General features: G+C 46.6%; 1 protein-coding gene across 1 annotated transcript; it reads right to left on the reverse strand.

The window, feature by feature from the left end:
- Positions 1-7921: 7921 nt before the first annotated feature.
- Positions 7922-36811, reverse strand: LOC142577772 (gamma-aminobutyric acid receptor alpha-like). The gene is made up of 10 exons (XM_075687225.1): positions 36695-36811; positions 35847-35953; positions 33182-33249; positions 32451-32671; positions 28378-28460; positions 27766-27900; positions 26630-26785; positions 13516-13676; positions 12274-12462; positions 7922-8408 (listed from the first exon to the last, which is right to left on the reverse strand). Exons 1-10 carry the CDS (start codon positions 36769-36771, stop codon positions 8013-8015), a joined length of 1593 nt encoding a protein of 530 aa, XP_075543340.1. The 5' UTR covers positions 36772-36811; the 3' UTR covers positions 7922-8012.
- Positions 36812-72089: the final 35278 nt, after the last annotated feature.

Below are 72089 nucleotides of genomic sequence, written 5' to 3' on the forward strand. Positions count from 1 at the left end.
CTGAAATGTCCACAATATGCCTAAATATAGGTTATGGAGGAGAAGCATTTGAGTTAGTCCATCCGGATAACTCCAGTCTCGATATATAATGGCGGTGGATTCTGCTTTACCTTAATATTAAAAAAAATTAAAAATTATTAAAGAAGCCCCATTTTCCCATTGAATAAACAATAAACAAGAAATGCGATAGTTAGCTTTACAACCTGGGCGACATACACACTTTACATCGTAATGGGAAACTTCTAGCGCTTTCTCAGTCTATACCATACACAGTTTGATACGCGGCGTTCACATGAACGCGACAAGTGGCGCATCGCGTCGCATATCTAGAGCATCCTATTCGCGTAAAAGGCTGTTAATATTCTAGGAAGGGCGAATCGCACTGATTCGACAAGGGAGCTCGAGACGGAGTAAGTCGTCTCTCGCGATGCATGTAAACGTTGGCGCATCGCATCGACATAGAGAGGAAAAGTGATGCGGCTGCCGCCGTGCCCACTCCTCCACTCACGGGCCGAAACGCGTTTTCTGCACACATAAATTTGCTCAAGTAAAGCTCTTGCTTGGGCTAGTTGGTTCATGCTTAGTAAAGGCAAGGCGCAGAAGACCAGGACTCAAGAAGAAGAATAAAAACGACAGGACCGGCGACAGACCGACAGGAGGCGCCGGTCCTGTCGTTTGTGTTCTTCTTCTTGAGTCCTGGTCTTCTGCGCCTTGCCTTTACTACTCCTGCACACATGTTCTGGCTCCTTTCGGAATAAGGCGGACGCACCCCGTGTAAACGAGGTCGCACGGTGTTCTGCCTATGCGCGCTACTTAAGGAGAAGCGCAGCTTGGATGTTGTGCAAGACGCCGCCACCCAGCGCTATCGTGGCGCCGGATAGCAGCTTGTAAGAAATTCGGTGCGCTATACGGTCTCACTCATACAAACGCGGCTACCGTTTGCTACGTGGTAATGCCTACTGGCGCGGTTAACTCCGGCTTCTTCACCACTAGAAACCGAAAATTAGCGTATGAGGAGGGAACTTCCTGCGCTTGCGTAAGTCGCCGCCCTCGCCGTCTCGACAGCTACGAGTTCCCAACGGTGGCCGGCCGATATAGTGCCGGTCCTCACAGACGTTTTCTTTCTGTCTTTGCCGAATCGCATTGGGCAGTCCCTTATTTATGGCCGCCATCATAGCAGGCCTTTGGTAGAACAAGCTTACCGTAGACGAGGGACGTTTCCTTCGAACAAAGCAGCTGTGCCGCATAAGCTGTGCATTTCGACTTGACGCGTCAATTGAGCGTCATAGAGACATTGATTAAGTGCACGTATAAATGTGTGCAGAAAGCACCCGGAAAAGTAGTACAAATGCATGTTAGGTGCGGTTTCTATCCTGTCAAGTGAACAACTATTTATTTTTCATTCATTACCTGTCCAATGACATTTCTGCTACTTTTCAAATGTCCATCGACACGGCTGAAGCTGTACCGAAGGATCCCCTTAAAGTCGCGCCGTACGTTTCTTTCAGATATCTCGGAACACCCAAGTTTAACAACTGGGTGCATTCTTACTTTTATCTGTGACGCTACACACCTTGCATACTGCATGCGAAAGTGCAGACATGCCGGGCCGTTTTAGGAGACGCTTCAGTAGTATTCGTGTTTACTTAAATTTAAGATGCATTCCGCTTTATGTGAAGAAAAAGACAAATATGACAGCTAGCGTAGATATCTATGCGTGAAAGATTGTCTTTCAGGCCTTGATTACAAATTTCACCTGTGTAAACACTTAAACAATCATAATTGCATTTTACATGTGAGTGTACACTCCTGTAAAAGCACTAGATCTCTACATGCAAAGTTCATATACCAATGCATACATCAACAGAATTTCAGGCTTTCGAGAGCGTCGCCTTCACGAAGCGTGAGTGCAATGATGTGACACTTGAGAGTAAAATAATAAAGCATTGTTTTGCAAATCGCACTTAGCGAAATTCCTTATTGACAGCGGTAAGGAAAATTACCTTCAAAACACTATAGATCTCTAGGCTGGAGAATCATATCTCTGGGGCTGAATTATTTTCGCTCGCAAGTACTCGTCTTGACATTCGCTGGCAGCCTCCGCTAATAAGATGTCCAGCGTCAGGATTGGCTGGAATTTCATCTTACGAACAATTCTAGCCTGAGAGCTTTTTGTGAATACGGGCTCTGCTGTCCTCCACACAGCAACAAAAATCTACGAAGCGTCTCTCTCTAGCACTGTTCTTAGATGTAAAAGGTGCTTACGACAACGTAACTCACGAAACCATTATCCAAGCTCTTGACGCTGCAGAACTTAGAGGCAATATATTTCGATAGCTCAGAAGCTATCTCGCAAGAAGGTATGTGTTTGTTCTTACAGACAAAAGCCCGACAAATTGATATTTCTCCTGTCGTGGTGTTCAACAAGGCGGAGTGTTGAGCCCGACAGTATTCAATCACGGTTGTATTCTCTGCACCCTAACTTGCGACTTCGCCTTCCACTTGGACTCTCCCGTCGCAAAACAACTTTATAGCGTCACATGGGGCAGGACCTCGCATTCACAAATGCCTATTCATTCCTAACAGGAATGGGCAACAGTGCGGCGTGCAATTTGCGCAAGTGCGACAAAGCAATAGAGAACTTTCGCTGCTCAACCCCGGCGTCTTTTGACGCTCATCGAGGTGTTCGACAAGTTAGACTAAGCCGATTGATCGGATAATAGAGCGCTTTTGTAGGAAAAGATCCTGGAAACATGGCCTGTACATATTTTCATGCACTACGTCAAGCTCTTCTGCGCCTCCCGAAGGCGACTGGACTGTACGAACGCTTGTGACAGCGGACATTCCTGAGCGAATATGTTTACAGTGACTGATTCTTTATTCTTTTTTTTTTGCTCTTTCCTTCTTACCTATTCTTCCCCGTTCCGCCCCCTTACCAAAGTGTAGAGAAGCCAAGTGGTCCCGTCCTTGGTTAACCTCCCTACCTTTCCCTCTTCGTTTGTCTATCTCCGCTCCCTTCTTTGGCGTTGAAAAAAAAAGGAAGAATACATGAGCAAAGGACAAGCAGAACCTACCCGATCAGGCAACTTTCATCTTCGTGAACCTTGCTATGGCGTACTAGTTTGGCAACGAGACCAGACCGTTCAGTAACGTGCCCAAATCCGTGACTCCCCGACCAAGGATCAAACCACGCAAGTCGCAGTTCATTCGTTTAACTTTTCATAAGGTCGTCCTGGAAGGCTAGTTAGTTTGACACGATTACGTATGGTACACAGCGCGCGCGAATAACGTACGAACGGACCAGAGGCCCGCAGGACAAGCACATTCTGGCGGCGACGTTAGCGAGACGCCTAGAGCAAGAATGAGCGAGGAGCGGACGCATGAGCGAGCCCAATTTGCCGGTGGTAAAAGAGATCACGAATTACAGCTGTCGGCAGGGTTAATGGTCGCCTAACGTCCCTGCAAGCCCTAGGATATGCCCCCAAATAGACGCCGCATCGCTTGCGTCGTCAGGCGAGCACCGCCGTATGAGCTCAACCCTGGCGGGCCGACGCACGATCACCGTGAACGGCAGGTGCATGTTAGCCTGCGAACAGTCGGATTTCTTCCGCAGCCTGCCCACATCAATTAAAGACCAATTTTCCACGCTGAAGATGTGCCAACACCCTAACCGCCGAGAATGAGCTGTCTTCTTACCGCTACATCGTCGCCTAGTCTTTGACGCAACTTTTTTTTTTACTTTTAGCGTTTCTCCTCGCATTTATTTCTTCTTACCGAGACTATTTTCATGCGTCGCTGGAGGTATTAGTTCCTAATGAAGGCACTTGCCTTCGCTGCGCTTCACTGCGTTCTGCTAATCTCGCTTGTACTTTTTCCTGAATGTTTCATTTTCGTTCGACTACGCAGAGTATAAATGAGAGTACGCGGCTTCATTAAACTGACCGCCGGTGTGATATCACCTGAAGCTGTTTACCCGTATCGATTTGGATTTTAAGCGCAGCTGTGGTAGGAATGCATGGGTGGCATGAAAATTGGTTATGCTTAAATTGGCGCTTTGACGACACCTTGTATGGGCGGTTAGCAAGCATACGTTAGTCAACACGCGAATAACCTTAATTATGGGTTTAAAAAAAAAGGGGGGGGGGGGTGTCAGAAGACGCTTCGACATGTTTGCGCAAGCCCAAGTAACTTTATGGGAGCCATCAGCGAACATGCCTTCCACGTGGAAGACTGTAGGTCGTTTAAATCTTTCTTGCCCCATCATTTAGGCCAAAGCCTTGACGCTCCAAACATGAACATTAAATCAACTTGCCTATTAGGGTATGAAACTCTGTGGGCAGAGCTTTCATTGGCTGAAGACGGTTATTATTGGTGGAGAAGCTGAAGGGAAGTGTTTGTCTTGTCGTATTTTGCACGTCAATCGTACTGCTGTGCTCGTGACCTCACTGTTATGACACTGATTTCACCGTATTCTTGATTAATTTGACCACCGGTGTGATCTCACCTGAAGCTGTTCTTTTTTTTTTCTTCTTTTTCTGTCGTCTTTGTTTCTTTTTTTGTTAGCCAACCAGACTGCGCGTCTGGCTCGCTACCCTGTACTGGGGGCGAGGAAAAAAAATGAAAAGGAAGACAGAAGAGGAAAGAAAAAGCTTTAGTCTCAAGAAAAGACCACGAACGTTGGTATGTTCAATGTAAGCTTGCTTTCTTCTTCATAACTTCTACTTTTTGGAAACTCTTAAACAACACTGACAAAACTTGTGACATCACAGGCAACTGATGCGGGAAATTAGAGACGGGAGGGGGCGTCTTGCCAACTGCCTTTCATTGTGCTGTCACGCCTGCGTAACGGAGCCCTAGCTTTCAGTCAAACTAACCTATATTTAATTATGCAAGTGTAATCAATACCAACCTAGATTTAACCCCTCCCCCCCCCCCACACACACACCTCTCAACATGTATCTTTACTGTATTCTTAACTTGCCTGATTAGTTCCGCGCGGACTCACGAAGTGCAAGCGAGATGTGGTACTTGAAGGTCCCTGGGTCAAGGGCAGCTAAAAAAAATCGTGCATTTTTTTCACTGTGTTGTACCCGCGCAAATAGAGAGTACAAACAAATTAATTGGAAACGTAGGTCTTAACGAAAACCGAAAAAAAATGAAGGATAAAGGAACTCTTGGAGACGCTAGGCTCACCGTACTTATATCTAGCGTCTGCGTGCCACAGCTAGAAATATCCTTGTTCCGTCCACCTGGCAGCAGCTGCCTTGCATGTTGCGTCGCGCAAATACGTCGCACCCGCGTATAGTTTGAACACCGTTCGAGGAGTCGTTGTTATTCTTGTTATCCATCCGACTCGTGGCGCTCCTGCTCACTATGGGCACTTGGAAAAGAAATGGCCAGATCATTCCAAGCTGTAATCCCAACTAAGATTTCAGAACTGCTACAGGGTAAGTGCTGTTCACGGGTGAAATTGCATGCCTAAAATGAAAGCAATACTAGTAGGAAGAATCAGTAATCATTAGTTGAAGAGGGCTCACATAAACAAACTATATATAAATATATATATATATATATATATATATATATATATATATATATATATATATATATATATATATATATATATATATATATATATATATATATATATATATATACAAATATAGCTGTGCGTTCGGTTGGACTCCATAAGAAATTTCTTAAGTGCGGAGCAAACATCCCTGCGGCTGGATCCCTGAGTCGAGGCCGCGAATAAAAGGATCATCATGCTATCACTGTGAATGCTTCTTTCTTCGGGCAAAACTGCCATTTTATTTTTTAATTTTTTTATTATCATTAACAATGGTGGTCGGCCGGTGGGGGCAAACATAGCACTTACTAAAGAAATGCTTTGTGATTTCGACCTCAGGCGAATAAAAGCACCTTTTATCGTACCTATAGTTTCCTCAATGTATCTACCTCATGCATTTTATATGCCTCGTATATTAGTTTTCGTCAACAATAGCAAAACATGAAAGGTATTTTTCGCTCTCCAGCTCTTAGAATAAAAACAGTGCAAGACGAGAGAACGCACAAACATGTTCAAATAAAGTAAAATCAATCACTGTAAATGAGTCAAGGCATAAAACTACAAATATACTTTAAAAAATGACGAACGCGTCTGGTAACAACTGTCCACACAGCGTTTTCTTGTTTTGTTTTGTTTTTTGTTCGGCAAAAAACAAAAAGCTTGTGTTTAGATAACATTCTTTGTCTCAATCACAGGTACTGTTCAAGTATCTGTTCGCAATCCTTACGAGTTCTTCATAAAAAAGTTAATCCCAGTTTTTCTAAAGGTTTCCAGTCCGAACAAGTGCTCGTGTGGTATTCTGTCTGTCTTTTACGCGCACTGTCTCCCCTGCGCCGTGTTTAAACGCCATCTGGTTCAGCTGTCTATTTTGCTGCTGCCTATTTGTCCCAATGGCAGACTCTCACTGAAACATCCTTGCGGCACTGTGACGACAGTTCTCGTTAAGTCAGGGCAGCAAGAAGAAAAAACATCTGTCAGTGCATAAACGTCAACGTACTTAGTATTTATGTCTCGACGTAGAGCATATAAATTATATGTAACTATATCACTGCATATAACAAACAAGTAACATATATATAGATATTCTTTTTTCAACTTTTCAATCACGACTACAAAATTGAGGACGGCTAGCAAGTTCTATTTGGTCACTGTGGAAAGATGGTCACGGGAGTTACCAGATAACACCAACGTAGACTTTCCACCATTTGTGTTTCTTTCTTTGGGCAGCACTAGAGACGCGTTTTGCTTCGTGTTCAATTAACTCAAACGCACGACTGCTAATTAATGCCACGGCTTGTCAGCGCTCGTAGTGATGCAGTCGAGCCATGTCGTATGACATTTGCCTTTCACGTGTGTGCTCTCTCGTGTATCACAAATAATGAAAAGCGAAGATAGGGTGCGGGAGGGAATACAATGTGGTCTCTGCAATCTAGAAAAGCTCCGCAAGAAGCTGTATACTTCTTATCGCTGACACGATAACACGCTACGACTATACCAGAAATATGCACGATGTTGTGTGTGTCGAGGGAAGCTCGTTCCACAGGAATTCTTTTTTCATGCCATAACTGCCCCGTCGCTGGAACGTGGTGCAATGAAAGATGCCAGAGTGTGCGATAAGAAGGGCGATGGACTATGGACGAAACTTGCACCTAGTTAAAACCTAAACGTGGCATCATGTCCTAACACCATGGTATCCAGTATTGTGGCTGGTCCCATTATAACAATTAACGACCGACTAGATTCTCTTGGCGTGGTTCTCAAGTAATCGCACACAAGGGCTGCAGATACTGCATTTTGTGAGGATTCCGTTAATCACATCCTGGCCGCTTCTTATCATCCGTCCCGCCGAGTATCTGATACCGGCGATAGCGGGGAAGTCGTTCATAGGGGGCAATTCAGTCAGCGCTCTCATGTTGTACAAACCACGAGCTCGAACGTGATGAGATGCATCTATAGATCAGCTAACTCGAGCTAATGAACATACCACCCGCTTATGTTCATGACATGTCGCGATGGCAGAGGGCACTCGGCGCCAACGGCGCGAAGCAGACGTTTCCTTAGATACGCACGAGGTTTCCTGTCCGATAATACTATCATGACTTTATTTCATTCGTAAGTTTGAAATAATGCCGTCAACCACCTCGAGTGCTCTTTAGCGCTTTTCCTCTATTTTTTTACTTTCATTCGTCGCTTCCTCGCATTCCATCTGGTTTCAAATACCACGCGCGAAAGAAGCACAAGCTTACTATCTGCAGCGTTTTCCTCGAGCGCCCTCTTTCTTATCGCTAGTCAGCTAGAGCGCGCAGAGAGTTATGAGCGATCACCGGCCTACGCCCTCGCGCGCCATCACTGGACGCGCGAGTTCGACGAGAGAGAAGCACGCATGCAAGCACGCATGCAAGCGTGCCGCTTCGTGGGCGACGCGCCCGCGGGCGCGACGCCATCAGCTGTCCTCGTCGTCTCGGAAGTACGTGAGCCAGTACACCGTGTTGACCACGATGAACGCCAGCGGGAAGACGACCCTGGAGACCCTGTCCACCTTGCTGACGCTGTTGATCCACAGTTCCTGGATCTGGCTGGACATCCGGCGACGCGCGATCATCGACGGCCGCCTCTGGCGACGGCGGTCTCGCTGCCTCGCGCTGCTCCTGCTGCCGCCGCGTACCGAGCTGCGCCTCGTCGAGCCCCGCTGCGCGGGGCACGCGGGCTGATCGGCGGGAGCTTCCAGCCGGCCGTTGAGCGAGCCGACCGCTACTGCGTCCCCGGGAGGCGTGGAGTCGGGAGACTCGACGAAGGCCACCGTGGCTTCGGGTCGCTCGGCATCGGTGCAATAGATGGCCTGCGCGAATCGTCGGGACGCCCGTATGCTAATTAGGCAGAACGGCGGCAACAAAGCGCTCAAATGCTTCAGCCTTACGTGTGCGTGTTACCGTTACTATATATATATATATATATATATATATATATATATATATATATATATATATATATATATATATATAATAAAGCGATCCCGCGTAGCGTAGACGTACTAGCGTTGGCGCGTGAAATCGTTTATTATATTTTTTTTTGTGGCGGCATGCTGTGAATTTATGTTCAACCAATGTCCTCGAGCCCTTTATTCAAATGACCCGCTATATCAGACTTATCTGCTGGCGTGAACGTGCCGGCATCAATACGGTTATCACACAAATATTCTGACTCTTGCTTAGTTTTTATTTTCTGGAAAGAAGACAGCAGTGTCATGCTATGCAAAATTGCTTCTTTTTTTTTTATTTCTCTTCTCTTCTTTTCTCTTTCTTTTCTTGCATTTAAGTCGAATTTGACGTCAAAGTGTCGCAATCGGTACTGCCATTCCTATCTACGTACACAACCCCTCCACACAAAATCGGCGACGTTGACGGAAGAAGCCGCGCTCCTGGTATCTTGTAAGGCTACGTTAAATAAGATCGCGCAGAGGCGTTACGCAGTTGCGCGCGCGTGGTTCTCTTTTTTTTTTTTTTCTTTCTCCGAAGCTGAAGTCAAGTAGCCGGAAACGAATTGCCTCCAATTTCCCGATCTCGACCATCGAGTCAAAATCTATAGCGAACAATAAAGCAGCTTCTGATCCCGAAAGTGCATTGCAGGAAATGAAACAAATACGAAACTTCTGCCGCCTTGCCGGAGGCTATGAAGGAAAACCTCGTCGTCTGCGCGAGAGGCGAGGGCTGTTACGTACAGGCGAATAATGATGGCGGCCTCTTGTGCGTGTCACGCCGCATCTGTCCGATACCGTCTGGCTGCTGTGTAGACACACCGTGCCCTCTTCCAATACCAATCTGTTTAGCGGTACTCTTTGTCGGTTCATCGATCTGTCCCGAAAAACCTGTGTCGGGGGGCCGTCCGCCTCATTCAGCGTGGTGGACGTTTATGTACCTGCCAACGCCTTGGCGGATGGCTACATTGTCGTCTCGGCATTATAGCTGCTGGCGCTTCAAGTGACTCGTCTTTGCCGGCGGCATCCGCTGACTTCTCTATCGACGTCTGCTGTGGCGTGCAAATCAATGCCAGTGTACGAAATTTCGACCTGAATGCTCCTGACACCAGTCAAAGTACATGCTTTGATAACTCGATGTTCCATTGTTTCTTTTTTTTCAAATATTTAGTTCTGGCCGTACATATGTGGCTACAATGATTACTGGCAGGTTTTCCCTGTGCAAGCATGCTGTTGTTTACTCGCAACTTCAAGTTCTCCCTGTTAAATTTGTGTCACCAAAAATACGTGAAATCTAAAATCTGCATTATATCTAACATCTACGTTATATAAAAAATCTTCGTTGTCGTTAAACGTTTAATAGCTGTGGCAGACGATGTCGCGTGACATCACTCATTTTTGCACAGAGTTGTGATAACCTATGTTAGCACGCTTCATTCTTGGGTGGCATTTGTGTCTGAGCGAAATTTTGACTTGTGGTAAAGTTAAACCTGTTGTCACTAACATAATTTGTGGCGTTGTAATTACGTTCAATTACGTGTTAGTACTAACCCAAACCGAACGCTCAACTTACATCTAGTTTTTAATTGTGTTTTCAGTGTTAGGTGCTCACAGAGACTGTCAATTTGGTTGTCTTTCTAGCTGTGTAATTCAAGAAACTCGCAAATGGCTGTGCAGTTGTAACACTTTTCGCATCGTCAGTTTTTCTACTTATCGCTTTTTTCAATATAACAGAAATATTTAGTACTCCGCTGAAACGTTAGAAGTCAGCATCTTCCGAAAACTCGCATTCAGTACAATGCTGAAAATCTGACATTTTTCTGTACTCACCGTATCCAGTTCCCTTTTCGACGATGCAGTGCAACCTAAGTAAACATCCCCACTAGTTTTGCAAGCCGCTGCTTAACTCCTTAAAATTGCGAAGCAGGTCAGGATACTCTCCAAAGATGCAGCATAACGTTACACACATGTTTCTAGCTCAACTGTATCATTCGTCGCTCGCGCAAGTAATAAGGATAATAATTAATAATATTATTGATTTCGACGCATTGAAATATAAAAAAAATAAGGTAGGAAGAAGGCTGGCGACAGCCACCGGAAGGGCATAGCGCGCTTCTTTTTCTCCTCTCTTCTAACCTTTCACTCCCATATTTCTGTCCTCTCTTTCCCGAAGAGCGTAAATAAGCATATGTTGTCGCTACGACATTGGCGCAAGCCGGCTCCCCTACCAAGAGGCTAGCCACGCGATAATGCTAACGATTACGCCACGAGGTACCAGCACTGAGTAATTGCCACATATAGAAACTATAAGTCTAGCTTCCGCTCGGTGAAAATCAGCTCCCTTTCACCGACTAACACTTATTAGGCTGGCTACGTGAAACTTGCGCGCCTGGCTCACTTTGTTATTCTCTCCCTATTTTCCCTATTTCTACTCCCCCTTCACCTTACCCCCGGTGTAGGGTAACAAACCGGACGCTCGTCTGGTTGGCCTCCCTGCCTTTCCCCTCCTTGCCTTCTCTTTATTTATTTATTTATTTATTTCTCTCTCTCTCTCTCTCTCTCTCTCTCTCTCTCTCTCTCTCTCTCTCTCGCTCTACGTGAAACTTCAATGATGAAGAAAGTAGATACCATTTCGCAGTAGATACCAGGTAAAGTAAAAATAAAGGGAACATCGATTTTTCGGTCACTTAAGACTAAGCCACATGAAAGCGCCGACAACATGCGCCATCGCCGAGAACAAGCCATAGTGCGCATGGTGTCGGCACTGCATCAGTACATACGCCTGGGTTGGTTGACGAGACGTATACACGTTCTGGCGTTTGTCCGCCTCCGTCTGGGAAACCAACGCGCAGTGCTTTGCACGGTCGCATCTGTTCTACCCCGAAAAGGAAAGCATAGACAGCTTGCACAAGGGAAGCGCTGCATAATATGTGTGCGACAGCTGTCACACTCAGAAGGATTCCGGAGCGACCATTGGTCCCTACTATTTTCCCTGATATAGCGACATTGCTCGATCGACACATGGTGAAATGCCACGGCGTCTGCTTGAAGCGCTCTCCTAGAAGAAGTGCACCGAGCCAAGTTTAGTTCCGTGGGCTCTCCTACAGCTGACATCACCACCATCATTTGGAAACCAAATTCAAAAAACAACAAGAAAAACATATCCCCGTAGCGTCTCGGACAATAATGATTCGTTTTTTTTTTCTTTTCTTTTTGTAGTAGAGGGATGTTATCATGAAGTTTTCATGCTGCTCTTCCTTCCAAAGTCACAAAGGAATAAAAGCTATATCCAATTGATCAGTGTTCCTCGGCGCTCTTTTCCCATCATTATAGAAATACGAGTTATGCCCGGTACCCACATCACTGCAGGACGGTATGCTGCAATTGGAGGCAGTTCGTTACACACTGTTTTGGATGAGCGTGCTGCCCTGTAGCGCGAAAACGATTTCAAAACGGGACACCCCTCTCACAGTGCTTGAATGCTTGAACTTGCTGTGTTTGCAGTTCTGAAGTAAATATTTAGTAATCTTTGTGTTTCAAAACAGTGCGTTATTACGTATGAAGCGCTAACGTCTAAGGAACGAAGAATTTATGACAAACACATCGATGTACTAGAGTACGCTCACTCGTGCAGGGCCGGAAACGAGATATTGTAAAGTGATTTTGAGCGCCATTCATGCTGCTTTGTTTTTTTTTTTCGTAAATAATGCACAAAACAACAAGTACTTACGTTGCTTGGTAACGAGATCATCTTCTTAGGATGCAACCTCTGGCAGTGATCTCCAGCCTCCCTGTAGGCCGCAGGTTCTAAAGGCTGCTGCTCGTCGCTACCGCTTTCTTCATCACCGCTGTCTTCCGTTGACGCTCTCATGCGTTCGGCTTCCATTTCCGGGCAGTAATAGAACTCTCCGCTTCCAACCTGCGACAACGCGTCAGTGAGCGACAGTGTTTGAGCGTCAAATATTTCTGTGTTTTTGGCGAGTAGAACGGCGTCAAGAGGCACTCTGGTTAGCAATACACACGTGAGCGTAAAAGCTCAATCGATATATGAAATATAAAACAATGCCTTATGCCTCCAGGAGAAACAGAGGTGATATCTGACCGTTTCTGAACTGGTGATTAACCTAATTTCTGGCCTGTTGTTCCTTTTTGTAAAGTTGACTGGAACTGGTGTACTCCATTGCAATAACAACACCGGAACTAATTTAAGACGTTATGCAAAGGCCTATAAAGAGTAAGTATCAACTATTTTCTACCCACTTGACTTTTAGTGAACATTTTTTTTTTCTACATGTCGGAGCCCATGTGCATAGTTGCTGCTTCGGACAAAAGCCAACACTATTTTCACGCGCATGTTGTAATAACACCCGTCCTTCCTCCATCATTTTCTTGTGAAAAGTATCCTGTATTGTACAACTTTACAAAGTCGACTGGCGCCCCTGAAAGCAGCTTTAGGCTATTAAGTCAGGCTGCGCCTTTGCTCTATCCACTTCCCCCACTCCCGCCCTTTCATATTTTTCTGTACCTCAGCCTCTCGATTGTCCGAAATTGCTCACATGTTATAGGACAGCATGACAACGCGCTCAGCTAAACATCATAGCGAAGTTTTGTTACGACCACGTTCTGCAATGCCTGTGTAAAAAAGTCAAACGATAAAATCACAATGCGAAACTAAAGCTCGAACTATATATTCACGGTGAAAGCCGTTCTTCCTGTTTGCTTGGAAGAACGGCCTTGCTTGTGAAGTACAGGAAGTATCACGTGGCCCAATGTAGGCCAGAAGCAAACCAAAGCATGTCCAGTTGTGTATAAGATATGGTTAACGATTACTAAAGTTAATTAATGACTGATTAGTGATTGTATTAGAGTGGATTAGGGTGGATGAAGGTCGATTAAAATCGATTAAGGTGGATTAAGGTATTTTTTTTTATTTAGAGATGCTCATTGTTGCCATTGTTCCACACAATCTTACCTTCGTGAAATAATGGACGATAGCGAATTCGACAATGGTGGCGAAGACAAAACCAAAGCCGATGGCGACGTAGTAATCCAGGGCAGTGCAGTAAGGAACTTTTGGCAAATCATTTCGGCTCTCTAGTGCGAGAAAGGTCATCGTAAGGATGGTGGTCACACCTGTTAAGAAAAAGAAGAGTAAAATAAGCCCTTGAGAAAACTGCAGGAAAGCACTATCAAACGCCGTTGTAACGTGTTCTTGACGTATTGAAGAAAGCGAGTTGAAGCTGCCAACTGTCCCAGCAATCATGTTTTTGCGTTTCCGAACGCTCTGAATACTAGCTTGAGCGAGGTGACTAGATGAGTCATGATGCCAAGTGTCCTGAGGGTTAGCGACTACAGAGGCCAACACAACATGCATTAGGTTATTTTACGTTGTTGTAAACAAAAAAAAGACGCAACTCTAGTGCCGTGATTTATTCGATTTCGCTCTTTACTCTGTCCTTGTTATACTGCACTTTTGAGAGAGAAAAAAATTTTAGCCTGTAACCGTCGCAGATGATAGTCAAATTCCGCGAACAGCTTCGGCGGATCTCAGAAAGATAATGGACAGGCTAGCAATGCTTTCGGAGTATACTGCATACCAACATCGACAACAGCTTTTAATGACGGCGGCACAAATTACCGTCTACATATTTTCACAGACGGCATGAGAGAGTGGCGACGACAGCGGCACCACGATGATAGAGATGATGACGGTGCTACAACAGCACAGCATGGCAGAGACGGCATGACAACAACAGAATGACAAAAACGGGACGATGGTGGCTTGAAAATAGCTGCGCATCTGTGCTTTGGAGGGCACACGTTCACTTCACGGATGACAGGTGCTCCTCCGACCAACTGATTTAAAAGCATGGAGATTCCATGCACTGTGGTTGTTGGCCTAAGCGAAGCTGTGGTGAGCCGGCAAGACGAAACGGCGCATCTCGACAACAGACGCGTATATTTGCATTTTGCAGGTAGCGGAGAAACACAACACAGTCACAATGCCCCTGTAGCGACACTCTCCTAATCCCTGCTTCTTCTTAAACGCGCTGTCGTGACATCAGCAACTACTGGATCCCTCTGACACACCCGTGTAACCTTCCTCCACCATGGACCTACTTTCACTCCGCTGGGTCGGCCCCTACCAAGATCGTCATCACGTTTGCGCAGCCTTCTCCTCTTGGTGTGTCATCACTTGGTTTGATACGGGAAACCTGCCATTGTATGCCCTGAAAGTTACTCACTTTAAAGAGATAGGGGCATAATTAATAGTTATGGCGTCGGGCTCTTGTGCTGGGAGACTGAGGTTCAGTTCTGCTATCGGGTACGTAATTATTTTCTGTGCGCGAGCTTCTTAAAAAGCAAGACAAAAGAATCAGTAGCCACAACCAGCGATCTCCGGGATTTTCGGCTAAAAAATAAGTCTTGTTTACAATGTCACAGCCGAAGAACTTAAGCAACTACGGCGGAAATAAAGTCGCGAGGTGGGAATGTATTTTTCGGACGATCACTTTTGGTGATACAATCCCTATCGCGTGACCGACTACACGGCGGGTTGTATTATTCGAGCGGTTTGAATGCGAGTGCATTACATGACGCATTGTGTGACTCTGCATTCATCAGAAGGCCGCCGAAGGACAAAAACAGCACGAAGATTTCGTAATTTTTTATCTAACTGACAAGGAAAGGGGTCACAGTGAGGTTTCGATCTTCCGCACCAAGCTCACTGCCACTGCTCCGTAGCCGAGCGCGCTAACCCCTGCGCCACCGTTGCAACAGACGACAGGGACGAATATCTTCGAGGCTGTGCACGAAGTTGGGCTCTGCCTGGCGGGTTATTCACTAGATGGTGCATGCTTCGTGTACACGAACGTTGCCATGTCCATATAAAGGAATCTACCTTCAGTTCTACGCTACGACACGTACGAGGGCGAATCAGAAGGACTTTGCACCTATTTTTATTAGCCAAAATAAGGTACACAGAAGTAACTACAAATATACGTACTATTCTACGAACCTTACACTGTTTTTCCACACAGTGCAGTTCCGCGTAGCTGCCGGCAGGTAAGGCCTGGCCGGTCCAGGAAAGATCCACCGCTGGGAATGGATATGTTGACTTCGCATTTACAGCCGTAATTTGGCTAAAGAAATACGGGCAGAGACTTTCTGATTGATCGTCATGGTCATCATAGACTTCTGATCATAGAAGACTTCTATCAGGACACACGTTCAACGGAAACGTTCATCGGCGTGATACGCGTCGATGTCAAATAAAGACTCGCATCTCCAATATATGCAATGGCCACGTCGCGAGGCACCGGAATCGACTTGGCGTTCGAAAACATGCCATGCACAGTAAGTAACGTACGCATCGACATACTACGCCGATCACAAGGCCATGCTAATGTCAATCAACATGGACCCGCAGACGCCGTCGCCTAGCCCATAGACGACAACGACGACGACAACGACGACGACAACGACGACGACGAATAAGATGCAAAGCGCTTCAGGTACCTGCCGGATGACAACTACGACGCCTCCCCCCCCCCCTTAGTATGAGAGGGAGTTGACCTACGAACCTTGTGAATAAATCTAGTGTCAACACCATGGTGACGCTCTGAAAAATTCTGTCTTCGCTCGGCAAAGTGGTGTTATCGAGAAAGAACACGAGTGTAATGTGCGTGGCACTACTTTAATGAGAACTCCGCAAATAAAACTCAGCTGAGAAATAACAACACGGCGCGTTTGTCGTCTTGCGTTCTTGCGACCTCGTAAGTAGCAACATTACACTCGGAAGCATAACGAAGCAGCATTACACAGCAACATTTCGCCGCAACACTAAACTCAGTGACTTAACTCAGCAACACAATGTTCTTGCATTTAAACATCATAAGAATTGCATAATTGCCCACCATAGTTTTACCTCAACCAGCGATTGAGCCAGTTAGTCAGCGCGCACAGAAAGTAATACATGCGAAAGCGACCGTCCGAGAATACGTCACCCTCAAGCGGCAATTTCAAAGAAGATAAAAGCTATCTGATTACCCAGATTTACTTCGTATGTAATCTCGACGCACCCCTTTATTGTCATTGGAGGAAACGTTAATGAAGTTTGATTTATGCGCATCGGCAAACATAACCCTCGAAATCAATCTCGCCAGCGATGGCATTTTCCTACAAGCAGTTGTAAACTTTCCGCCTATTCAGCAGAGAATAAAAAGCAGTGATCAAATATATCGCTTGCAGCTTGTGCCTCTTAATCTACTTGGGGAAATGCTAGCGTCTAAGAGCAAACAAACACGAGAAAACGGCCACATTTATTTGCCGGACATCGCGCCCCCAGCTGCTGCTAACGTTTCTAGCGCCTACAAGCTTCTATCTGGATACTCTCTGCGAGTTTCCCGAGTTCACATCTAACACCCACAGTGTTGCAACAACTTAGAGGTTAAAAATAAATTAAATTCTGGGGTTTTACGTGCCAACTCCACGATGTGATTATGATGCATGTCATAGTGGAGAATTCCGGATTAGTTTTGGCCAACCGGGATTCCTAACATGCCTCCAATGCACGGCAGACTAGCGATTTTGCGTTCCAAACTATATGGTAATGTGGCTGCCGAAGGAAAAATGTTGCCATTCTGCAGTACGGGTACGCCCGTTAACTATTATATTAAGTATTATAGCACCAAGTATTATAGTATGTAATGGGTGTACTGAACAGCTCCGAGGGTAACGTCTGTTCGCAACCGAAAAGGTAGGTGACGCAGAGCAGGAACAGCTGATTGCCCGAACGGCTCACACTCGTGCTAAGCACTGGCGATTCGGCTGGCCCACTGGTTGCACAGCAGGCATGGAAGAGACGATTTGGCTGTCCTTGTTCTTGTGCTCTTCTTCTTCATTACAATTACCCCCGGTGCGAAAGCGGAGCCATCCTGGCGACTTACGACGTGGAGACGAGCGGGTCATAGAATTGTTTCAGGCGGCGAACGTGAACAACATCCCGTCCACGGCGGCGCTTGTCTGATGTCGATGTAAGCGGCTCTATGACATAGTTTACCGGATAGGTGCGTTCGACGATGTGATATGGTCCATCATACTGCGAGAGAAGTTTTGTCGAAAGTCCAGGCGTGGTAGAAGGCACGGACGACAAGACAAGTGCGCCGAGAGCGAAGTTCGGATTCGTAGCGTCGCCATCACGATTGGCTTTTTGTCGTTGTTGGTCGGCGGAAGTGAACTTGCGGGCTAATTGACGGCATTCCTCAGCGTATCGGGCGACGGCTGAAACGGGAGCGCACTCTGACGTGTCTGGTGTATAAGGCAAAACCGTATCGATGATATGGGAAGGATCGCGACCGTAGAGAAGAAAGTATGGAGAAAATCCTGTAGTACTTTGTGTAGCCGTATTATATGCGTACGTGACAAATGGGAGGATGATGTCCCAGTTTGTATGCTCCGATGAAACGTACATGGCGAGCATATTACCAAGGATGCGATTGAAACGCTCTGTAAGCCCGTTAGTTTGAGGATGGTACGCCGTGGTGGTTCGGTGAACTATGCGGCATTGAGCAAGCAGAGCTTCAACCACCTGCGACAGAAACACACGGCCTCTATCACTCAGCAGCTCCCGAGGTGGGCCATGACGAAGAATGAAACGATTGAGCAGAAATGATGCAACGTCACTGGCGGTCGCTGCAGGTAGAGCAGCAGTTTCAGCATAGCGTGTAAGGTGATCAACTGCGACAATAATCGATCGTTTTCCAGCGGGTGTTAGCGGTAGCGGCCCGTACCGATCAATTCCCACACGGTCGAAGGCACGAGCAGGGCACGGAAGCGGCTGTAATAAACCGTGGGCCGGATGAGGCGGAGATCTGCGGCGTTGGCATTGCGGGCACGAGCGGACAAACTTTTGGAAAAAAGTAAACATTCCTCGCCAGTAGCAACGTTGCCGCAGGCGCTCATACGTCTTCAAAACGCCTGCGTGTGCACATTGTGGGTCAGTAAGGAAAGACGCGCACATGTCGGAACGCAGAGTCCTAGGGATAACCAGGAGTCACTTTCGACCATCGGGCAGGTAGTTGCGTCGATACAAGAGGTTATCCCGGACAGCAAAATGGGCAGCCTGGCGACGCAGGGAGCGGGAGATGGGAGATGCAGGCGAGCCAGAAAGGAGATCCAGAAGAGAGGCCACCCAAGGATCTTTGCGCTGTTCTGACACGAAGGTGTCGGTGTCGACCGAGGATACCGCCTCAGTGGTGGAGATGGAGGCCGTGCCTGCTGGCAGTGGAGAGCGGGACAGAGCGTCAGCGTCAGTGTGCTTGCGACCTCACGCAATATGACGTGTATGCCGTATTCTTGAATGCGCAGAGCCCAGCGGGCAAGGCGTCCAGACGGGTCTTTTAAAGAAGATAACCAACAAAGGGCGTGATGGTCAGTAACCACATTGAAAGGCCTGCCGTATAAGTAAGGTCGAAACTTCCCGAGTGCCCAAATGATGACCAGGCATTCTTTTTCTGTGACGCTGTAATTGCGTTCCTCTTTGGTCAGCGCACGACTGGCGTAAGCAACGACGTACTCGGAGTAGCCAGACTTGCGCTGCGCAAGGACAGTGCCAAGGCCAATACCACTGGCATCGGTATGCACTTCAGTTGGGGCGGCGGTGGGGTCGTAGTGTCGCAGTATAGGCGGAGACGTCATGAGGCGGCGTAAGGTCACGAACGCGGTGTCGCATGCAGGAGACCAGGATGATAGGTCGTTGGCGCCACTAAAGAGTTGTGTCAGAGGTGATATTTTCGAGGCAAAATTGCGAACAAAGCGTCAGAAGTAAGAACAGAGGCCGATAAATGCACGGAGTTCTTTGAGTGTCTTAGGTTTCGGAAATTCTGCCACAGCGCGAAGTTTTGATGGGTCGGAGCAAATGCCGTCTTGTGATACGACGTGACCTAGAATCATGAACTGGCGCGCGGCGAACTGGCACTTCTTCAGGTTCAGTTGCAGGCCTGCGTTGGTGAAGGACGTTAACACTTGCCTAAGGCGAAGATGCGTGCTGAAATGAGGGGCGAACACAACGATGTCGTCGAGGTAGCACAAACACGTGCTCTATTTTAGGCCGCGCAAGATATTGTCCATAATTCGTGAAAACGTAGCAGGCGCATTGAATACGCCAAATGGCATCACGTTAAATTCGTATAAACCATTTGGCGTAATGAATGCAGGTTTAGGGTGATCAACTGCTGACATCGGGACCTGCCAGTAGCCCGAGCGTAAATCCAACGAAGAGAAGAATTTAGCGCCTTGCAAGCTGTCCAGAGCGTCGTCAATGCGCTGTAGGGGGTAGACGTCTTTTCGCGTTATCTTATTGAGACGGCGATAATCGACGCAGAACCGAATGGAACCATTTTTTTTTTTTTTTTTGTGACGAGAACCACCGGTGATGCCCACGGGCTATTGGAAGGTCGAATGAAGCCGCGCTGAAGCATGTCGTCCACGTGCTCACTGATCACCTGACGCTCCTTAGCGGATACGCGGTACGGGAGCTGCCGCAATGGCGCGTTGGAGCCAGTGTCGATGTGGTGGCTGACAGTTGACGAGCGACCCAGAGTAGGCTGAGCGACATCAAAAGAAGAACGGAACTGAGCAAGCAGGTGAAGAAGCTGGGAGCGCTGCTCGGAAGTAAGATCATCGGCAATAAAAGGTGCGAATAAGTCAGGTGATGGCGGAACAGAAGATGAAAGTGCACAGAAGTCAGTGAGCTCTGCATACGAAGAATCCGGCACGTCGGTTATAAACATGTCATCAAGAGGCTGAACATGGCCAAGTGCTTCACCGAAAAGAGCCATCAAGTCTGTAGGAAGCGGATTGCAGACAACGATGGTGCTGAAACCGGCTGAAATGTCAAGCGTGGCGAAAGGGAGGGGAACGTCTTTGCGGGTCATGAAGAGTTCTGAAGGAGTAGAGGACAGTGCCTTCAGAGACAGCGCCACAGAAGACGGGAACAACGGCAGACGAGTACGGCGGTATGGCGATGTCTTCTCGAAGAACTAGTTTAGCGGGAAGAAAAGTGGCGCCGACGAGGGGCACGTCACACAGAGGCGATAATTCGACTTCAGCACGTGGACAATTGATGACGGCGTTATTTCGCGAAAGAAAGTCCCACCCAAGTATCACGTCTTGAGAACAGGACTGCAGAACCACAAACTCCCCAATATAGAGAACACCCTGAATAACAACTCTAGCTGTGCATGCTGCTGAAGGCTGAACTGGTTGGGCGCTTGCTGTGCGAAGAGAAAACCCAGAAAGTGGCGTCGTAACTTTTCGTAAAGCGCAAGAGTGGCGTTCGTTTAGGACAGAGACGGCTGCTCCAGTATCAATTAGCGCAACGGTAGGGACGCCGTCAACAGTAACGTCGACAATGTTCGAAGGCGACAACGGAGGACTTGTTCAGATCGATGGCAACGCAGTTCCTGCCTCCTGAACTGCGGCGCTTAGTTTTCCTCTTGCGTGGGTGAAAGGCGCCGACGCATGGGGGACAACGAGCGGCGACGCGGGGAAGGTGAACGACGTGTAAGGACCAGGCGCTCGGCTGGTGGCCTGTTCGACTGCCGACTAAAATAAGTGTCGTGGAAAGGCTGCACGTCGGCGTAGGGAGGCGACTGCACAAACTCATCAGAGTGCAGCATGCGGCGGTGGCAGAGTCATGCAACATGGCCGGGAATACCTCAGGCATAACATATGGGCCTGTTGTCTTGCGTGCGCCAAGGATTAGAAAAGGCAGGAGCAGGTCGATGAACGGGATGATGAACGGTTGGTAGCGGCCTACGATGTAGCGCTACGAGTGGCTAACGAGGAGGCTGCGCGGCGACGGATGCGTAAGTAAGTGGCGCGGCGACAGGGTACTGCTGATGCTGCACTGGTAGAGCCTCAGCAACTTGGTCTTCAATAACCCGACGGAGGGTAGGAGCGAGCTGTGTAGGAGGCTGTTGCGGCAGCGGCTGCTCTTGTGGTAGCTCAGCGAAGTGTAGCAGAGAAAGCTGACGTGCAACTTCCTCCCGCACTAAAGCTTGGATTTGTGTGAGCAAGGGGGAGCGATCAGAGAAGGCTGTCATGGAAGACAGGGCCTCGACAGCCACTGAGGGGCGCCTGGTCAACTCGCGCTGCCTCCTCAACTCGTCGTAGCTTTGGCACAAGTTTATGAGCTCTGCTACGGTGCGCGGACTCTTGGCGACCAACATTTGGAAAATGTCATCGACGATTGTGCTTCAATTTGTCATTTTCGGGCATAGAAGCATCCACACGTTTGCATAGATCGAGAACTTCGATATAACAGGTGAATGTTTCACCGGGTTGTTGCGCTCGCTCTCGTAACCACTGCTCGGCACGCAACTTGTGGACGGCAGGGCGACCGAAAACTGCAATGAAACTGGTCTTGAACGCGGACTGAAAGTAGGCTTAGTGATTTTTAAACCACACGTGAGCCACTCCCGCAAGGTAGAATATGACGGCATTTAACTTGGCGGTATCATCCCATCGATTGTGCAGGCTCACCCGTTCATACGTAGACAACCAGTCATTAACGTCGTGTTCATCCGTACCGCTGAAAACCGCTGGATGGCGTTGCGGGACGGCGCCAGAGCAGGCAACGGGGGGTGGCGGCGACGTCGGCTGGGGAGAGTCAGGCATGACGGGAGGCAGAGTCCGAGACCGGAGTTCTAGGGTGCAGATGTTTTTGAATACCCCGCACCGTCCACCAATTGTAATGGGTGTACAGAACAGTTCCGAGGGTAACGTCTGTTCGTAACCGAAAAGGCAGGTGACGCAGAGCAGGAACAGCTGTTTGCCCGAATGGCTCACACTCTTGCAGAGCACTGGCGATCCGGCTGACCCACTGGTTGCACAGCAGGCATGGAAGAGACTATCTGGCTGGCCTTGTTCTTGTGCTCTTCTTCTTCATTATAAGTATTATAGTACAGAAAAAAACACATGCATTTTTGATACGGGGCTCAAACCACCAATTCACTATGCATGGTAAATAAAACTGCTTAATCACTTGCCACGACTTAAGAGAGAGAATTGCGGCACGAAACATCAAAAAGAAATATTTGACTGCATCAGAAGCAAGGTACCGACCGTAAATGATTGAAAACATCTGAAACAACGCCAGCATTACGCGCCTTGCGCTACAGGGGTTAGTTATATAGCATACCCACGGTATCCTAATAGAGCTGTTTTCGTTTAATTTTTTAAGCACTCCCAAGAGAACTTGCCTGGAAATCATTGAAGTCCTTGTGCTACTTCCTCATAAAATCGAAATTGTCATGGCAATACTGTCATGGGGAGTCAGGAACTCAAATCTCGTACTGCCACGCATGCAAAAGATTCGGCAACTACTGGGTTGTAGTGATCACGAGAGAACAAATGTTTATATACTTTAGCTTTGAGTGAAAAATACACGAGTACAGCGCCGTCTTTAGCATCGACCAAGAACCAAATTGCTGCGCCTCATTTTCTCAAGCGGGAGCGCCGAAAATATGGCAAACAGCCTGTCAACCTTCACAATGTACACTTTTTGAAGTATGCAACAGCGCACTTTTTGAAGTGAACTGAACTCTCTGACCACCTCTCACAGTGCTATGAACGACGTTATGTGTGTGCGTGCGCATCACTTCTTCCTTTCCTACTCCCTTCCCTTCTTTCTTTTTCTTCGTGTTTACCTCTCCCCTTCTTTTTTCTTCCCGCTTACCTCTCCCCTAGTGAAGGGTATCAAAGCAGGTTCAACCTGGTTAACTTCCCTGCCCTTTCTTCTCTCTCTCTCTCTCTCTCTCTCTCTCTCTCTCTCTCTCTCTCTCTCTCTCTCTCCTAGATTGTGAAACGTTAACACTTGCCCCAGATAGATTGCAGAAAACCTGCACGTGGTTTGCAACATTGCGGATTTGAGCAACTGATCAATATTACGATAAAGTCATCAGCGTAAGCCGACACCTTTATATCTCTCCCTACAGTAGCTGTCTGTCGTTTAATGGTGTCGTTCAGAATAAGCCTGAATATAAATTTCAGATAAAGTGCGAACCATGCGGGAACGGTCGGTATCCTTGTCGGACTAAAGAGCACACCGGAACAGCTGCACTGACTGAAACTACTAAAAGTTGCGTGCTTATATCCTTTTAACAAATTTTTAACTACTTACCTGTCAACATATTCTAAAAGCAAGAACAAAAAGTCATGGGAAATATGGTCAAAAGCTGATCTACCTGTGTAAACGACAGTGAATATTCTGTCATTTCAACTACTTCACACACAATGTCCATCGTATGAACTTCGCTGATAATTTTTAAGACCAAGTGTTGTTTAATGCTGTCCTGTCATCTACCCGCCGTGGTTGCTCAGTGGCTATGGTGTTGGGCTGCTGAGCACGAGGTCGCGGGATCGAATCCCGGCCACGGCGGCCGCATTTCGATGGGGGCGAAATGCGAAAACACCCGTGTGCTTAGATTTAGGTGCACGTTAAAGAACCCCAGGTGGTCAAAAATTTCCGGAGTCCTCCACTACGGCGTGCCTCATAATCAGAAAGTGGTTTTGGCACTTAAAACCCCAAATATTATTATTATTATTGCCCTGTCATCTGGTTAATTCCGAGCTTCGATCTTATGGCTAAAATCTTGGCTAAAGTTTTGCAGTTTGTCGTGAGCTGGTTTATAGGACGGAACGTGTTAAAGCCTTGGGCCCCGTCTTTCGCGTTCATTTTTTGGTATTACCCATGTCAAAGTCTGTCACATTGAGAAAGGCAGTAGTCCTCTTTTAGGCATGCCCCTAGACTTTTCGCGTAGCACACTGCACAGCACGCAAAAAAAATTTTTTAAAATGCTGTGAAACTTCCGTCCCCATCAGGGGATATTCTACAATGCAAGTCGCAAATCGCTGTCGTGGCGTTGTGTTGTGAAAATAATTCGTCGCTCACCATAAATACATTGAAGAAGATTTTGGCTTATTAACAAGCATTTGCTTTAACTGTGGTTCATATATGGTTGCTTTGTTTTGTAAGGCTTTTGAAACCCATCAAATGGTTGTTTTCAATTTCACGCTGATCAGACACAGTGGTTTTATCCTTGCAGTAAGCTTAGATCAAGTTACGTTTGCCTTATGAACTAATACTGAATGGGCAAGCATCATATTCTTGTCTTGTTTTAGCGCAAATGAAGGAAAAAGACGGGTGACAGGATGAGCGCTCATTCTGTCAGCTGTCCTTTTCCTTCATAATCGAACTGAGTTGCGTTAAAGCAAGACAAGAATACGCTTGATTTGTGTACGTCCTTTAATTTAAATATCCTAGACAGTTCTTCCTCCTTATGCAGTGTCTGTATTCTTCTTCGTACCAATTCTCCGTTGTATATTTCTTAAATGAGTGTTAATTGAAATCTTTGATTGCATCTGTAAAGAGACACGGGCCCATCCTGTTCTAAGCAATCAGCTGACCTAGGCACTTCATGAGACTTCCTTCGCTTGTTCGTTCTCTCTCTTGCAGTGTTTTGCCCATGACTTAGAAGCAGTAGCTTCAAGTCTTGCTTTAGCTTTTCCCCATCTTACAGCCGAGGCCGTCCCAGTGTTCGCAACATCTTCGATTTTATCCCGATAGAATTTCGGTGGCAATGCCTCCATCATCTAGCAGAATGTCATTCATCTTCCACTTGTTCCAAGTACCCGATGCTTGATTTCGCTTTTTAGTACGCCCAATATTAGTTCGCGCAAAACCATAATCTGAGAAGGCAAGAGGCATGACGCCGTACCGTCTTTTCGACCCGGAAATTGCTGCACGCCGTCGTCACACTTCAATGCCATGTAGTGAAACATGTCGATGATAATTTGTATCGTCATCATCCAACGAAGTTATTGACGCCAACAGTGTGCTTCGGAAGTATTCAGCGTGTCCATATGATTTCTGCTATTCTTATAAGCCATATTCGTCTACCTTGAAGGGGGAAGAAGCGAATTGAGTGACGTCGATGAGATCGAAATCCCGAAGCAGCTACGTCAGCTCAGCTCTGCTGGAAGCTAATATATTTTTTAAAGTGTTGTTTCTACGCGATTCCCTGTTGTGCAATGTGTAAGTATCTCGTGGATGCGGAGTAGAGAGCGATGTGCTTTTGTTGGCAAGACCTGTTTATTCAGTGAACGAGTGTGTAACATACAAACACAATTCAAAACACGAGCGATGAATTTAACTTGCTCGTAACTGCAGTCGCAAACTACACCATATTATGGCGCACGCTGCGAGGCTGAGACTGACTATGTCGTGCGCTGACCTAACACAACCGCGCTTACGCGTTCACACGTAATTTGCAGCGTAGCACTCACAGATAGGGTACATTATTTATTATTAGGTTTATATAAATAAATATTTGTGCAAAACCACGGTAAGTCACTGTCAAAGACAGAGAGAGAAATATGAAAGAAAAGAAAGGCAGGGAGGCTGACCAGAAGAAAAATCAGTTTTACTACACTACACTAGCGGGTGGGGAGAGGGAGGTAGAAAGACAAGGAGAAAATAGACAGAGAGAGAAAGAGCACACGCACGCACTCAGCGCTTTTCGCAGCACCCGATAACAGTTAATACTAGAGTCTCTCGTGTTGGTTTGTTGCCCGTAAGCCCTGCAACAATGCATTCGTATAGTCCTCTAGTGTGATGGCTTGTGAGATTGACATTATAAGATAGCCTGTTTAGACAATGGTCCCTCGTCGATGCGAGCTAGCGCCGTCGCGAGCGTTTGTCTCTGCGCATTGTACCCAGGACCACCACACAATGTGTGTTCAGGTGTCTCGCAGTCGCCACAAAGTAAGCTAATAGCTTATGCGAGCTGCAGAAATTGAACAGCCAAACTAACGATGCTTCCGAATTTCACTGCTGGCGTCAATAACGGCGTCTCCAGGGATCACAAAGGTGTTTTGCCGTGTTCGTCACGTAAGCGTCGCACGCAAGTACGAGATGGAAAGACAAGACCTCTCTTTACATTATCCTTGGTACACTCTTGAAAATGGTTAGCACAGTCTTGATTTTACAAAAAAGAGTGAGTCGTGACAGCGTCCACGTTTACCGAGGGCAATCCTGTCGGCGGTGGCCTCGCGGTTGATCCAGAAGGACACCCAGGAGAGCACCACTAGCAGCGTGCAGGGTGCGTACACCTCGATCAGGAAGTAGCCCATGTGACGCTTCAGCTGGAAGCTCACCAGCAGCATTGCGAACGGCCCTTCTGCGAAAACAGAAGTCGCGGACAAGCCGCGGGGAATCGCAACTCACCTATAAAGTCGTATTCTCGACTGGCACGTGAAAGCCTAGCATCTTCTCGACACTTTTTTTTTTTTTTGCAATGTGGTTCCACTCACGAGAATAAAGAGTTTGAAAAACGAAAGAACTTGACAGGGTGTTGGCAGGTTTCAACTTTTCTTTGTCAATCTTCAGATATGTGCGAAATTCGGTCAGTGCCCTCTTTTCTTTGTTTTCTTTGACGATGAAAAGTTGTCACGAATACAGTGTTTCTAGTTATTTTGTTCATTTCGCCGTGCATACCGAGAGCGAGGGGCCAACATTTTTAATTTTATTTTTTTGACGGCCTCTCTATGGTGTTTTCTACTTAGAACATGGGATGGCCGTCGAAGCTGTCAGTGGTAGAAAAAAAGTAAAAGACGACTGCTGCTTTCGCGAAAACATGGGGTTGTCTATACGCGCTGTTGTTGACGTGACATCTCAAAAGCCTTCGCTCTTTCTGTCTTACCGCAAGAATAAACTGTAAAGCTTGATCCTCTCTTTAGTAAAGCTTTTGAAGAAAATACAAATGGACAGGAGGTTTGTGTGTTGTCACTGCTGGCGCCGGGGCACAACTGTTGCGCCCTCGGCAGAGCATGTTTAGATATGAACTAGGCATTCTCCCCAAGCATAGCACGCAAAATGAAACTTGAATGCGTAAATGCAACAGAGCTATATCAAGGCGCAAAATCCAACTCACGATGCGTCGGCGATTTTGTCTTCTGCGATGCCATCTCATTATTCTTTTCTTTTTTCTTTTTTTTGCGTATAATATTTCATCGCACAGGGCCGTTTACATAAGCTCCAGGAATGAACGCATTAAAACTCAGACTAAAAATAAGAAGTTTCAGAAATGACGTAACCAAGTGAGCAATATCCATTTTTTTCTCATGATGCTCCACTGCCTCTTTATCAGCTGCTTCTTACCTTTCCTGGAATAGTCGCTCTGATTATCAGTTGGCGTTCGAACGAGGTCGAATTGGTTCAGTTTCATATCCGACGCAATCACCACTCGCCGTTTCGGATTCCAGCGAAACATCACGTCCTTTGCAGGATACCCAGCTATTGAAAAAAGACACGATAGTTAGCGTAGGAACAATCAAAAACCAACTTAGAGACCATTTCAACAACTACATTTCTTGAGAGCTACTTCAGAGCTCCGCGAGACATGTTCATATGTTGAGAACTTGGCTGGAAATGCTTCGCGAGTCGACCGCGATGGGAAATTCTGCATGCGGCAAAATCCAACACCGTTTCAACGCTGAACAGACTTTACTTCTTTGTCATTATTAGCAAAACCCCTCCTCTTTGTTGCACTTACATCTCGGCGACAGTTGTCTTCAAAGGGCAAAATTATTGATGACTCTAGCTCATTATACGTCATTACAGTTTGGATTTATACAATATTGTTAGCTACAGTTGTCCTTAACATTTTTGCACCTTGTTGCTACAAGCAAAACTGAGAAACTCATAATTAACAAGGGTGTGAATACACATTATAATAGCTTGACGCAGTAGGTGTGCAGTTAGTCTACTCACAGCTTCCAATGCGAAGAGGACAGCGTTGGGTGTCCATGGGGAATTTTTCCAAATTCATGGGACAGCTCGCACTCACAGTCAGCCTTTCAGCGGAGGAAATTGAAGAACGCTACAGTCAGAAGGCTTTATTTATCTGCAGCGCTAGCGAATCACCATCACACAAAATGCAGACGAGTTGGCAACCATACGACACAAAAACAAGGATAGCTTATTCGAAAGCTTACCTAGAGACGCGAATATGGGTTCGTAGAAGTTGCAGAAACGATATAAGAAATTAAACATACAAAAAAAGCCACGCACATGAAACGAAACTAATGTGTGCGTGTGTGCGTGTGCGTGTGTGTGTGTGTGTGTGTGTGTGTGTGTGTGTGTGTGTGTGTGTGTGTGTGTGTGTGTGTGTGTGTGTGTGTGTTGTGTGTGTGTGTGTGTGTGTGTGTGTGTGTGTGTGTGTGTGTGTGTGTGTGTGTGTGTGTGTGTGTGTGTGTGTGTGTGTGTGTTGTGTGTGTGTGTGTGTGTGTGTGTGTGTGTGTGTGTGTGTGTGTGTGTGTGTGTGTGTGTGTGTGTGTGTGTGTGTGTGTGTGTGTGTGTGTGTGTGTGTGTGTGTGTGTGTGTGTGTGTGTGTGTGTGTGTGTGTGTGTGTGTGTGTGTGTGTGTGTGTGTGTGTGTGTGTGTGTGTGTGCGTGTTTGCACCTCCTCCTCCCTGGTTGTCAGCATTTTGAAAAAATCTGCTCTGAGTCATGTCTTCCAGACACATCTGCATTCCATGCTAAGTGTCATTCTTTACGAGCAAACCAAAAAAATAAGCACGTGTCGTCTTTCTTGAAAAACGAAAATGCGTGATTGCATTAAAGCATGAGCAATTACTAGGGCTTCCAGAATATCACTTCCGCTCATTCCATTTCGCCGCAGCGGAGGGGACACTGATGCCAGATTTCAAAACATTGTGTAACCACGTGTCATGGTGAGATACACTAGTCCAAGGCGCGCTTTGTCTTCATGCCTTGGCTGGCAATAAAAACAAGGGGCGCAGTTTTCTCTCTCTCTTCTTCTTCAGCTCTAAATGGCTGAATACGCCGTTATAGCTTGCCTTTTGAAAGGCAAGAGTTGAATGGCGCCGCTTTCAGACACCCTTGACAAAGATGCATCGGTAAGTAAGATGCACGTATCGGTGCAAGTACTTACTTATTGACCCGTTCTGTTTGTTTGTTTGTTTGTTTTTCCGGCACGAAAGGGGGGCGTTAGAGAAACCATCAACGCTTCGAATACCGAAGCTTCTGTCTGGCACCGAACCATTAGGCGTTCAAGTCTGGTCTGCCAAAAGAGGCAATTGAGAAACCGTTCTCCCATTAATCTTTTCTTCACACTTTGGGATTTGGCGTCATTCATAATGTCTTTAACACGTTTTTTTCACCTTCCCATCTTGCTGATTCACACTATAAGAGCGCCCACCACTTACAACGCGAGCTTGCTAAAAAGCTCAAGGAAGCTTATTCTTGAAACGCAGTCGTTTTCTCAGCGTCTAACCATTCAGGCGGCCTGCGAAATCAGCGTACTGGCACCTCTCCCGTTACGCCTCATGAATAATCATTTCAAACTTTGCCAACACTCCCTGTAAATACTAAGCGTGAGTGCGCTCTTACTCTAAGCACAAGAAACATTAGTTACTGCCAAAGGAAAGAAAGTGCCCAGTATCGTTTTTTTTTTACTTTCGTTGGAAGTAAAACCAAATCACACCCATTCTTTTACCTGCAATAAAAGTAACATAACGCGTGAAAATTGTCAAAACGCAAGCAAATACCTTCACATATTAAATTTTTTGGGTAGACGCAGTGTCTAATTTTCTTCTTTCGAAGATTTGGTGCACTGAATACTTTTGTGGTCGGATATACATTACCATCCTCAGCAGTGAGTTTTTCGGAGAAAACGTTGCGCTATTTCACCGTCACTGGGTGATGCGCTTTATTCGAACACCTCACACATACGTGTTCTTTGTATTTCCGACTAGACGTCTACGCAGTTATGACTACTTGCACGTTAACACCTAAATGAACGAGACCATCATGGCAAAACTGGTTGTACAGCACAAGTAGCTTACTGAGTGCATGTTGCTGGGCCCGTCGGTCGTACATTGCAAAAGCAAGGTGCCGCGCAACACAAACATGGTAGAGAAGACAGGAACAGCGCAACACAGGACGAGCGAGTAAACAGGACAGAGCGCTCGTCCTGTGTTGTGCTGTTCCTGTTTTTATTCTGAAAATGAACCAACCAGCCCCATTGAACACACTGCTAATGGTCGAGAAGACCACAAGAACTTGCGCCCGCCTTCGTGTCCTTCTCGTCCATGTTTGTACTGTGCAGCACTTTGCTTAACGACATACTGAGTCTTCCTGTTCGATAGACGTCGGTAGCACGCTGTCTTCTGTGTCATTTTGATTTACTGTTATAGTGTATAACAAGAAACATGCAATTAATAATGCCCTAAACTAAAAGAGGCTGAGATTCCGGTATGCTTACGTTGGCTTCATTGAGCGTTGGCTTGGCTGGCTGATTCATTCATTCCAGAAAAACTGTGCCAGCAACAAGTACGTCACCACTCTGGGTATATTTGCAGCGCCGAAAAACCTGGAATGCGCAACGTGAACCAGACAGCACGGGGGCTGCTCATTGGCCGTTCTGTTTGTTTTGCGTTGCGTGTTTCCGTTCTGTCAGCGCTGTAAGCATGTCAAAGTGCATGTATCAACTATCCTAGCTTTCTGCCTTAACATCGCCTGTCTGCCAACAATGATAAAGTTATAAGCAAATTATGACATCAGATGAAATAATCAATTTCCGCAACAGAGTAGTCCTCTGCCTCTACAGAAAACATTCGGCATTCTTGGGAGTCAGTTCTACTCTACTCAATCACTGCCCAACAGGGCACCAAGCCATGGCACTGGGAAATCCTAGTCAACTTCGCTAGGAAGTACTTGATTTTGTGCTTTTGTCTTTTTTATGGTTCTTGTGCCTATGCTCTCCAGTGTTATCTTTAGATCGTGTCAAGAACAGATGCAGCCACAAATCTTCGCTCCCTCGCACGCGAGCTTACGCTAACTCTGTGGAACACCAGTGAATTCACGAACACACGTCTTCGCAGATTGGATCCAAGTTTGCAACTCCGTCTTCCACCAGGGTTGCCACGAGCGGAAGCAACACTCCTGTGCCGCCTATGGCTCGGCGTGGCATTCACGAACTCCTATTCCTTCCCCATTGGAATGGCCGACAACCCTGCTTGCGACACCTGCGGCTACGAAGAGACAATCGCGCACCTCCTCTGTGACTGTCCACGTTACAATGTGCGAAGAAAAGTGCTCGTGACCGTGCTCGAAAAACTGGACAATCGCCCCTTCACAGAAGAGAAAGTTCTAGGACACTGGTCCAGACGGGTTTTGGCACTCAAGGGCTTAAGGGCTTTGCTCAAGTTCTTAAGGACATGTGAATTGTGCGAACGCCTTTGACTATTGTTGCGCGTAACATCGCGTTACTGTGTGCATTTTTCTTGTTTTTTTTTCTTCTCTCTTCCTTCTCCTTTTATTCCCTTTACCCCTTTCCCCAGCACAGGGTAGTCAGCCGGTATTTGCACTGGCTAACCTCCCTGTCTTTCCTTCGCTTTTGTCTCTCTCTTTAGATCGTGGCACTCATGAAGTATCCCTTGTTCGGGAACAGTGGGGGGGCACTACGTGCCCATAAACATTTGTCCTTTGTGGACCATCAAAGAATATTTGTTTCGTGTGGGAATTTAAGAACTGACATCCCTGTATTTCTTTTTTCTAACATTGACATTTGCGCCGTTTTGTGCCGCATGTCAGAGAAGATGAGTATCAGACGCCGTCTACAGGCTTATGACGTCTCCTCAAACACAGCTAATAAGAGAGAAGTCATTGACGACGAAGATTTAGGGAGCCGAGACTCCTTCTCTGAGTCTAATAAAAAAAATGTTTTCTCATTTCATTTTCCGTAATTCTTCTCGCGTGGGGTGCGCGTGAAAGTTTCTTTTCCTTTTTTTTTTACGAATCGGGCATTCGCGACGCACATACCTTGACGAGTAGAGCACCGTACCGTCCTGTGCCAGGCGGACGAACTTGTTGGGCTGAGTGATTGTGTGCAGGTAAGAGTGCTTGCCATTCAGGAACGACGTGTCCGGTCGCCATATCTTCTGTAGCATGGATATGGACAGGGTCATAGACGGCATGGATCCGCGGAAAGCCAGTCGGCGGTCAATCCAGCTTTGCCGAAAATAGCAGTCCATCGAATACGTCTGGTACCGGACCGGAGTAAAACAGTCTTCAGGAAAGTACGCTTAAGAACAACGGCAAGAGGCACAAAGAATTGATTTGAAAGTGAACCTAACGCAACAGTTTAGGCAGTGTGGCCGCGTGTGAATTGTGACTGCGCCCCGTTCAACAACACACGACATCGGGAAATGGAAATGCTGCAATCTTTCTACTGACTCCACATAAAATCCTGAGTGTCTCGCCATTGCCCTACTCAAAACTTATTCCTTAGGACATGATGTCCTGTGAATACTTCCGTAAGATATTTTCACTAGCATCAAGACACGTTTTAATGACGTTACGTTCCCTTTGTCAGAGCTTTGATTCAATCTGCTTGAAGCCTTCTACATGATGCCCACGAGAATCCTTGCTGATAGGCATTCTCTTACTCTAAAACGTACTGAAGGACCATTCTAAAACGTATCTGATAACGAAGATCTCATTTTCTTTATTCTAATAAAGTACGAAACAGTCACTATCGGCATGTATCTCACCATATCAACTTCAGACACCGGTCCCATGCTGCGTACTTCAATATCAATATAAACATCCGTTGGCGTATCTAAAAGAAAACAGTAAAACGCAAGTTCAGGTGAGTGTAAACTACCGAACCACTCATCTCATAATCAATTTAAGCTCTTGAAAAGCAAATCCTTTACTCACACATTTATAGCTTTCCCTCTTATTCCCAAGACTTCAGTTCATATATATAGAAAATTAGAAGAACATCATCAAAAAAATCACACATTCTTGGATAGCAAATTTGCTCACCGCAAAACACAGTTATTTAAAGCAATCATAGTTTCACTTAGTTATATGTAGAACACAAGTCATTTAGTGCAGGCATTACGTTAGGCAAGTCAAGAAGCCGTAATGCGCAGAGAAAACAGGCATCACCAACAACTAACATTCAACTTTGAAATCCTTATTCGCCACATTCTTACACTATAATTCTCAGACCCCTGAATACCTGTTGGTAAACTCAGCACTTTATTGCGCATTTTCTTTCTCTCTGGCATGTATATGTACATGCCTGTGTATTTGTGCCCATGTGTGCCTGTGTTTATAACACTCTGACTCAGCATAAGACACGTGAAAATAATAGAACCCCTCGAGAAATTTCCTTCGCAACCTTTAAAGCGGTGTAAACAGCACTGAGCTGTGACACAAGAGGAATGCGAAAGTAAGACAAATTATCAATGTCTGGCTGCCACCCCAGCTTGCTGTGAGAAAAATTCGATGGTACAAGAGACTTCGTTGTAAGGAAACGTTCCTCCTTTATTTATTTTTTTCACGTGTTCACACTTGTGGCTACAATATTTTGGACATTTTTTATTAAGATATCAGCACTGTTCAGACATTTCTTACGCAATGGCAAAAATTAAAGAAAAGGCAAGCGAAAATGGGCGTTATGTAAAACAAGAGTTCCCCATCGTCCTGTAAAGCTTCGATCTGACAACCTTCTTTCGGCAGCAGCTGCTCCCCACATCGGCTTCTTCTTTCCCCGACCCCGAAGATGACCCCAATAATGTGTTGAATAAATTGGAAAGCTTGATTTTAGAATGCCTCCGCATCGAACACGATTTGGCCTAAGAATCTAGGGCACGCTTCCCACGAAAGCAATCGAGAAATGGTCGCGCTAAAACTTTCAACATATCGATGCGCGCCCGTATTTCTCAACCAACGGCGTTCCTTTAATATGAGTTTAATGCTTGCAGTCTTGTCACCGGAATTCGCTTTCATTCTTCTCACTTCAGTTTTTTTTTTTTTCGCTCCAGCGGATGCTGAGAATTCTGCAGATCCCGTCCAAGTGCACTGCCTGATTCTTTCACCTTTATTACTTGCATCTTCCTCATTTTTTCTTCATTCACAACACTCTGGCGTAGCTATCAGTACTGGCCCACATAGCCTTCGCGCCAAGCCATGGACTATCACACCAGCACTGTTGTGGGTGATAATTTACGACGCGACTCTCTCCCAGGTACATTTCGTTTCTTTCTAAAGCTTCCCTCGCCGAAATGACCAACGCCGCCGGGGACGTCTCGACGCGAGCAGTATTTGTCAAGTAGAGAAATATGACCGCTCCCGCCAACTCTCCCCCTGCCCATCCCTATTTCCCGGATCGTTTATACCGTTGTTGCGTTCGCAGTAACTGCCCTGGCGATCCTTCCACCCTGCCAGTTCCGAGTAACTGCCCTGCACACCGCCCGTAAGAATTCTTCGTGGTAGGTTAAAGGAAGGAGCGACATACGCAAGCAGCTTGTTCAGATTCCGCGGTGTTACGCAGCTGGGAAACAAGCAACAAAAATTAAGAGCAGGCCTAAAGGCCCGACAAAGAACTTGCTTTATTTATAGTTAGAAAAAGAAAACGCCGTCACAGAAAACAGAGTGGTCAGGGGAAACACTGGCATTTCGGTAACAAAGTTGATCCTATGGGAACGGGCAGCTAGGGACATTAATGATACTGCCATAACAGGGACGTTAAACTGAAGCAATGGCTCTCTGCCCTAATATTGTAGTCGTTATGTGCTTTCCCGAAAGGGCGGTAAGTACAAATAGAGTGAACATGCCAGTGATTGCACCGTAGTACCAAGATTACAAATGTTCGCAACTGCTTTATGCGGTATAGCAACTACCTCTTCCATATCTAAAAGTTATGAGGCCTTGTGCGTACCATTGCTTCGAGCGTTTCAATGTAATGTTATGGTGCTGCGACTGTTGTGCTGCAGTGAGCAGTGACATTGCCTGTACATCTACTGCTACAATTCCATTCCTCTACTCAAGCTGTGTGTACTCCACAACTCCATTATAATATTAGATGTAAGATCTGGCGCCAAGACCTTCTTTTCTATCATGTCAATGTAAAAAGGTGGTTCTTTCATAGTATGAGCAACATCAGAATTTTCGGATTGTCCGTTCAAGGTTAGCTAACCCCCTTCCACACTTATTTCAGTGCAAGAATTAGAAAAAAAACATGCTTGTGTAAGACATGTGTATTAATTTCCATCAGTATAAGCCCCTGTTGCTTCTTATACATATTTGCGGCGCTTGTATCACGCTTTCTGTTCCCGGTTTTCAATTGCTGTTCACTTGTTCTTATTCAAATATATAGGGTGCTTCTTTCACGATTCGGTACAAATGGTGCAATGAAGAACTCACCGACTCTTCCTGGCCTAACATGATGGTTGTAACCTTGCAAGATACTGTCCAGCAGTAATGACACATTCTTGTTGTTCTGTTTGCTAGACCTGCCGATGCTGTAAGCCCTAAGAAAAAGGGACGCACCTCTCGAATCAGTCTTGCCGTTCCATCCCAGTACATAAACCGAACACATCACACGGAACACAGCCACAACAACTGTGTAAGTAAATAATACGGCACGAGAAACTTGACACATGCGTTCAAAGAATAACTACGCAAAGGAACCGAGACTAAAGAAAGCACAAATACATCATACATACAGAAGTGTTAGTATTACTCCATTTGTATTTTTACATCTCTATTAGTCCCTTTGTTTAGTTAGCATTGGTTTTGCAACCAAACAACCTCAAAACTACCGCTCTAATACCCTCCCTGTCTTTCCCGGTGATTTTCTCTCCGGCCACCACATGGCAGGAAAGCGTGGGAAGCTGTTATATTTCTCCATCTATCTCGAAAAGGGCTTTTAGCTTTCGATTTCGGGGTTTCGCACCCAAAGTCCCCGAAAGTGCATAGTAAATAGAGCAGCAAAGTGGCTTCAATGCTTTCAGTAATCTCCATCACATAGCGTTTGCTAAACCATTCTTTTCGAAAGGCTGCGTCTTGCCACCACTCTTAATAAATGACAAAAGGAGATTCAAACAAACGATTCGCAAAAGTGCAAGCAAAGTAAAAATTCTTCTCTCTCTCTCTATCTATCCTCTCACTCTCAGAATTTTTCATGTCCCCGTCTCTCTCCTTTCCAGGCAGACTGAGTGGCAAGCGTAAGTATAATGATATTAATATCTACGTAATAACAGGGACCTCACATTGTGACGCTCATGACTGAAGGCAGCAACGTTGTTGTGAAGAAGAGCGGGACCAGCTGTGGTACCCAGTGCAGCATGCCAAAACAGACTTGCCAGGCAAGTCAGCATAAGAAGGGATCTCCACCTGAAAGAACACAAGGAAAAGAAGGCAGAAGAGAAGTTTAATTAACAGTCAAGACAGTATTTTTGGCCAAGTACGTCGTCTGATACGCGATCAATTAGGCTAGTTGGCACCTGTTAAGATGAACTAAGGAAGCAGATCAGGAACACGGAAAAACAAAGAGCCATGTAACTACTGAGCTGTCGTACGAACCCCCTGTTTTGTCCCTGCACTTCTTTATGTCTCCTGGTTATGCGCCCTTCATTTCCTTCGTTACAAGTATGGAGTCACCCTGTCGTCGACGCCCCAGGTATGAGAACAGAAAAAAAACGATAAGACACAAATCTAAGCTTGAAGTCCAGGTTTGACGGAATCACGTCTGGTCGGGAAGCCGCATGAGAACAAAAGGGCACAACTACCAAGGAAAAATATTTAGCGATAAATTAAAAGACGTTACGGCTCCAAACACGGGAGCCTTGTTCACAATCTACAACTCTACAAGATGTTCCACAACTCTAAGCTTGTGGATAATCATTTCAGCCGCCGCCTAAAAAAAATATTGGAGGACGCTTAAGCTTCGCCTTCAAGAGTGGAACGCGATAGCGTTATCGCACCCCGTTCGCACCACCCACTCATTCGCTCGGCATGCTCTTGACGAGACGAAGGGGAGAAGTGGGCGAGTGGCGCACCACCTGTTGGGGCAGCGCCACACATTCAGAGGAGGGGGTTTTCTGGGTTTGCCGCAAGGTGGCTCTGCGTGTGCGTCAAGCGCAGAAGAAATGTAGCGGAAACGTACTTCGCTACTCGTTTAACTGCGACTTCTGTAATTTACATGCTCATAATTACCGATATACACCACAGTATAACTTTCTACGGCACGTTTCTAAGGCAACACCGCATTCACTAGAGGTGCTTTTGTCCCGCTTTGAACCGTCGAACTCTTAGCTGAGTCGTAGCGTCTCCGTCTCACACTCCAGAGACCCTGGTTCGATTCCCACCCAGCCGATCTTGCAAGTTGTTTTTATTTATGAATTGCCTTCCGGGATTTTTCGCACACGGCCAACGCCGCCGGCGACACCGGCTTTTCTGCGACACGAGCTCCTTAACGTTGTCGCGTTAAAAAAAGCCGCTGACGTCCGGCTACACTGCTGTCACTCCCCACAGACTCAGCGCAGTTACGATGGGACGCACAAGCCGAAGTTATCACATTTCAAATTTCTTACACTTCACGAGAACGCAAATATAAATATTTCCTGGTGGCATTTATTTGGTGACGCCAAATCCTGCGTTCGCCCGGACGAAGAAAGTGTAACGTTTTCATAATTTTAACAAATAAATCGTTGCGATAAAATTTATAGTAGCCCGCAGACTCGTTTTCCACAGCTTCAAGCATTTGACAGGATAATGCGTGTCGCCGCTTTTGTAAGGGGCAAAAAGGGCAAAGGAGTCTACAAGAATGTTCAGATGTGAGCTGAAACATCGTTCACCATATTGAGCACGAGGCAGTACCAGTTGTTGCTGCTTTCGTTTTTGGTTTGGTCGTGCGTCATTTAGTGGTGAAGGTATTACCAATACGGTAATTAATCGGTCTCCACTTTCCTTTAAAAGATATCACGCTTTCCACCCATCCCCTTCCTCCCAAAATAAGGTCGTTTCTATTTCACAGCTCCACGAAAGGAATACAAGACAGAGGAAATAAGTTCGACATTGGCTTGTATGAGCGTAGGTCTCACAACTAAAAATAAAATTAAACGAACATTCGCGAGTCTGGGGTCCCTTCGAGAAAAAAAGAAGTATGTGAACCCGAAGCACCTAATGTGTCGTGACAGTGGAGCTCAGGGCAGGAAAAAAGAGGTCGCACTTTGCAAGGTGGAGGCGAACGCCCACCGGATGCTTGCGAAACAAAAGTGCTGACTAGGCAGCGTATTCTTCAACGATCGTGCTACTTCTTATCTTTTTAGGCCAGGATATCAAAATTGCTTGGCAGTAGAAATGCGGGTATAAAAAATTGCAGTTTCACCCAAAAGGCAAAGCATCGATTACGATAGCAAATTAGTAAACAGTTGTACGAAGTAAGGATAGTAGCTTTATCGGCTGTATAAACTTGTAAATCTTCGTTTACTGACTAAATCAGCAAGCTATCAACACTCGGTGCACAGTACCCATCGCAGATTGCTTTCAAGATAGCGCCCGCGCCGCCACGCCATACGCAGCAGTCGCCGGAGTACAACGCCTCCCCCCTCTCTCCCCTTTCCCCGGTGCTTTGCGCGCGACAGAAGACGGCGCGCTTTCTGCCCGGCTTTCTTCCCTTGTGCGCGCAAGATTGAGCCGCCATCGTCGGCTCACCCTCGCACGTTTTGACTCGCATATCGGCATAAGGCGCGTGGCGACGCTGTTATCGCCCTTGGACTTTACACGGCATTTCACGGTGACGGCGACGGCAGAAATACGCCTGAAGTGTCCATACAACTGCTATCGCAATAAAAATGCCGATAAGCACGACTCGAGTTGCTAAATGTCCGGCATCTTGCAGAAGAAACTGCAGCCTACCCACTTGGAGCTGAGGTCTTGAACAAGAACCGTTACCGAAAAGCAATCCTCGATTTTCTTATTGTACATAACTGCGAGGTCGGCCTAGGAAATTTCATGCGATTAAGGGACGCCAATTCCGAAGTAAAAGGCCCTTCGTCGTCTTTTGCGGGAGTTGTAATAAACATTTATGTCAATCAACTGAAGATACGAACGATGAGGCACGCTTTCATAAAGCCGGGCACGATTCTTCATACCGTTCGGAGCTGTAACGGAGAGATGCTTGAAAGCCTATCATCGTTTGGCATCTACCCTGTCCATACATGTTATAACACTTTTCAACGCGTTTAAACCTTTTACGTTTTCTTTAACTACATTCTCCTTATCCTTCAATTGACTTTTGAATCCCTAAACGCTATTCTGTCTACATGTCACTTTGCTCAGCGCCCTATAAGTAATAATGTTATTTCGGCCCGTACATTACCTAAACTTCTTTCAAAATTTGTACACTTTTCGTATTCGTGGAACTGAACCAGCATATATATGCGCAAAAGCTATGAGTTACGATGTAGCGTTTACCCATGCCTGCGCGTTCCGCATAGGGATGGCCGACACCACAGCATGTGGCGATTGCGGTGACGCGGAAACTATTCGTCATGTTCTTTACCAGTGCCTGCAGTACAGTGTACAGAGACAATCGCTTTCCGTAGTGCTGAACTAGTTGGATGACCAGCCTCTGTCCGAAGAAACAATTTTGCCACATCGACGCAACTTGACATCGCATCAGAAGTACGTGCGAGCGCGACTGCGCTTCTTGAAATCGACCGGCCTGTGTGAACGCCTGTGATGGGAACGTTTTTTCTGTTACCTTTTTCTCTTTTTTTCCCTTTCTTTATTTCCTTTACTTTTTTTCTTGATGCTTTTTTTCCTTTCGCTCTTTGTCGTTTCTACAACCCCTATATACCCCACCCCAGCGCAGGGTACCAAACCGGAAACTAGCCTCTGGTTAACCTCCCTGCCTTTCCTCTCTCTCTCTCTCTCTCTCTCTCTCTCTCTCTCTCTCTCTCTCTCTCTCTTTCTTTCTCTCTCTTGATATTCCCTTGTACACCCGGCTTGTATATAAAAGGGTCGAGATTTCATCACCGCTGAGTGGTTTATTATTGAATGATGTTGCGCTGAGGCACAACACGAGAAACTATGGTTTCTGCATTGTGATTCATTCGAATGCGCAAAACCCTAATATATTTTTCTGTGGCTTTGTACACGCCCAGCGTGCAGATTCTCATCGGCGCCAAGTGTGTAAGTTCTTTGCGTCCCCGTTACTACACAACGCCTTTCTGGTATCAGTGCTGAAGCGAGAGAGAGAGAGAGATGGGACGGGAAAGGCAGGGACGTTAACCGGATGACGTTACCCTGCACTGGGGGAAGGGTGGGAACAGCTGCACTCCCACGACAAGTTAACCTGTCCTTACGTGGCCAAAGGTTAGTTGAGTGTTTCTTTCCAAACCTTTCACTTAAATTTCCTGTACATAAAATATCAGTCATAATCCTCACCCGAATCACACGCAGTTGCCGTAGCTTCGAGCAGATTGAAGTGACGCTCCAAAAGCTAAAGAGAGCAAGAAAAAAGAGCAAGGCTGCATGAGAAAGGGGAAGGGGGCGTGCCGCTACATATTGTTATCGGTAACTCAGCAGCGGCAAGCAAAAAACTCTGATTTCCTCTTCGTCAAGGAAGACGAAACAATCACAGGGTTTCTTCCAATTAGCATTGTTTGTTCTCTCAATTACGAGCGAGCAGCTCTTGTCTCGAAGCGCTCCCTTGCTATGCCGCTTTGAGAGCCACTCTAATTGGCGCTGTCAACGCCTGAAACTCGCTGCGCGAAGACCGCTTCGAAGCAAACTCGTTTATGCCTCTTGTATTTAAAGCTCGTTCTCGCGTCGTTGTCGCGCATCCTCAATTGTTACAGTTTGCACTTTCTTGGTCATTGACATGTTGCAGCAAAGACTCAGCCCAAGAAACTTAGGAACGTCGACAATATCTAAACGCGGCATCATTTGACAAGGGTATTTTTTACATATCCGGACTTCTCTTGCCAGCGTTTCCCATTCATATAAAAGAACTGTCGCTACAGTTAAATTAAAAAGATTTTTTAATATTCTTTGTTTCAGACTCATTTATCTCACAACACGTCAAGTTGAACTGCGTTCATCTCGTTGACTTTACTGAGAATTTCGCTTTACAGTATAAACGCTGGTATACATCGCCCCACCCCCCGTTCTCCCCCTCCTCCGTCTCCCTCTGCCTTAATGGCCTGATTCAGACTGATTGCTTCAGTGTGAATAATTTTAATGTTTGTGAGTGCGTTTGCCTAGAGAATCGTCCAGCGACTCCGTCCTGCGAGAAGCGTAAGGAATCGTTCCTCATCGCAAGAACAATTCGCTTAAGTAGCCCCAAGGCACAGACAAATGGCGCGCGGCGATGGCTCCGGCGGGGAGCCACAGCTCTAAACGTGTGACACATTTATGCCTTCGCGAGAAGATGAACGTACTCCAGAGTCGCGCTGCGTCAAGGACACGGCAAATGCCTACCTCGCGAAGCCCCTATGCTTTTGCTCCAGCGCAGTAGTGCTGGAGCACTTAGGTCGGTTTTTAATGTGGTCGATACGCGTTCCTGCCATGAGACAGCTTTGTGAAATGATGCAAGAGTTACCTAACCTGCTCGTTCGTTACCACATTCATTCGAAACGTATTTGCACTCAATGAAGTCACTTTCGTGACGTCACTATTGGCGACCAGGCAGATATTCACTGACGCCAATGTTAAATCCCTAAATTATCCCACTGGACACCACGCTTTTCTTTTTTGTTGTTGTTGCATGCTGCTCGTTCGCGAGAGTGCATATTTGCAATGTATCTGCGATGCCACACTTGCCTATGGAATTGCACACTTGTGAAGGTGACATATTAAATGCTCCAGCAATTGTCTTTTACTTACACAGGGTTGCCATAGCGACGATGTTTCATATATGTTTTCTCCGTATCCTCATATTATCCCGTATCTTGTATCTGTTTCCATTTCTCTCCCTCTTTCTTCAGTAATTCATAGCTTTCACTAGCGGGCACCTATTTGCAACGTTCTGCGCTTGAAACTTGACCCAATTCAAAGGCGAGTTAGCCTGCCTGCAAATGCTCTATCTCGCATATAGACAGATAGTACGCTATCGCAATGCTGTCTAGAAAGAAAGCCCCGTCTTGCTAAAAGCGTCGTCTTCAAAGCGGCGCTCATAGCATAAACGAAGCGCGGTACGCCGCCTGCTCTTCCAGTCTCATGCACGGCGATCGAAACTTGAGGACGCAGGGAAAGTACCAGCGCCAATTAGGAGACTCTAAAAAGGCCGCCGGTGTCTTTTCCCGCAAAGTATAAAAAGCCTCGCAGAGCAGCGCTTGTCACAGGGTCAACGGGCCGCGCATTCTTGAGCACACTCGTAGTTCTCGGCAACTATGTAGCTCTCGCTATTCATCGACTCAAGGGAAGCGTCATTATACGTGGCGTTCTTCACTGAAAAGCTGCTGCGCAGCCCATGAAGGCATATTAGAGGCATGATACTGCGTAATTTTCCCATGCGTGCAGTTCTATCCATAGCTTTGGCTTTAGAAGCGACTTTGTAACAACTACTCCCATCTCCAGAAAGATGAAATTACTCGAGTTCTTCCCTTAATTATGCGGCAATGGGTTCAATACATGTCACTGTAGCTATTTTACCAAGCATATCATTAGTCTATGCACCATCGAACATGGTCCTGGACAAAAAGCGTTTGGTGGACGCACGCAGTATATCAACACTTCAGTTTGATTCTTCTTTTTCTTGTCCTTTTTTTCTCTTTTCTTATTGATTTAGTTTTTGACCTTTCCAATACTTAATTCTTTGTTGTACCAAGTGTTATGTAATATCTGAAACAGCTCTGCAAGCAGGCGAATAGTGATTTCAGAAATCAAATGCTAATCAACATGCTTTAAAATAATTTGCACAATGCTTCCAAATATCACATAATACGATGCCTTTTATTTCTGCTTCATCAAATTGCCATTCGGTAGGTAGGTAGCACCTGCTCGTATGAAATCCAGTGGTCAACACCCGCATATCACAGAGTATTCAACGTCGTCATCAGCCTATCTGTGTCCACTTTAAGGCGAAGGCATCTCCCAGCGATCTCCAATTACCCCTGTTTTGCGCCAATTGACTCCATCTTATTTGTGCCGGCAAACTTCCTGACTACATCACATCACCTGCTTACTTCTCTGCCGTTCTGGTTCTCTGCCGTCCTCGACTGTGCTTTCCTTCCCTTGGCACCCATCCGGTAGCATTTACAGATCACCGGTTATCTGCCCTACCCATTACATGGATTGCCCAGAATCATTTGTATCTTCTTAATCGCAATTATAATATTGGCCACTCCCGTTTGCTCCCCAATCCGCACTGCTGCCTTCGCGTCTTGTTTTTCTTTCTTGTTTTTTTTTAAGTTTACGCTAACATTCTTGTTTCATCGCTCGTTGCGCGGCCCTTAGCCCATCCTTAGCTTGTCCTCAAGCTTCATTCTTATTCGCCCAATTTCTGCCACATATGTTAGTAACGGTAGGAGATTACTATAGATAGCTATCCAATAGTTATTCAGATAGCATTCATAACTACAGATAGATGCCGAGACCTCATCCAGTAGCTGTACATTCAATTCGGCTCGTTGGTGTTACCCTCGTTCGTGTAGTCCACTTCTCTTGCGTCCGTGTCTGCACGCCTTACCCCTTCTTTGCATCATGAATCCTTACCAACCAGCTCAGCTTTCTGTTGCTCAATTCGGCTATTTCCTAATATTTTTGACACACTTGCGTTTTGCGTTCGTTGTTCCGCCTTTTTCCGCCGAACATGATTTATTGTCTCTGCTCTCTCTCTCTCTCTCTCTCTCTCTCTCTCTCTCTCTCTCTCTCTCTCTCTCTCTCTCTCTCTCTCTCTCTCTCGCTCTCTCGCACTCTCTCTTATTATTATTATTATTTTTCTAATGCCAGGAAATTCTGTTTTAGCTCCTTCTCAAATCCCTCCGTCAGCTTTTTTTCTTTCTTTTTTTTTTATGTAGAGCGAATGGCCAGTATTGTGGAGAACTTGTTCAATCCTGTTCTATCCCGTCCTCGTCGTTAGTATTGCTTATATATATATATATATATATATATATATATATATATATATATATATATATATATATATATATATATATATATATATATATATATATATATATCCTTTCCTTTTAAGATTCTATTTTAGATGATTACGAAGTGAGAGGAGATTATCTACCTGCAAGACCGACCTCGGACACTTCTGTATATGATAAACGCCGCCCGTACGGCACATTGCTGACAACATTTGCGTGTATAGGTCCTCCCGAATCGTCCCGTAACAAAAAAAAAAGATTAAATTATGGGGTTTTACGTGCCAAAACCACTTTCTGATTATGAGGCACGCCGTAGTAGGGGACTCCGGAAATTTTGACCACCCGGGGTTCTTTAACGTGCACCTAAATCTCAGTACACGGGTGTTTTCGCATTTCGCACTCATCGAAATGCGCCCGCCGTGGCCGGGATTCGATCCCGCGCCCTCGTGCTCGTCCCGTAACAAAGCGCTAAGAAATCGCGAAAGCGAACGCGAGAAAGCTGTGACGAGTCAGTTCGGGCCCACGCGACGAGCAGGCAAGTGTGGAGAACGCGTAATGTGCACACCGCGTGCAGGCCCCCTGCTGCGCATGACGCACATTGTTTGAGACGGCCTGCCCACACCAAGGAAGAGCGTCAGCCCCAACGAAAGCGGCCATCATCATCCGTCATCACCAGCCCAATTAAGTTCGCGGCACCACAAAGGCCCAGACATTTACAGTTAACCCTGTCCTGCTCAAACCAGTCGCTCCGTACGCCCGCAAATTCCGCAATCTCGTCGCTTCATCCAGGTTGCCACCGTCCTCCTTTTTAGCTCATAGCTCTGACATTTTCTCAAAGAAATTGGCCGGGATCAAACGTTCTATTTACTTGCTCCCATGTGCGTTTGTATAATGCGTATGAACTATTTATTTTAAAATGTCCCCCTCGTCCTCTGGTGCAGTATGCTACGCGCATGGAAAGCCAAACGTCTTCAGTATTCATCAAAGAATGTCTCTCTCTCTCTCTCTCTCTCTCTCTCTCTCTCTCTCTCTCTCTCTCTCTCTCTCTCTCTCTCTCTCTCTCTCTCTCTCTCTCTCTCTCTCTCTCTCTCTCTCTCTCTCTCTCTATCTGACTCTCTATCCCTCCTCGACAGCACTTCCCTTCGTTTGGGAGCCATTCTTTTACTATGAAGTAAATCCCCGGTTACATAATTATCAGCCTATTTTGTGTCCACTGCAGAACGAAGGCATCTTCCAGCTGTCTTCTATTACTAGTGTCGGGCACCAGCTGACCCTATACTACACCTGCAAATTTCCTCATTTCATTACATTATCCGGTTCTCGGTCATCCTCGATCGGTTATTATACCCGTATACATTCAAGACTTGCCGAACGCCGTTTATTCTGCGTAATGAGAATCGAAATATCATGTACCTGCATCTACTGTCAAATCTATTTTATCTCGTAGACTTACGTCTATTAAATTACTCTTCATTGTAGATTAATTTCAAGCTTCTTTCCTGTATTTTAAATCTCAGTCCAGCAGTTTCCGGCAGTGTTACCCAACAAAACATCTGCAACGCACTGCTGCTCAAGGCTAATATGAAGACCATAGCACCCCAAAATACTCAAGGGCACGTAGGTATCCCTACGTGGATGAATGCAAGAACATTGCGACTTCTCTCCTATGACGACTCATCTTACGAAGCGTAATGGTATTGTTTTCACGTTTACAAACATTTGAACCCACTCATACAATGTCACGGAAGTAAACTTGTACTTTCCAATTACGCACGCGCCTGCTTGAGTCATTTCTTTTGCAGTAACCTTTATCATCCTGGAAGTCTGGCTTAGGAGCCATGAGTATAGACGGGCCACCAGCCAGGTCTGCCTCTGTGAACACGTGACTTTTTGTACCACATACGTCGATGGTTCGTCCATCGGAGCGCACGACCAAGCTCACCGAAATCGCCGCACCGATTGGCAGTGGGCTAGTGCCGTCAGAGCCTTCGGAGAGAGAGGGGCAGTATGGGAATGCTGGCACGATGAGCAGCACCGGAGCCAGCTGCGGAAGACGCCGACGACGAACGCGCGAGTAGTGGCGCGAGCGCGTATCTATGACCACGTGACGTTTTGTACCATTTCCGGTCACGCCGTCGGATTTTCCGCTTCATCAGCCGTATAACGCTTTCGCATTAATTATGTGAAAACCGTGGTGTTCGACACAGGTTGTGCCGGGAGTGCTGCAAAAGCCACGTAATACAACACGGATGCGGCGGTTGCATCTTTGTGATACAGAACGCAGCCTCCTATAGAGGGGGGGGGGGGGGGGGTATTTGTTTCCGTTGGGTGTATTGAGCTTAACTACAAATGCTTTAAGCAATCCGTGCTTGGTGCCGTTAATATCTCACCTTCTCACGTGCAGTTGCTCAGACGCCTGCCGACGTTGCTCTCTGGGGGCCCCAGTATAATTGGATCGCTCGTCGCATTATTTGTCGACGTTCACTTGGAGAAGTTCGTGTAGTTGATGTCCATTGTCATTGCACCACTCTGCTTGATCTCATTCATGGTTAGACGCAAACAATGCTCTTCTCCTCCTGTTTGTACGTTTTGTAACAGATCAAAATCTGGCAAGCGCTCTTCTCAGTGGCTCCAGTGTGTAGAACTTTGCCACGCATTAAATTTCTGTCTTAAGAAAGCGTGGCTGCGGCATGCGGTGACTTCCTGCGCACGTTTTACACCGCCATGCAAAAAAAATAAAGGATAGCAAGCGTCGCACAGAACTTCCGAGAAGGTGATATCTTCTCGTTGAAGAAGGAACGCGTATGCCGTGCCACTGGAATGAATTGTATTCGATAGGTTTGTCGCATCGCTCCTCTGTTCCTTTCTACCTTTCTTTCTCTCTTTCTTTCCTAGCTTTTTTTTTTTCTTCCTTCTTCTTGGGCATTCCGTTCCATGCTACGTACTTCTCAATAACCAAGAGTGAATCGATGGGCGCTTCATTTCTTTTCACCGCATAATATTTCAGCCATTCACAAGCATTTTGTATAGTGTATGCGCTCTCCAACGTGCACCCCAATACGTGCTACTTAGATGGCTACTTCGATTCCATGCGCTCCATCTCCCGGCCAGAAATTCCAATCTCTATTTCAGTACCTTTCACGTTGTGTACCTTCTCTCGGAGCCCAAGCCGAGCGTGAAATAGAATCTTTCAAGAACGGGTTGAAAGATCGAATGAATGGGACGGGGTAAAAAATTGAGGGCGGCATCACAGATGGAAAGAAATAAACTGGTATCTACAAACAGAAGGTGGCAGAGCGGGCGCTGTAACCCCGAAACGGTAACGACGCGTCAGCATCTCGATACCAGCGGAAGAGAAGAAAGCAAAGAATGAGATTAAAAAAACGCAGGAAGAAATTAATATTTTTTTCGGTAGCTCAGCAGGGGGCGCAGACTACCATATCTTAGAAATTTTCAAACTGCTCAAGAGCAAAATAAATATTTTGGATGGGTGCACCATGGGTCTCTTCTAGCATCGTCACTCCGGGAAATGTGAAGTCTTATAGGAAACAGTTCACAAGTAACAATCTACGACTAATTTGACGCTTGAAAAACAATCAGCCACTATTTTGTTTGCACAGAGCGATAACTCAAATTTCGGCTGCATCTTTGAGGAGAAGCTTGCTTGTGATTTTGGTGGTGACCTGTTGAATGTCTCCGACAAATTCAAGTGCGAGTTTCAGGTGAGAGTGCCACTAACATGTCGCTACTGCATCGCCATGGAATAGAGTTCTTGCAGTCCGCTTTCCGCAGTTCGTCTGCTTAATCTTCTGTGTACCGCGATGTAAAACGCGCCAGCCTTCTGCCGTCTTGAAGCCAAACTTTCACGATTACATGCTGATTCCATAAGTATATATGTTCCAAGTCAGATCTACAAAGGCGCACGCTATATAGAAATAGAAACACTATTTAAAGTGTACATTGCGCATTTGATCTGCTTCTTTAATTTGTTTATTGTACCGCGACGAATATTATCGCGGCGACAGCATTCTTAATGTCGTAGGCGCTCTCTTTCGGATTCATCGTGTTTTTTGTTCATTCATCCAGTACATATTTCAAAAACGGCTCGCAACGTCTTGAGTGAACTCAGCAAGTGGGAATTTTAGGAACGCTATTTGCCTTCGCACCTATCTGCAAGGGCCCCGACATGTCGTCATTGGTATCTCCGATCCCTCTGCTCCTTCTTCGGTGCAGGTTACCCGCCAACTGGGCTAAGCCTGGTTAACCTCCCCACATTCTCCGTATAAGGGATCTCTATCTCTCTTATCTTTCTAGACGATCGAAACCACGTCATGCGTTTAGGTTTTTACGTTAATACCGGGCAATATCCCTTCGCGACGCGAGAAAGACCGTCTCCATCTATGCGTATAGCTACTTTCCCCCATCGACCGCACCGTCCTTCGTCCCAAGTGCAAATCTCGCCGCTTACGAAGGTTGCCCGCTAATGGGCCAGTTGGTGTCTCGGAGGCTCAGCTAAAACGAACTGGAGAAGACGCGGACGGGTTAAAGGCCTCGTATTTGCGCCCACGTGTTTGTGTGTGTGCGCGCGCGTACTTTCTTGCCACGCGCACACTCAGACAGACGCCGTGTTCGACGCGCGCAGGCGAAGAAATTCATCGTTCCTTTCCGCACCGTCGTTTCCCGGCGTTCCCCCGATGGCCAAGTTTGCTTCGCGCGCCGGCAGCGACCACGGACCGAAGCGCAAATACGCACCCGCGCCACCCACCACAGGAAAGCGTGCGCGCGAGCATTAGGGAAGCGCGCGCTCGGCCAACATAACCCAATTGGCGATGCGGCCCGAGTGAATGTCGTCACCGGGGCGGCGTGACGTCGAGGGCGTCCACAACCGCCGTTCCTCCCGCCAGGCTTCCGCCGGAGAGGAGCTTCTCCCGAATAGACAGCGGTCCCTGCCAGGCTCCCTCGAGATTTTTTTTCTTTTTTCTCTCTCTCTCTTTCTTTCTTTCTTCTTCAACGATGACCGAGACGAAATAGCGCTATCATGTTTCGCAGCGCCCCTTGCACTCCAGCTTCGGCGTAGAAAGTTTACCTTCGTCCCCCCTCCTCCAACCCGGTTAGTCTCCATGACAAACGCCTGCCAATCTGCGTTTTTCTCCGAAGTCTCGGTGCAACCGTAGCCGTCGCCGAGAAGCGTTCCGCTATTCGTGTTCGCTAAACCCGCGCGAAGTGCCGTTCGGACGCTGCGCGAATAAAATTTGTCGAACAGAGTCGTTGTTTGCAGTTGCGATCTGCGGCATCCCGTCTCAAGGAGTCCACATCACTCAAGAAAATTTGATGCGGTGCTGCGCGGGAAAAAGAAACAGCTTCCGGTGCACGAATAAGAGTGCATTGAGCGCACTATATACGTATTGAGATGGATGGCGTTCGTGAAATTTAAAGTATGTTCTTGAGAAATTTTGCGGAATTCAGAGGGGCATGTAGAATCCGCAAGAAGGACAAGCTTTTAGGACGTTTGCTTGCGCATTATACGAGAATGCCGTTGCTTAATTCTCTACGAAAAGATTTGCTTGCCGCATGTGAGAGAAAGATGCTCAGTTTCAAATGAAGCCGAGGCATTTTCAAAGTGGATCTCGTCACCGCCTCACGATATAACCGCGTGCACTCGAGAAATTCAACCACACTGGCTTGCAGCGCGCAAGAATGGCGGCAATAGGTTATTAATGAGTTCGACGGGGACGAATACCACACCTCACGAAATATAGGAGGGAGGGTGGGGTACATAACTAGGCGTGATCGCGGTTTGGAAAGCAGATTGCATTCAGCGCCAGGAAGGTGAATACTTGGCATGTGTAGAAATAAATAGTGCACAAACGGTCATTTGGTCACGGCCTTCTTCGTAGCCCTTCTGAGAGCAAAGGAAATAAAGCCGCGCCACAAATACTAACTTATCACTGCATTAAACGCTAACTGACAAACGCATCACAAAGCACATTCACTGAAGATTTGCAATAACTTATGCAGATACCTTACAGCGCCTCGCAAATAAAAAGCGTCCCGTTCACCTAACATTATGCTGGGTAGCAAACCGAACGTCCGTCTGGTACGCCACCCTGTTCCTATTGCTCTCTCTCTCTCTCTCTCTCTCTACACCGACAGCTGTGTCATGTGCTTCTAAAAGCATCCGTCTCAGTGACATTTTTCATTATAGTAACTAAAGCGTTTGTATGATTTTGCGTTGCCTCGAAACGCCTCATAACATATGATGTTTAGTTTCCATGAATCTGCGTTTATTGCTGATTCTCATTCTATATTCTAACCTTTTAAATTTCTTGTCCAGTAGAAGAAAATAAAGCAAACGTGAGTAACGGCGATAAAATTCGATATTAAAGCGCCAATCGGCTGTTGTGGGCACTCTATATGATCTTAAAGCGTTATTCTGCTGTTGAGAGAGAGAGAGAGAGAGAGAGAGACAGAGACCTATTGGATGGTTAAGAGGTTTGCCTGACAGCATGCCTAGCAGGCTACTCCGGATGGGTAGGCTGAACAATGATATGGTGTGCACATTTCACAACAAAGATGCACAAAATACACAAAACACAGCGCTTAACGCTCAACTAAAGAGTCTCATTGAGACCGGTGTCTCTAAGAAATCTTAAAGATCTCCATTCAGCGCAGTAAAGGGATGTGGTGGTGGTGATGTTGCCCCCAGCGTGGGTACCCTGGTAGCCATTGCCGGCAGTTGCAACCCCTTGGTGTCTATTTCTGCGCCAAATATGTCCCTGATAAAATAAATACACAAGGAAGGTCTTCCAGTCGAGTGGACGAAGTCTCGAGGTGCGAAAGATCTGGCGCCCACCTTTCATCCATGCAACAATTTAATGTCGCAGAGAACCCGGCGACATATATTGTCGCCAACATTTCCAATGCCACAGCAAAAATAAAATCAATCAATCAATCCATGCTTACTTTCTGCCTGCACGGCCTCGCGCTTTTATTCGATGCCTCCGCTTGTCTCCGTTCCCACTGCCGTTCCTGTTTTTCTCTCGCCCACTTCTCTTCCCCTCGCTACTGCTAGATGCTGCTTACATAATCGCCATCGTTGTTGCTACGCGTACCGCTTCTCCTCCTCTACGTCTCCGCTGCCCGCGGTACCCTCGCGCAACCGCTATGACGTAACGACCGTCGGCTGTCGCTGCCACTCCCGCAAAATGAAACACTGGACTGTGAACGAAGCTAAGGCTAATGCCAATTACCGCCAGCAATGTTAACATACTGCAGTGCTTGCTCTAGAATGTTCGTGCACTCAGGCAATACTAAAAGTAATGGCTTCAGTGTCGTTTATACTCTGTTGTCGCTTATAAAATGATTGTAAAGTGGCCTGGTATAGTTAATTTGCAGCCATCTATCCCAAAAAATCATGCATCACTAATAAAGCACTACACACAGTAGAAGAAAAGAAAACATACTTTAAAAAAAAATAGAAACGAAGGGAAGACGGTACTGGAAAATGAGGAGTGATAAATACGTAAGCATAAGGCCCAAACACGTACGCAAATTCTACGTGCGACATTGTATTTGTCAGCTATGAGCACCTGCACTTCGTAAAAGCTTGGTTCAGTACGCATAAAACACATCAATACACAACACCGTAATCATAGACACCGCAGGCAATAATGTTTAGTGAGTAAGCCGTAACGCACCGAATTTATTTTAAACTGCCTTGAGTGGCAGTATATAATAATGGTACATGACACAAGCGGACATACCCCACGGGACGAGTGAGCGCGATCTCTCGTCCTGTGCTGCGTGTCTGTTTGTGCCACCTGTCGTGATCAGTGCCACTCGACGCAGTTTAAGATGAGTCAACACCAGCAAGCCCATTTCATCACCTCCCTCAACTCACTAAGTACTAGACTGTAGGCTGTCGCTGTATATGTGACCGGCAGTAATCTCCTGCCAGGTGAACGACTATATTTCTGCAGCTTGGTTCTATTGATATGTCATAAATACCTAATCATGCGTAGAACGATGGTGAAACAGGGACTTTTAGTTTACGATCACGTTTCCCACTTCGAGCAAAATGAAAGGCGAGGCTTCAGAGTAAGCAAAATCAGTGCACCTTACATACCCGAAGCCGAAGTCTCGAAAGTTTGTCATCAGGCGCCTTCCATCGACAATACTACACGTGACATCACGATAGGCCGTACGTAATAACGACAACGCTTCGGTCGCTCTGGGTTTTTCCTAGAAGTAGTATGCGCTTACCGAACAGTATTTTGGGAAAGATTCTTGTGCGAAATTGTATTATCCTGTGCTCGAATGTATTTCTTGGCGAGCTGACTTGGACCGTCGCGGAATCGTGATACTTGCTTTATTACGTTTACCGACGGTTGCCGTCGTTCCATTTTCTACAGAAATTCTTCCGCAGTCCAAAAACCGACCAACGCTCGCCCGAAGTTATACTACGGTTGAGAAAAAAAAAAAGAAAAACGCGCAACAAGAAACGTGTGCAATTCAGCCATTGCATCCTGCCTTAACGTTCGAGGTCATCCAAAGAAATCGCAAAATTCAGGAAAGCAACATTTCTTCCCTACATCTCGGTCCCCACAAATTAAAGCAAACAACGAAGGTGAGCTTTTTTCGTTCACTGCTGCATTTCTCTTCGTTCTCTGGTTATCGTTTCCCCACTGTTTCCCCATTTCGGACGTCCTCATCACTTAGTATTCGATTTAGACTGTCTTTCCTTGCAGTATTGCTGCAGCCACAAATTTTTGTTTCGCCTGCTTGCGCAAGCGAAACCCCTTCAGAGACGTTGACAGAAAAGTGTGTGCATGAAGGAGAATGGAAGAGAGGGGGGAGGTAGGAGGCAGAGGTTTGAGGGTCTGGAATAAAGAAGAGAGAGAAGGGGTTCCCGCTGCCACAACGCGATCTAATCACTTCACAATGTCGCATACAAGATCGATTGTAGGGGCGAAACACGAGTTTCCACTTATTTGAGCCCCCCGCTCTTTTTCTGTACCGCACTCCTTATAGTAAAATGGATCGCAAGGACGAGCGAACTTTCGATCGACTTCGCACTTTCGCGCTTTTCTTTTTTTGGCATTCTTGATTCTCTCACAAAGAGTGCGTCAAGTGACCCAGCCTTTTATTAATTGTGCAGCATTCTCGTGCGGCAGGTCACAGAGAGGCGCAACACGCAAAGGGGCGCGGCCTTTTTGAACGAAGCCGCCGCAGCGACGCGGACATAGCGCGAACCATCGTGCATCTCAGAGTACGACCGCGACATTTTAGGCCCCCCCCCCCCCCCCCATCCCGGCATTGTGTGGTCGCCCTCGAGAAACGCATGCTTCTTCTGGTTTGTTGCCATGCTTGTCTAGGGAGCTTTTTTCCCCTTTTTTTTAATCTTCTTACGGGATTGCGGCTCTCGATGACAAACTGCTCCGTGTCATGCGACGCGTTGCCTCAAACCAGATCGGTCCCGTTTACTCAGCCGATGTCGAAGACTACGTTAACGAAACGATTTTGACGATGGGCCAGCAGCAAGTTTGTACGGGGTGTGCCCTTTGGGCACGCACCGTCCTACCTTTGGCAATAAATGGGCGAGCGAGAGATGCATTTGCTTGTCGTCATCTTGCATGCCGAACTTTCGTGCGTCATTTCTTCTTTATTTACGCATTGTTGTCCACTGTCTCATTCCGCATGCAAGACAGACTACGCCCGCCCGGGGTTCCGGACAAGGAAACGACGAGTTCCACACACACACACACACACACACACACACACACACACACACACACACACACACACACACACACACACACACACACACACACACACACGCACGCACGCACGCACGCACACGCACACACACGCACGCACGCACACACACACACACGCACACACACGCACGCACGCACGCACGCACACACACGCACACACACGCACACGCGCACGCACACACACAAACACACACACACAAACACACACACATACACACACACGCACACATACACAGGCGCACACACTCACACACAAACACATACACACACGCACTACCCGCCGCTATGGCGTTGTGCTGCTGAGTTCAAGGTCGCGGGTTCAACCCCGACCGTGGTAGCCACATTTCCACGCGGGTGAAGTACAAGAAATACACTAGTGCGCTTAAATTTGCGTCACGTTGCAGAACCTCAAGTGGTGGAAAATAATCTGGAGTCCCCCGCCAAGGCATGCCATATAATTCTATCGTGGTTTCCCCACGTAAAAACTGAGAAATTAATCTCTAATTTTTCACCCACAGCATGACTATAGAGATCTACTACTCAATGTCAAAACTGCAATGGAATGTGAAATACTTAAGCGTGTACACGAAGACAGTAGACACAACAGCAATTTCTCGTTTCCATGACGTCACAGTGAAAGACGAACTTCTTTCAATATCGGCGTCTCTCGGGAAGTATGTATTGGAGTATGGAGGCACAGAGGGCCAAGCAGTGTGGTCTAGTGGGCGGAGTTTGTGCAGAATCTTTCACACTTTATCTCTACTTTGTAATCACTTTACCTCCCCTCCCCTCTCTCCCCATCGTAGGGTAGCAAACCGGATCTTCCCCTTTGGTTAACCTTCCTGCCTTTCCCCTTTCCTCTGTCTCTCTCTCTCTCTCTTCACACTGTCAACGACTGCATGTGCCACGATGGCAGACATGCCAGTCCGCCATCATCATCATCGCTGCCGTAATAAAAGAGACCCTCGCCTTTCTCGGCATGGAGTTGGATAGCGAATTCATCGCTCCATCACAATCCTCGACATTGTTTCTCTAACTATTAGCTAGAACTGTGCACCGTTGAACTGGTAGGTATAGCATTGTAAAAAAAAATCGTGGTTAAGGGACTCACGGAGAGACAGTAGATGTGTCCGCTTTTGTATGCCCACTTCTCATTTGCGTCTTGACGTTTTGTAATACAGTTAGCCGAAGCAGTGCTCTCGTAAGACCACGACTTCCCAGTCGCGTGTATTCCACCTCACTGAATTGTTTGCCTTTCCCAGCCAGTACCCCTTCTTCTCATTGATCGGCAACAATACAAAGGCAGCTGTTGTGTAAAAGCTTGTCATACAGTCGCTTACAAGAAAGGACAGAGGAGAGACACTACTTAGAAAAGCCCGAAGCTGGAAATAGGTTTACAAGCAGTGAATGCTGCTAGTTGCGTATTTGTTTAACTACGCTGGTTTTTTTTTTTGTTCTTGTTTCCTCATTATAGGCGTGTTCTGGCTTTTGTCTTCCTCTGTACCTACAGAAATATGACGTCGCGTTATTCCTTATGTATGCTGCGCCTTATTGCATCTGACATCATGTGCAGTGGAAACTATGCACCTCATGTAAGAGAATCGGTAAGGAAGACCAGCCGCATGTCACAGAGGAAGGAGATTAGAGGTGCACAATGTACACGCTCTGTTTGTCATTTCTTGTTCCTCGTTAGCCAAGGCGACCTGTAGCCTTGGCTGCACTGCACGCATCTTATGGCAGGAAGTATACTTCGTCTCATCGCTGCATTGGCCCCACAGTTCCTCGGCGTCCCGCAGGATTTCTGCCATTTATTTACTCCGAGGAGAGCAATGCAGTTGGGACATCCAATTGGATGTTTCGTTTTGTTGACGTGGGTTTATGCTTTATTTCAGACTAAATTATTTTAACTTTAAAACTAGAATAAACGGTCTCCGTAAGTGCTGCAGCGCAAATACACGCAGCCCACTTCACTGGAAGATGCCTCCAAAGACGACAAGCCCATCTCCAGCCCATGTCCCCTCGTGCAGCGGAACCGGGCGATCGTATCCGGACGATCACATGCTAAATGGCCTACGTAGTTTTGACAAAGACCGCACACCTTGATCTTGCGGCGCGCATTATTTAATATTCTCAGCGCTCTTTTCTTGAGGCATGGCACTGGGATTACAGACCGAGATGCATTATGTCGTTCTCATACGATGTTGAAATGAGAAGACAGGCTGTACTTCAGAGCCAGCTGTCCTAAATATTCATTGCTCAGAAGACATTATGCACAAAAAGAAAGAAAGAAATAATAAAACAAGAAAAAATTACTATAATAAGAAAACGGTGATAGCATGTCATCGCCAAAAGGCTTGAGCAATGTCCGCGTACACTATAAGCAGTCACGATCGGTATCTGCACTGAGAACTGTAACGTAATGAAACCGACCACAGCTGGTTGTTTATAGCGCAAAGCTCGAAGAATCGAAGCAGAACGAAGCAGAGACCGGCAGACAGTGCCGGCTCTGTATCGCATCTCATCGCGTCCAATAACTCACCTGCGTCCAACTTTGTTATCATCGCCGTGAAACCGCGAGTGAACGCCTCTTTTTCTGATATCGGCCACCAAAACACGCATCCAACAGCGATTGACTCTCGATCACCTTTTTGTTCTGTTCTCCGCGCACGTTTGCTTATTACTTTCTTTCATTCTTCTTTTCTTTCGTTTTCTTCTTTAATCTACGGCTGCAACAGAGCAGGGTCCGCGTCAGACAAATGTGGCGTGCCATGCGGCATTTCCCTAATCCCGGTCATTTCAGAGTAATTTAGCGGAGTGGCGGTGGGCTTTTGCTCATCAGACTGTCGCGCGGGTTGTACAAGGATCGACGCACCTGACTTCCCGGATTAAAACGACGGTTCACTTCGCGGTTCTCTCCAGCCGTTTTCATTAACGTTTGTGAAACGGCCGAGCGCTACATTATAGCAGTTCGCGCTGACCGCCCGAAGCTCCATGAGAGAGTTATTAGACGGGTCTCGAGGAGTGACTTCATGTGCCAGAATACGCCAGCTTTAAGCGACTCCACTCTCGGTCTCTCTGCGCCATAAATATACTAGTGCTTTTAGCATGACGGGACGAAACGGGAAACTCTGTGAAGCTTATATTGCGTAGAGGTGCATAGAGCAAGTTCACGTGGCCGGTTCTTTGAGCGTAAACTACTCACTATGATGACACAGACCACGGTTGCCTGAATAGGTCATTTACGGTTGGCGACCCCAGCGATGTTTAAAAGCCATTGTTTGGATCACACTGTTTGATACTGGCGTTGCTGTTGAAACACTTGCCAGAACTTCCCGAGTGAGTGTAACGTGATTTATTCTGAGGACATTGGAAATGTCGGCATCTGTTGTGTCGCCGGCTTCTCCACAAGCAGTAGATTGTGTGATGATAGCAAAGGTGATAGCAACGGATGATAACAGGAGGTGATATAAAAAACCAGACAAACGATCCGTCAGTAAAGCACATTTTGTAAACATGCTTAAACAACAACACTAAATATACAAAAGAAAACAGCACACAAATTAATCTATAATCCAAACAGAATGCTGCGACACAACAAGAACACACAAGGACAAACGAGGTGTTAACACACAGATACAATGTCACCTTCAGTAAAGAAGGTTCTTAAAGTTTTCAGAGCTTAACGCTGTAAAGATACGGCATCGCATGGCCCAGAATTTCAGCATAGAATGCAACCTTCCCAGAATTTCCCATTTCCTTTTGATTACTCTCGACTTTGTTGAAAGGCCTCAACCATGAACAAGTCTTTATCATGCTCTGTTTTTGATACCTGGGGTGCTTATAACGTAAAGATATTCCAAACTTTTCTATTCCGATTCAATAATCAGCCCTCCGCGATTGGTCAAAAACTTTTTTGAACCCCCCCCCCCCCCTCGCCATCGGTCACGCGACGTCACGAAAAACGCGATAGCTCCCCATCTGCTATGACGCGTACACACTGATTATGCATCATTGGACTGAACAACAAAAAATTATTATTTCTACTTCGACGCCTTTTAGCCATTAACCCTTGGCTTGGTCAAAAGTTTTCGGGCTGCACCCACTTCACCTGCTCGTCACGCAACGTCACAAGACCGCGAAAACACACCGCGTCGAAGTGACGTGAAAGCGTTAAAGATGCAGTAATATGCCGAACAAAACTGCTTTTTTTTTCGAATAGCCGCAGGCTGCCCCGTTCCGAAAGGACTAAAATATGGCTGCCACTGATCGCTCAGGCACTGGCTAGTCGCATCTGCCGGGAGAGCGTGGGTTTATTTGGGTACAATAAACCCTTTTGCGTGGCCGTGTAACGCTTTCAAGCACTTTCGGCACGTCTATGACCTCGTTCTGCCAACTCTTATTTGCTGAGAATCCGTTTTAGCGGCATTCTTAACCTTCCGTTGCATGCCGCCACGATTTTCGACCAGCCACCTCAAGCCAAGTAAGGGAAAGCGGACCAATCGCAGACGCCGGCACCACCCCCTTCAACCGGTTATCGATTTTCAGTGCACTTCGCTCAGCCCCATCGAATCCCTCTCGCCTTAAGCGTGATCCTCGCCTCTTGTCAGCGAATTAGATAAGACAAGGTGCTCACTGTAGGCAATGTTATTCGTTTTTAAAGCAAACAAAAGGGACCTCCTATAAACGAGGAGAGTGTTTTATCGGTGTGTTCAAACAACCCTGCGGGTCACCACCTGATGCTTGCGTCGGCGGTTACGCAAGTTTGACGTCAGGAGATTGGAACAAAAACATATTGGAATAGTTTTACGTTATAAATCCCCTGTATGTATTTTGGTAAGAGATTCTCTTGCCCGCGTTAGTAAGCCCTACGTCGCGGGTTCGATTTCCAGCATTCAGATAGGGACAGAGTGGAAAAATAGTGGTGCCTGCTTAGTTTTAGGTGGACATTACGTAAACCACTCGAGGTCAAAACTAATCCGTAGCCCTCCGATAAGCTGTCTCCGCTCTAACGCAAATGCTGCTTTGGGCTGCTAAATCCCATCAATAAATAGTAAGCAGGCTTGTATAATTTTGGCATCTGTGGATTTGTTGACGTAAGACAATATTGTCGTTCAACAGCGCTGTTCACGAGGGCTCATGGAGCCTCGAAGGTTACGATAGCGTTCTTCGGTAGAACGCATGATAACCCCTTTCTTTACTTCTTCTCCTTCCTTTCTTTATTGCTTCTTTATTTCTTCCTTCCTTTTATTACACATTTCAATGCAATGCGTTAAACGCAATTCTTCTGGCTCACCTACTTTCTACGCGTGAATCAAAATCCTGCGAATATTCAGTGCATTTGTAAAATGATGTTCGCTCCACGTGAAGTGGCCTTGAAGGAAGAACAACAAGGCGGGAATCTTTATCTAGAAGCAATGTCAAGCTGGCCGGTTTATTCTGCGTTGGGGGCAAAAGTAAACGAATAAGAAAACGAAGGTTATTGAGTGTGAAGGGCCAATAATATAAACAAGATAGACTACGAGAACATGACCTTTGGGGTCTGTTTACAAGGCCCATGATGCACAGGAAGCGGTGCAAATGGTCGAACATATTAAAAACATATGAAAAGCGAGATTTATGGCTCAGCCATGAGCTCGATATGAGTTCCTCTGACAACAACTGGCTGTCGGGACCGCGCTAAGAAAGCTTCGAAAGCATGCCGTGTTCGCATAATGCCAGATAGTGAAAGGAGGTAGAGGGGAAGGGGAAGGGGGAGGGGGTAGTAGGCGTTCACAACGACGTACTGGTACCGTCAGAAGCGAGCTCGGAAATTCAGGTGGCCGTGTACTAAGCCCCTGTGGCTTTCGGTCATTCGCAAATGAATTTCACCAGTGCACCGTATAGGAACGAAAACAACCTCGGTGTCGCAGTACAATCTTTCCACGAGAGCAATGAAACCCGCTGAATATGAGAAAAGTAAGCATGCTTGAAGATACCGTTCGTTCCGTTTGACTGCTACACCGCCGTTCAAGCCTATATATGCACTCATGCGTGGTCGACAACGCGTGTCAGCCGTAGCCCTTGCTCCTGAAATGCGTGCGAGCAATAACGGGAGCCGGAAATGGAGCTCTACTGTTTTCGCTGCTTCAGCACTTACGACCGATCATCCACGCAATGCGTTTCTCTTCTGCACTGAACACTCTTCGAGGAAGCAGCCGCGACCTAACTTCTCCACCCTTACATGTACTGAGGACTAACGTCGTTACCATGTGGGATCGTTCTTCTGACTGGTTAGGTGCAGCCGCATTAGGCATGCGATAACCGCTGTCAGGGGTGTTCCTTCCGTTATGCCTCTTCCCTTCCGTCAGAAGCCATGCTCTCTTTAGTGGTGTTCCCTCGCCAGCTAAGGCGGCATTATTTCACAGCTATGGCGTACGGCTCTTGAGAGCTGTGTGCGGTAATCAACATATATCCAAAGCAGCGGAAGAAAGTGTGCAATAATTTGACGGCAGTAACTCTAATGTGACAGAACTGACGTGCTTACAATAGAAAGTAACAGCGATCGAGCCACTGCGAATAAAATTCACTTCGTGTGGCATTCCGGCATGATATGTTCAACTTCAGTCGAGATACGTTATCCGTTGACGGTTGAATTCTTCAACAGACTTTCAGCAAACGGACCCCATAGGAGCAAAATATGCTGAAGTAGTTGCTACGGGTTCATGGCTAAAAAATTAGCATGAGTTAAATGTGTGTGAAGTGATTTTAATGAGAATGGAAGAGATAAGTGCAGTGCCGTAACTGTCTCTCACAGCAGGACACCTTAACAGCTCTGCACGGGGAAAGGAGTGTGGGGAGAAAAAGATGAAGAGAGAGGAAAGGAGAAGGTGGGAGGGGCCAACCCTCGTGTGCTCGGGTACGTGGTGTCTCAACACACCAAACGCCTGCTGAGGCAGACGCCCCTGCGGGGTGACTTACGGACGAAGACAAAGAATGTGTCGTCGACGTGTCCCTTCCTTCGTCTTAGTCTGTAAGTCGAGCTGAATTTTCGACATAAACGAGTCCCCTTAGCTTCCATGGTTCTGTCCAGAAATCATTGCCGTACTTCCGTTTCATTGCATTTTAGGATTTTCTACATAGTTCCACTCTTATGTAAATTCTCCGGAACCTGCGCACTAAGTAGCATTTCGCGGACCTTTATTCCTGCGCGATGAAGACAGCAGCTTCTTTTTTTAATTATGGGGTTTTACGTGCCAAAACCACGATATGATTATGAGGAACGTGGTAGTGGAGGACTCCGGAAATTTGGACCACCTGGGGTTCTTTAACGTGGGCCTAAATCTAAGTACAAAACAGCTGTTCAGTGCATAAATGTACCATTCCTACATGGTGTTCATATTCTCCTTAATTCGAGACGGCTTCCTCGCTGCCTTATCTCGCTGTGCGGAATCCACATTGTGTGAAGTGCGACATCCTCGCTCACGCACTTCACACTCTCGAGTTTTTTCTGAGCAGCCGAAGGCAGTAATGGCGAGGTAGACGAGCCGTGAGAAAACCAGACAGTATGTTTTGAAGACAAGTCTCTCTCCTCCTCCTCCTCCTCCTCCTCCTCCTCCTCCTCCTCCTCCTTCTCTCTCTCTTTCTCTCTCTCTCTCGCTCTCTCGCTCTATCTATTTATGTATTTATATCGGTCAACATTTTAAAACAACTAACATGAACAGGAGTCATGACAATGAAGGGCAAGAATGCCAGATGCTTCGACTGAAATCTAGAGATGCTTATGGCTACGTGAACAGACGTCGACCCCTCGCTCTTCGTGCTCTCTCACAACTCGTGCACCGACTAAAAGAAACTGTTTCCTTCTCCTAAACCCTGAACACACTTTCTTGCTCAGCGTTTTCGACCAACTAACGCAAACCTTAACCGTGACGCCGGCCAGAAAGAAACATTGTCTGGTGCGTTGGGCCTGAATCCATAGAACGTTGCAGTTTCTCGACCGAACAACCACTTATTATGGCTACCGAAAGACGCGGTGACCCCTTCGCCCTCTGCGCGTCCTTACGTTTGGTACACCGACAAAAGAAACGATCTTTTCGGTCCAAAAAAGCTCCTAAACCGTACCGCAGGCACACCTGACCGGTGCTTGCAACGTACAGGTTTCCTCAATGTTTGCCAGTCTAATGGCACGTCTTTGTTGCCACAATCCAAGGATGCTTTTCTCTCCGCCTACTTTCTTTCTTTCTTTCTTTCTTTCTTTTCCTTCTCCTTCGCCGCTCAGACGAAGCAGCCGAATCCGCCCTACCAGTGGGACGTCGCTACCGTTCGATCCGCACTGAGTCCGCCGGAGCTAAAGCCGGAGCACCGCGCCACCTCCTCACTCCAGCCTTCGCTTGTTTGCTTTTGCCAACCACAGTTTTCCGAGGCCTTCGGGAGGTCGAGTCGGTGCCAGGGACCTACAGATAGGAGCGTTGCTTAGAAATCTGCCCTTCTATGCCCCCCACAGCAGTGTGTTGTCTGCGCTGTGTTTTAGCACACTAAATTTTCACAAGCCTTTTTCTCCCCCTTTCATCTTAAACACCTGCAGTAGAGACTACAGAGAGAGGGGAGAGAAACGAAGGAAAGAAGGAAGAAAAGCAGGTCAACCCGAACAGAAACTCTCGTTCGCTACCCAACACTGAATGAAGGAGTAAGTAAAGCTAGAATGATTGTTCTATTTAAACAGAAAGAAAAACGTGTACATTATCACAGAACACGATCAGAATGAATACCAGTTATGAGCCATTCACGCACGTTTTTTTTTTTTGTTTTGTTTTTAAGGACTGTAGAAGTGTCTTCATGGCCCTCTGCTGCGATGGCTTGTCAGGTCGGCATTCCGAAATGGTTTGTTCTGAGAATGGTCTACGATCAACGTGAGCTGGTGTAGTCGCTAACAATTATTCCTGTACGCTGTAGCGAGGACATTCACACAGAACGTGTTCAAGGGTGCCCTCGCTTTCTCTGTGGTCGCGAGCGGTGTGTACCTGCGTTCTGCACATCCATTCATATAAAACCAGAAACAAAGAACGCGGTAAAAATTGGACTATGCCTACTTCGAATATCTTCAAGGGAGCGTAGCATGGTCTTTTTTTTTTTTCGGCATTCATCATTAGGTTCCTCATAATTCATGCAATACGAGTAGCCTAGGAAGTACAGCGGTCAGTGATTAAAACGCCATAATTTGACCCCTTGGGGACCGGCGCTTTTTTGCGCCGCCTGTGAGCGATAGGTGCTTGCTGAAGGCCAAATGTAGCCACAATGCGTGACAAAAGCTCTCGCTTTCGTTGTGTAACACATTGCATCAACTCGGTGTCCCCAGAGCCCACGGAGAGCTCAAAAAGTGCCTGAAACCATGCCCTCCTAGTATCACGTTTGAATCACTGAGCACTGTACATAACGCAACCCTACCGGCTGCAAACGAACACATCTTTAGTGATTGTGGCCATACTCTTCAAAGCGTCCGTAAGAGTTCAAAGTTCGAAAACTACCAAACTATGCGACCGATGTCCTCAGTTTGTGAACCTGCGTTATCAGACATGCGACAGCACAGCTTAGGCAAGTGCTGCGCAGAAAATCTATATTCACATTCGTGTATTTCTGTGTGTTCAGAAATTCAAGCAGAGTACTACGCAAAAGCTGGCACGTGATATTGGCTTGAGGGAATGCACGCCTGTGTTTACGATACTGAGAATGACAGCAGGAAAACATTTTCAAAACACAGCGCATCCATACAGTCTTACATGACCGAGCTTTTCCCTGACTTGACAACCGATCGCTGAGCGCGGAACCATACTATGCTGCAGATGTCTGCCCGAAGCTTGCCTCAGCACAAATTTTCCTTTAACGTCAAGAGCATCCGTTTAATTTTGAAGCACGCAATTCGCCTTGGCTCACAGCAAAAGTTTCTCCCGCTGGCTCTGCGAGCACTTCACAATCTGCGTAAAACAGCCGAGGGTGCGAACACTACCGGGCGTTGAAAACCCTGCAGCGGTATGGCCGTAGACAGCCACAAGGCTTGGCGTTATCCTGAAGTGAACGGGGAAACGCTGGGGGACACTTCCAACAGAGAACCCCTAGAGCAGTCTGCCCCCTGCTTCGCGAACTGCTCCAAGGTTTTGGGCAACCCTGCAATCGTTTTGGAACAACCTTAAATAAAGAGAAATGTACCTGGCAGGAGCCTGTGGAGTAAAATTCCCACAAAGTCGTTATTCACTTCTTCTTTTTTTTTCTCTCAAACTTCTACGCACCGCGTGACCAGCAAACGTTGGAGTTCTCTTTATACTGCCGTGCAGATACGCAAAAGCTGTCCGATACTTCCTCAGCTTTCTTTCCTATGGCTACCACTATCTTGGAACCGTTTCCTTACATTTCACGTTTAAAATATTTTCCGTGTCTTCGTCCCCGTCTCAGCTTTCTTTCCCACCTGAGGCGCCGTTATCGTCATCAGCTTACTTATGCTTACTGCAGGACGAAGGCCTCTCCCGATGATCTCAGATGACATCTCGCACCTAAGCTGTTTTATAAGCAATAATTTTTTACAAATGACGATGCGAATTCAGCGAGGCACGATGCCGACTTAATAACGGCAGCACGATTACAGCTACACATGCCAATTTCCTAATCTTGACGTGCCATTTAATTATCTTCCACCTTCTAGTGCGCTTTCTCTCCCGTAACACCTATTTTGCTACTCTAGTAAACCTACGGTTAGCTACCTGATCTATACATTACATAGCCTGCTCATCTCCGCACCCTCATTTTCATTTCTGCTAGATTTTTATCTATACCGCATGCATACTGTAAACCATACTGCAGTCTTTATATCTCTTAACATTACGAATGCAAATTCTGGTTTCATTGTTTTTTTTTATTCTCTTTAGAATATTTGGTTACACAAATTACTGGTAATATAATACACTGATCACGAGCTTTCCACGACGATTAGAAATCTGTCGTTGACAACTTGAGAGTGCCTGCCAGGGTGTCAAACGTTTGATTCGACACCGTTAGCTTCGTTCCAAAACGCCTGAGACTCCACAGACTCCAGCGTTAGGCGAGCGGCAAACACCCTTTCTATTTGTCCCCTCCCTTTTCTGTTGAGTCCTTGGGCACTGTTTGTTATATTAAAGACCTCACAAAGATGAAAAAGGTTGCGAAGCCCCTATTCTAACCTTTTTTTTATCATGTCATCTAGATCGGCTTTACGAAAGATCCTTAACCTACACGACCAATTCTTTTGCGCCCAGTGTCAGGGCAGCCAACCGGAGATATCTGGCTAACTACCCTGTCTTTCCTTTGCATCTCTCTCTCTCTCTCTCTCTCTCTCTCTCTCTCTCTCCCGCTCTCCCTACACGCCCACCAAAGAAGAGCAGAATGTAATAGCCGGCTGTCCAAGGTTGGTGCCTCCGCCTATCCTTTTAACGAACCGACCCTTTGGCTATAGACACAGGTGCGCGACGAGTGCATCGTGCTAGGAGAAACGCGCTGATATACACTTGGCCGTGGAGCGAAATGATAGCCCACTTCCGGTTCCTCGCTGAACGTCTTGATTCGTCAGAACTGCGTGCGACAGTACGTTGCCGATAAGAGGTTTAGGAACTCGATTTCGTGCTCGAGCGAACGCTGCCTCCAGATTGATTGGCCTGGATGCGCCTGCGTCCTTTAACCTCTGCGAAAAAAAAAACAGAATGCAACGTTCGAGGTTCCTGGTATAGTTGGAGCGCGACTAAGGCAATAAGAAAACAATAAAATTGTCAAAAAAATGCGAGGAAAGAAGGCTCTTGAGGACTTGGAGCTATGGGCCGGGGGTGGTGGTGGGGGGGGCGGGGGGGGGGGGGGGGGGGGACAGCGCAGCGCCACGCCGAAGCCACTACGCCACCACGATAGGTGTTGACAAACTTGTAAAACGTTCAGAGAGCTCAAACGTCACTTTTGCAGCTATGTAGCTCCGTAACAAAAATACAAATATCGCACTTCTATAAACGGAGTCTCGAGTGTCCTCCACCTTTTGACAGAATCGCGGTACATGAATTGCCCAAACTGGATCGGCGATGAAGCTAGGCGTCATCACGCAGAAAAAAAGCAAAGATAATGAAATGCAAGAGACTGAACGATGATAAAGGCAACGTCAACGTCAGCGGTTTCATCACGATGACGACGTTGATGATGATGATGATAACGATGATGATGCTTCTTTGGCATACCCTTTAAAACTGGCCAGGGACAAATAATCACCTAGCCTGATTTATTTAATGAGGTCTTACTACATCTGTCGCTATCAAGCCTTTTGACTGTCTGATCTCGATCTTAACTTTCGTAACCCCTCACCAACGCTCCACACAAAGGCGGCATCACCAAAGGTAATTTAGCGGTCAGTAAATCTATTGAATGAAATGTAACGCCACAGCGGAAATTAAAAAGAATCGTATCAGCGACGTTTGGAAGTATTTTCCAGCCTTTAGGCTAAGCAAACTTCCACTGTGAAAATGAAATTGAGGATTGTATTGTTATTCCTTGGCTCCTGTTTCATCGACCAACTCGCGTCCAGAGCTCGCAATGTCTGTTTCGCTTTTGTTTTTGTTTGTTTAGGTGAAGGTCCATATTCTATTTTGAAACAGCTTCTGTTAGGCGCAACAATTTTAACTTTCTGTTCGAATTCTACTCATTTGGCTTGTGGCTGGTGACAACGGCAACGGGCGATTGACCCTCGCCTCAGTGGTTTGTAATACCACTTGAGCACCACCTCCAATTTCTGCGGTTTAAAAGAAAGGCTTGCTTCAAGCCCGAGACCACTCTCTAAGTGGTGCGCCTTCTAAATTAATTCTTTTTATTATATAATTATATGATGCTTAGGAGATGTCGGCACTTTTAATGAGCACAGACTACTAATTATTACATAGAGTTATGCAAATAGAAAAGTCCACAGACATGAAAAAAGATAATTTAATCGCACTAAAACAGAAGGTCAACTCAGAACCACATAAACATAAAGTCTGTGTTCCGATATGACGTAGCCATCTGTATCGCGATTGAAAAATTTAGACGTAATACCCGTGATTGCCGAATCGGCAGCTACATATTAACGCCAAAGAAATATATTGATTTGTTTATGTCAGTGCTAAATTGAGTCACCTATAATAGCGTTGGTTACCTAACGACAATCTCAGTCACGGGGCTTCGCTGAGTCAACAAGCTGTTTTCTGTCCAACTACATATTTATTTAACGCTGCCTTAAGATGTCTTTTTCACGACCACTTGCCAGGGACAGTTTCGGGCAAGACATACACACAGACAAATTGAGAACCAAAGAGAGAGCGAGCGAAAGTAAATGAAAGGATAAAGGCAGGGAGATTAACCAGAACAGAAAATCCGGTTTGCTACCCTACTCTGGGAGATGAGGGCGAGGGAAGTAGAAATACAAAAAGAAAGTAGCGAGAGATTCGGAGGGCACAGACACACGATCACAGCCGGACACGCAATATTAACCGCAGCACAGAATCACGTGCAGCACAGTGAACACCAATTAACAATGAAGCCGTTTTTGCGGGTCTGTTGTCCTTGAGAATTGTAGCAGCGTCTTATATCGTGCCCCTCTGCTGCGATCGCTTACACATAAAGTTTACCGATATAAAAGGAGGGAGTTCGCTGAGTGGGCAACTTCGACGTCGCTACCAGGTGTCTCGCATTCAGTTCCTTAAACCTACCATACGTGCCACTCTGTTTTGTTTTGTTTTTCTCGTTCCCCTGTCTTGATTTAGGATACCTTTAAAGTAATTGTAGCATTCAGCGCCACCTGCGCCCCTGTCAACTAACTACTGCGGAATCCGAACTGAAACCCGCGTTTGTGCTTTTAACGAGCCGTCTTAACGAACCTATTCACCTAGCCTACGAACAGTGTCCAGGATTTTCCTATACATTCTATGCTACCCAAACGTGCTCCGCGAACAATCCATGGGGGCGCTGATGGGTTATGACGAGACCGGCTTTTATGAGCCGGTCTCGTCAATGAGAGAGAAATTAGCTCAATTAGCGTCAAACTCAATGAGAGAGAAATTAGCTGACAAGCATAGCTTTCATTGAGAGTACCGGTGGCAGACAAACTAAACCAAATGGGTAGTGTCACTTCAATTAACGGGTCGCTTTTTTTGTTGTTGTTGTTGTTGTTGTTGTTGCAGTAAGCAAGTTCCTGCATCGTATCTCAGCCCTCGGAAACGGGATTCTCGGTTAGATTTTATCTTTCTTCGTTAACTAGGTAATGGCGGGAGGAAACTGTATTCGCCGTATCGTGTTTTTGACTGTTTGTTTTACGTTAGTGTAGTTCACAAAGCCTGCCTTCACAAAGGCGTCAGCAGCACGGCTTGCAAAATAGAACTAAAGTTTTGAATCACATGATAGAGAAAAAAAACGGTTGTGTCTGCATCAAAGCGACGACTTGTTAGGATGAAAAGAGCTTCGAAAAGTCTGGATGATGAAGAAATCCGCGTCGGTAAAGGAAGAGGGGAAAATGTTTATTTCGAAACGACAGGGTCGAATTCCGAGCGACGATGGGAGCCAGTGCTGAATTCTGCCCGCTTAACTCATTTTTGTTTATTTATTTATTTCAATTTGGTTCTCTCTATTCACGAGACGAGTTCAATCTCACTCAGCTCGAGGGTGAATTGATCGCGATCGAGATTGAAAAAAACAGCATCAAACAGGAGGGAGAACGAAGGGAGGCCGGGCTCTACCAATAGATTCGGGTGAATTGGTACACGGCCCCCCGATTAGGCGAGACTCGCGCCTCCATTCCCGGTGATCGAAAAAAAACAATGAAAAACGCGTCCCTTATACAAACGCATTTCGTCGTCACGGCGCCCCCTGCTGGCATTCTCTTGCCGTGGTTCAAGCACCGCCGCAGTTGCGAACCGGGACACACATACGTCAAAAGGAAGCATAAAGATTTGCATTCTTTTCGCCTCTCTACCATAAATTTATCGATGCTTACAGGCTAAACTCAAATCGAAATTGTTTCCCGCTTTTGTGCCGCCGGCTCTGTCATCTGTCGGTGCTCCTTCGAGGCCAGAGTGTCACGAACTTCCCAACGTTGCTAGCTTGCAGGAGAGTGGTTTTTAATAGTTAAGCCTCCAATAAAAGATACTGAATTTCTCCGCTACCCTAAGCACATATACGAGGACGAATCAGAAAGTCTCTGCCCCTATTTTTTTATTAGCCAAAATAAGGTACTTAGAGGTAACTACAAATATACGTACTACTCTACCTACATTACACTATTTTTCCGCATAGTCCCAACACCGGTGCTCAGACATTTCTCCTATCGCAGCATTAAATTTGAGATGCCCCTCTGGTAGAATTTGCCCGGCTGACTGCGAAACCACGCTCATTGTCATGCATGTCTTCACGGCCTTTTGCGAACTCACAACACCGCCACCTCACTCTCAAAGCAAGACACCTTTCCGCATACGGGGGATGCATTTCCCTGTGAACGTCGATGGGTGTTCGTCCCTTGCTCCATAGAAAATGAACCACACTTCGTTGCTCGTACTCCGTCGACGTGTGAAGCACAACCGCCACCTTCAACAACTGATAGCAGCGCCGTGCCGCGGAGCTACCGGCAGATAAGGCCAGGCCGGCCCAAGAAAGTTCCACCGCTGGGAATGGATATGTTGACTTCGTATTTGTAGCCGTAAGTTGGCTAAAAAATAAAGGCGAATACTTCCTGATTCGTCCTCGTAGTCGCGGCGTAGCAGCCTATGGTTGCACAAAATCTCACCGAGGCTAGAGTCTCGCGCCGCTCCGATGAAGGCCTTCCTGAAGTGTATATTAAGATCAAAATGTGTATGCTTTATAAACGTGGTGTCTCACGCGCTCTTCAAGAAACCGCTCTCTTTTCGGATGTTCATTCTCGACTTGGCTGGAATGAAGAAATTGTGTTAAGGAAAAAAAGTCGCAGTTTCGCCCCAAATGCGAAGCATCGATGGCGATAGCAAATTAATATAAATCTATAAACGAAGTAGGGATAGTTGTTTTATCGGCAGTATAAACTTGTAAACATTCGCTTACTAACTAAATTAACAAGCATGGTGTCATTCGCGCACAGGTAAACATGAGCACTTCTCACTCGATGACCGCGGAAACTCGCTGTCAGAACACTAGAGCGAGGAAGCGCGGAAACAGCAGCGAGTGAATTGACCTTCGTGCTGCCTCTCGCTTCAACGCGAACTGAGTGTCGAAAGCTGCGCGTACGAAGCTATCAGCACTCGCCACACTTTGTTCACATCGCAGATCGCATTGAGGACGAGGCCCACGCGATCACGCACTTTGTCCACATAGCAGATCGCTGTCAAGATACGCCGCCCGTGTGACCTCGCCGTACGCGTCAGCCACCGGAGTAGAACGCCCCACCGTCTTCTGTCGCGTGCGAGGCACCACGGGGGAGGGGGGGCGCATTAGTGCCTCGCGCGCGACAGAAGACAGCGCGCTTCCTCTCCGCTTTCCTCCCTTGCGCGCGTGAGATTGAGCCGCGCTCGTCGGGTGACCCTCGCAAGTTTGACTCACACATATAGCATACGTCGCGCAGCGACAATGTTATCGCGCTTGGACTTTATACGAAACATCAAGGCGACGGCGACAGCGCAAATATGCCTGGAGTGTCTATATAGTTGTCGCAATAAAAAAAGGGTTATACAGAGGGAATCTTACGTTATGCACTGACGTCAACGCTTAATCTGCCGCTTGCGAATGAAGCTATTTCTCGTGCTCACAGGCTTGGTAAATACCTTCCAAATAAACGCCGTCTCATTATCACCAGGCTTTAGAAAAAAAATTAAATTATGGGGTTTTACGTGCCAAAAACACTTTCTGATTATGAGGCACGCCGTAGTGGAGGACTCTGGAAATTTGGCCTCCTGGGGTTCTTTAACGTGCACCTTAATCTAAGTACACGGGTGTTTTTTGCATTTCGCCTCCATCGAAATGCGGTCGCCATATTCGGGATTCGATCCCGCAACTTTGTCCTAAGCAGCCCAATACCATAGTCACTGAGCAACCACGGCGGGTGCAAGCTTTTCGAGTTTTAAGGTGCAAGATGCAATTTTTGCTGCTAGCTCAAAACTGAAAGCAGCCGGCATTGGTGTTTCAGATGGTAACTGGCTTTTCACTCGCACATCTCAGGAAAGGTTGACAGAATTTGGGAAAATCAGCGGTCAACATTTTTCCGTTCGCGACAATAAGCTTTATATTAACAAAAAATTTATATTTTCTTGTGCCGTCAACGGATAGTGTTTCCGAAGTTGATGCTCATGCAGATTCACCTGTTCGTGCTCGTGAAACCGCAACTAGCAGTCATGATACGTATTCGTCATAACAATCACGAAACACCAGTGTCTCTGCTCACGAAATTTCCCTTTACAGCGAAGATGTCTGTGGCTAGGATCTGGGAAAAAATGTGTCCGAGATGTTGACATAAACAAATCATCATGTGGGCCGATCCTGGTGCTATTGCAGAAAAGGTCCACGCTCAATGGCACATACCCCTGTGAGCTGGGGGACCTGTAACGCGCCCTTGAACTACCCTTGTCATACGGGGGACCCAAGGAGGTCCCAGGCGCAAGGATAAGAATGGCTAGGATCTGGAAAAAAATGTGTCCGAGATGTCGACAAAAGCAATGCGCCGAAGCTATGAACGCTGTTGCCCAAACTCTAGTCTATGATGGTGCATTTCGAAACATCAGTGATCTGGAATGTTTTGCGTATGTTCCGCGTGATGTTATCAG

Source organism: Dermacentor variabilis, chromosome 4, assembly GCF_050947875.1.
Source record: "Dermacentor variabilis isolate Ectoservices chromosome 4, ASM5094787v1, whole genome shotgun sequence".
Taxonomy (NCBI): domain Eukaryota; kingdom Metazoa; phylum Arthropoda; class Arachnida; order Ixodida; family Ixodidae; genus Dermacentor; species Dermacentor variabilis.

Coding starts and splice junctions, on each gene's coding strand:
- LOC142577772 (XM_075687225.1), bottom strand. CDS start 36,771: ATGCTGCACTGGGTACCACAGCTGGTCCCGCTCTTCTTCACAACAACG. Junction 33,250..35,846: donor TGTTAGGCCAGGAAGAGTCG/GTGAGTTCTTCA, acceptor GTTTTCTTTTAG/ATACGCCAACGGATGTTTAT. Junction 28,461..32,450: donor ACGGTGCTCTACTCGTCAAG/GTATGTGCGTCG, acceptor CTCCGCTGAAAG/GCTGACTGTGAGTGCGAGCT.